We start from the raw sequence: 72,089 nt of genomic DNA, 5'->3' as shown, positions 1-72,089 counted from the left end.
ACACACACACACACACACACACACACACACACACACACACACACACACACACACACACACACACACACACACACACACACACACACACACACACACACACACACACACACACACACACACACACACACACACACACACACACACACACACACACACACACACACACACACACACACACACACACACACACACACACACACACACACACACACACACACACACACACAGTCGCTTTGGGACGTTAAACCCCATAAACCAAACCTAAACCACACACACACACGCGCACACACACAGACACACACACACACGCACACGCACGCACGCACACACACACACACACATATATATTGCCACCTGGTGTTCTCAGGTGGCGCTGAAGTGTCTTCGAAGACGTTGAAGTGTCTCGCGCTGGCTGGCTGCCTGCTTGCTGTATTCTGCCGGTTAGCGTCCTGTCGCCCTATTTTCCGTTACATATTTTGGTGTAGGCGCTGGGTAAAGATCCCCGTATATGTCTCATACTCCTCCGGACACCCTGGGCTCCAGTCCTTCGCTAGTGGACACCCCCGTGCACCGTGCTAGCCGGAGAAACCAAGGCCTACCTCCCGAACACGGGCTTTTGGAATCTGCCAGAGCACCCACCCATCGACCTGCCATGCCAGCTGCAGCCTACTACACCTTGCAGAATCCGCGACTGCCCAAACCATTCCACGGCAGTCAGCTCGAAGACGTAGAAGACTGGCTTCTCGAGTTTGAACGCGTGGCCTCATTCAACCAGTGGGACGACGCCGCCAAGCTTCGAAACGTCTTCTTTAGTCTCGAGGATGGTGCGCGTACCTGGTACGAAAACCGAGAAGACGCCCTAACATCATGGCACGAGTTCCGCCGACGCCTGCTGGAGACCTACACCAGCACGGATCGTCGAGAACGGGCTGAAAGGGCTTTGCAGTCTCGCATTCAGATGCCTAATGAGACTGTAAGCATGTACGTGGAGGATATGACTCGGCTCTTCCGGCGAGCTGACCCGGCCATGCCCGAAGATAAAAAGGTGCGCCAACTCATGCGCGGCGTTAAGGAGCAACTTTTCGCTGGCCTCGTGCGCGGTCCACCTGGGACTGTTGCTGAGTTTCTCACGGAAGCGGTCGCGATGGAGAAGATGCTCTTGCGGCGGTCTACCACCTACGACCGGCCGGTACTCGCCGCTTCACTTACAGAGCCGCTTCCTGCCTTCGGGGCTAACTCTGGTCTTCTCCGCGACCTGATCCGCTCCGTTGTGCGCGAAGAGCTCCAGGCGCTTTTCGGTGCTCCCCTGCCGACGGCCGGCTCTCTCGCTAGCCTCGTCCGCGAAGAGGTTCAAGCCTTGAGACCTTCGTTCCCGTCCGTTGACCCGCCGCCTTTACCCACGGAGTGCCGTCGTCCAACGTACGCTGAAGCCTTGCAACGTCCTGCGCCCTCTTCGGCGCAGTTTCCTCCGTCCAATCAAGGCTCGCTGTTTTCCGCACACCCCGACACGCACTACATCGACAATCGACGATCGCCCCAGCGGAAGACGGACCTGTGGCGTGCTCCAGATCGGCGGCGTCTCTGCTTTCACTGCGGGGAACCCGGTCATCTGTGTCGCCAGTGCCCGTATCGACAGCTTGGGCTGCAGGGGTTCCCTATCGACATGCCCCGTCCACCAAGAGGTCAACGACCCCGGGAGATCGAGGACTACGTAGCCCAGCAGCGCATGGCGACAATTCCCCAGCGGCAGTCTCGGTCTCCATCACCACGCCGACCTTCGCCACAGCCCCAAAGCTCCTCCTGGATGGCGCAGAGACGGTCGCCAAGTCCCCGCCGGGAAAACTAAAGAGAGCGACCTCAGGGGGCGAGGCCGCCGGCAATCGATGCGAACAAGACCCCCCGACAACGCGAACAGCGACCGACCGCGATTTAAAGGCACCGACTGCAGTACCTGAACTCGGAGATCGATTCTCGTTGGATATACCCGTGCTTCTCGATGGCTATAAGGTTAGTGCTTTGGTGGACACTGGCGCTGATTTCTCGATTTTAAGCGGAAAGCTAGCGGCGCTTCTTAAAAAAGTAATGACGCCATGGTCCGGCACGCAGATTCGCACGGCTGGCGGACATGTCGTGACTCCGCTTGGCCTATGCACAGCAAGAGTCCAAATTCGCAGCTCCACATTTGTTGTCAGCTGCCTAGTTCTACCTGTCTGCTCCCGTGACTGTATCCTTGGCGTTGATTTTCTGCGAGAGTATGGAGCTATTATTGACCTCCGAAAGCGCACTGTCACATTTTCTACCGAGAAAGCTGATGTTTACTCCGAGGACTGTCCACGCCACGCCGCCCTTCGAATATCCGCCGAGAGCGTTTGGATTCCGCCACGCGCCAGTGTTTTTGTGAGTGTTCACTGCGACGCACTACGTGGAGGGACTGTGGTCGCAGAGGGCAACCTGTCCCTTTTGCTCACCCACGGCATCTGCTCAGCGCGAAGTCTCATCCATCTCCGCGACGGCTGCTCTGAGCTCCTGGTGACTAACTTCTCGAACGAGCCCCGGCACCTTTTTCGTGCTACTGCCATCGCATTCGCCGACCCCTTAGCGGAGGTTTCTGAATGTTTCGCGTTCGAAGCTGTTAGACCTGTGCGCCCATCCCTTGACATCAGCCCGGACCTTTCGGTGACTCAACAGCGAGAACTACGTGCCCTCCTACTCGAATACGCTGCCTGTTTCGCTTCTTCGTCGAAAGTCCGGCAAACGGCTCTTCTCAAGCACCGCATCATTACGCCCGACGATGCCCGCCCCATCCATCAGCAGCCGTACCGTATCTCACCGAAGGAGCGTGAGGCGATCCAAACGCAGGTGAAGGAGATGCTTTCAGATGGAATCATTCAACCTTCCAGCAGCCCCTGGTCTTCACCTGTCGTGCTGGTGAAGAAAAAGGATGGGACACTCCGCTTCTGCGTGGATTATCGAAAACTGAACAACATCACTAAAAAAGACGTCTACCCGCTGCCTCGTATCGACGACTCGCTCGACAGACTTCGTCGCGCCCAGTACTTCTCCTCCATTGATTTAAAGAGTGGGTACTGGCAGATAGAGGTCGACGAGCGGGACCGCGAAAAAACGGCGTTCGTGACACCCGACGGACTGTACGAATTTAAAGTGCTACCTTTTGGGCTATGTTCAGCGCCGGCAACTTTCCAGCGGATGATGGATACCGTTCTCGCTGGACTAAAATGGCAAACTTGTTTGGTTTATCTCGATGATGTCGTCGTATTTTCCGAAACCTTTGCCGAACACCTTGAACGCCTGAGGACAGTATTAGATGCCCTCCGATCGGCCGACTTAACGCTAAAGCCAGAGAAGTGCCACTTTGGGTACAAAGAGTTGAAGTTTCTCGGTCACCTCGTGAGTGCCGATGGCGTTAAGCCCGACCCCGAGAAAACTGCTGCCGTCGCCAACTTTCCTGTTCCTGCAACAAAGAAAAGTGTGCAACGTTTTTTGGGTCTGTGCGCATATTACCGCCGCTTCATCGCCGACTTTTCAAAGATTGCCGCACCCCTGTACCACCTCACGTGCAATGATACACAGTTCGTGTGGGCTGCCGAGCAGCAGGAGGCTTTTGCCGAGCTGCGCAGACGACTGCTAACAACCCCTGTTCTTGCGCACTTTGATGAAGAGGCTGAAACCGAAGTCCACACCGACGCGAGCAACGTCGGCCTCGGCGCCGTACTCGTCCAACACCAAGGTGGCGTGGAAAGGGTCATCGCGTATGCAAGCCGCACGCTTTCTCGCGCTGAAACAAACTATTCGACCACAGAAAAAGAATGCCTTGCGGTTGTGTGGGCAACCATGAAATTTCGTCCGTACCTCTACGGTCGCCCGTTCAAAGTAGTTACCGACCACCATTCGTTGTGCTGGATTGCCAATCTTCGCGACCCATCGGGGCGCCTAGCCCGATGGAGCCTCCGCCTCCAAGAATTCGACTACACCATTGTGCACAAATCTGGCCAGACGCACGAAGACGCTGACGCACTCTCTCGCGCACCCGTCGGGTTAGCGGATGATAGCATAGAGGACGAGAGTGGTTTTATTGGAGTTGTCAGCGACTTAGACCTAATGACCCGACAGCGAGCTGACCCAGACCTGCGACCTATCATTGATTATCTGGAGGGCTGAGCTTCTGTCGTACCCCGACAATTTTCTAGAAACCTGCCAGCCTTCTGTCTCCGGAACGGCATTTTGTTTAAGAAAAACTCCAGCACTGTTGACCGAGCGCACCTCCTCGTCGTTCCGGCAGATCTCCGCGCCGATATCCTTCTTGCTTGTCACGATGAGCCGACCTCCGGCCACTTGGGCTTTGCCCGCACACTTGCACGCGTGCGCCAGGCGTATTATTGGCCCAAACTTTCTCACGCCGTCCAGCGTTACGTCAGAGGCTGCCGCGATTGCCAACGTCGTAAGGCGCCTCCTCTCAAGCCAGCGGGCTTGCTCCAACCTATTGAACCGCCTCGGACGCCGTTTGATCAAGTCGGCATCGATCTTCTGGGCCCATTCCCTGTGTCATCGGCCGGTCATAAATGGATCATAGTCGCGACCGACTATTTAACAAGGTATGCGGAAACTAAGGCGGTGCAGCGCGGTACGTCATCTGAGATCGCCCAGTTTTTTATGCAACAAATCGTGCTGCGTCATGGCGCACCGTCCCACGTAATCACTGATCGAGGTACGGCGTTTACGGCACAGCTCATGCGCGACGTGTTCGAGCTCAGTCACACGAACCATCGCAAAACCACTGCCTATCACCCACAGACGAACGGGCTCACAGAGAGACTGAACAGAACGATCGCCGACATGATCGCAATGTACATAGACTCGCAGCACAAAACCTGGGACGAGATTCTCCCGTACGTCACATACGCTTACAACACGGCCACCCAGGAGACGACCCGATTTACACCATTTCGTCTGGTCTACGGACGTGACGTTCAGACGATGCTGAATGCAATGCTTCCATGCTGCACTGATGACCACCCACTCACGCCAGACGCCGAGCAGTTCGCGCAGCGCGCCGAGGAAGCACGTCAACTTGCCCGTATTCACATTCAGCGGCAGCAGAGCACGGATGCGCGCCGCTACAACCTCCGTCATCGGCACGTCGAATACCATCCGGGTGACCAAGTTTGGGTGTGGACCCCGGTACGCCGCCCAGGCTTGTCTGAAAAACTGATGTGCCGTTACTTTGGACCGTACCGAGTTTTGCGCCGCGTCACCGAAGTGACCTACGAAGTTCTTCCTGACGGGACTGTGCAGCCTCAGCGTCGTCCACCCCGCTCTGAGGTTGTGCACGTTGTCCGCATGAAACCCTACTTCACGCGGTAATGGATAGTACGCTCAGTGTTCCGCTAGTTTTCGCGTGGGACACCTTCGCCCACCTCCCTTGTACATTTTTATGTGTTTGTGCTGTTTTTTTTTCTCTTTCCACTGCCCGTACTGCAACCCCGCTTTTATGTTTTTTCTTTTTTTTTTGGGGAGGGGGAGTAATGCCACCTGGTGTTCTCAGGTGGCGCTGACGTGTCTTCGAAGACGTTGAAGTGTCTCGCGCTGGCTGGCTGCCTGCTTGCTGTATTCTGCCGGTTAGCGTCCTGTCGCCCTATTTTCTGTTACAATATATATATATATATATATATATATATATATATATATATATATATATATATATATATATATGAGAGATGCCTACAGCCACAGAAACCAAGGGACACAGGGGATTTTTAATTTATTTATTTATTGTGTGGTGTTGATCAATTTAGAATATTACTGAATATATTATCGCTTAGAGCTAATTGATTAGAAAAGCAGAAGAAAAACAACCACATGCCTCCGGTGGGATGCGAACCCGCGACCTCCGAATTATGCGTCCGAATTGCGCGTCCGGTTTCTTATGCTTTTCTAATCAATTAGCATTAAGCGGTAACATATTCAATAATATTCTAAGTTGATCAACATCAAAAATAAATAAATTAATTAAAAATCTCCTGTGTCCCTTGGTTTCTGTGGCTGTTGGCTTCCCGCATACTTATAACGAGCCCCTCATTCCCCTACCCTTGTTTGCTATAGGGTAGGGGAATGAACAAGGGTAGGGGAATGAACGAAGCGAAGCATATGCTTTGTTAAAGGAAACATATTTATGCGTCTCGACGTTTCGATCGGAAGACCGATCTTCTTCAGGTATATATATATATATATATATGTCATACGATCTCTCATTGTTCTTTCCTTGTCTTCTGTACATATACTCGTATTGTTGGGGATCACAACCTGAAGACTTTTGAAATCTTGCAACATATTTGGAAGTAAACAGAATAAACAGAATGTTCTATCATCAAATTTTAGGGCAAACTGATCTACACACTTGACTGCTATCTTAGTTCCTCATATACTGAAGCAATATGTTTCGTATGTACTCGTAGGGATGAAAGAAGTTGGGTTTCGTCTGAAGTTGTGTCACAATCGCATTGATTTCGGAGACAGCACGCATTTAAAACTCAGGAATTCAAATCTAGAAGGTAGCGTAATTTTAATATACTCAATGCCTGTTGAAATAATGTACAAAATGTTTGCTTGATTCACTGTGTGTCGAACATTCACTAATATTTATTGTCTAATATGAACAATCTACAACAGCTGTGAAAGTGAGAGCTCTGCCTTGAAAAGTTCCAGCAAATATTTTGCACTTTTTATTAATGATTCTTTGCCTCAGCGATTACTGAATGAATTAGTACGTGCTGTATCATCACTCGAAACCTATTGTGACGGAAGCTTTCAGCATATTTGAAGCGTCGTATGACAAACTTTAACACGGAGTCATAAAACAATGTCTGGTTTTATTAAAAGACCTGGCGGACGATTTAATAGAGCTCTCTTATTGAACATGTTGCGGTTATTTTTTTTGTTACTGAGAGCTATAGCGCAGCAGGGGTAATGTAATTCACGGTTTCCACAAAGTAAAGCTAGAAAAAAATTATTAAGAACCATTCTGAAGGTACACTGCTCTTTGTCATGTCACAAAAAACCTTACGAACTCGCATTTAACATCTTGCTTGTTATGCCAGCAAAAGCCCTAAAGCTAGTATTTGTAATGCTAGAATATCGCCTGCTAAACGAAGACGCAGCCACAAAAATATGTATGTTAATCAGAAAGGACAACGTACCTCTGAATATGCGCGAAAGATTTTCGCAATAGAGCACCTTTGCACTGATATGCTAGTATTTCGTAATTCTAGAGATGGAATGCAGGTTTGCATAGAAAGACGCTGAAGAGTGCTCTCAGATCAGAAGAAGGTTCGTGAGACGTTCTAATCCGACGTCGGTATCACGAAATGTTGGCATTAAGAGTTTATTAGTACGGTCACAAAGAATGCACATTCTGTTCTCCTTCTCAGAATATTCGTTAACGATTGAGCCGTTCACAGCGCGACAAAGGATAAAATTCCCGATACCGGCACGGTTCGTTTTCCTTCATCAGCAGACTTGCATCTGTGATTTTTTCACACCGAGAGAGAGTTCCCAGGTAAACGGAAATTCAAAAATGAGAAAAGAAAAAAAAACTACGAATGATTCTGGGCTCCACAGTGGGAATCTTGCAACCAAAGGGAACAAAGTTTCACCCCGCGCATGACGAACAAGCTGACGGAAGGATGGGCACATCTGAGGGGGGGGGGGGGGGCTGCAACCTGCGGATTCTCGCCGCTGCGGCTTACTTACCCAAGCAGCAGGCTCCCGCAAATCACGTTACGTGGCCTCTCTGTTGAGCCGTCGAAGCCCTGTCGTTTGTGATGTATTTGCGATTCGTTCGTCTTCGTTTACGCGGTGACGCCGAGAACGCTTGTCTCAGGTCGCGCAAGCACCCGCCAGACATGTCGGCAATGCGGCGGCCTCCTCATTGCAAATCGCTGACGAAGTGCTCCCGAAGACGTCCCCTCTGCTCCCGCTTCGATTCGTTGTTGCTTTCCGAGGTTTCTTGCTTGATCATCGACCCTGCAAACAGCGAAGGACTGCAAAAATGGCTTCGGTGGTCGTTTCATTGCAAGAGGTTGCCATGGAGCAAAGATATTCATAAGGGAGCAAGTGGCGGAGGTTATGTCGAAAAGTAATTTTGTGTAGAAGCTCTAGTCTTCTTCAAGCCCGAGAATACCAGGTAAAATGACGAAGTTTTTCAGACGAATATGTCTTTATTCCGAGCATACTCAGACTGGCAAGTTCACTGATTATTCTCATTCTAGTGTGGAGTTTGGCTAAGTATCATGGTGCATGCTTTCAGCGCTGCATTTTAAATTCGTAAGCGCCAGTTCAGCAATCCTTGAATTTGGCCATAGCATAGCGCCCTCCACCAGTTACCATTGCAAACTGAATTTTTCCCCTGAAATAAGTAAGTGTAGAATAAATAGCAGTACTGTTACAGGATTAAGAAAATGATTTCATTTAGCCCCCAACTGAGCGATTCTTAAGGCTACTACAAGTTTGTTTGTTTTTTTTTGTAAGCACAGTGCTCCACTCACGCTGATGATTCATAATAATTTTCCCTTCACTGACATCCACCCAACCCTATAGAGTTTTCCTAAAAACATCGAATCTTTTCAGGTAATGTTTGTGAAATGCTTGTTTTGTGATAAAATTTACTTAGCACCTAATGTGGGCAGTAATTTTGTAATAAAACATTATAAGTAATTCTCAGTTCTGTTTATTACGAATGATATATAAGTGGCATCTGAAATGAAATATCGTCAAACAGTGGTTTCAGCGCTCATTGAGCATATTTGACACTAACACCTTAAAGGCGACGCATGTAATCATGGCCTTAAAAACGTTACCAAAATAATAACGCTTCTAAAAAGAAAATGTACATCTTTATGCTCGTGTTCTAGAACACTAGGCTGTCTTGTACGTATTACAAAAATGAAGTAGCCGACAACAATTACGATTACTTCATCTGAAATGTAACTTACTTCAGTGGCAAATTAAAGCCCCTCACCCGACCCCTTCTAAAAAAAGGAAGTGAACAATTACAAAAAAGCAATGGATTACTATTCCGTTATTTTTGTTTCCATTTTATCAGAATAAAACGCGTGCAAGAATGAACTGGGACACAGATTTCTTGATCACCTGTCCAACACTCATCGGCTGCTAATTTAGTTGTTTTTCGAAGCTTTTGGTCGGCATTTTTTACACCTTTGTGAAAACATAAGCAGCAACACTGCAGGCACTCTCGATGAACGCGCTGCAAGTAAGGGCGGTGTTGCAAGGTACGAAGGCCTTGAGCACCAGCTCGTAGTTACGCAAAGCGCCACGCTTCATTGTTCGCGCTCTAAGGAGACAAAGCTTAGGCTCAATAAGCATGGCCCTCTTCCGTGCGGTGGTGAAGAAATCCGAACCACGCGAAAGAGGGCTAACCGGATGCACGCCGCTTAGGCTTGCATGCCCTGACAACCCTGAGCACGCAGATTTTCCGCAGTCCGACTATTGTCCCTCTATCTCGAAGGAATATTTCGCAGTCGCACAAGTTTTTGCCACGAAGTTAAGGCTCTTATTGTTATACCGGCGCCTACAACTTGTTTTCCAATGGAAAGTATTTGATTACCGTTTACGAATACGAAGCCAGATAAATAAATAGGTTGGGTAGACTAAATCTGAATGTTAGATTAATGGGTCTCTTTCCAACGCTGAAGGCGACTAAAGTAAGCAAGAATGAAAGTTTATTTCACCACTTTAGAGGGCGTTCCTGACAGCACTTAGTCGCGTATGCGCTCCTCCACAGACGCGTATTAGTCGTTTAATGCCATCAATGCTGCATTGTGTATTATTAGCAGCGCAGTTTTGGATAAAACTTAGGAAATCGCAGTGCTCACGTTAGTACTCTTCAAAGGTTGCTCATGAAATTTTTGTTTTCGCTTCATACATGCGTAATAACGGTGCGATTGAAAATAGTGCTAAAAAACTAAACCAGATTTATCAAAATCTAAATCTTATTCATTTGTTTGTATTGAAAAAACACCATTTCTCCAACGTACGTGTGCTCCGTAAATCACCGATGGCGATCAAATTACAGGAACGTGTCTGAGTTCTTTGTTTTCTGCGAAAGCTGCCACAGTGCGTTTTTCTTCAGTTATAGTCTCTTTATGATGTGCTTATCCCGGCTTAATAATGAGCACATTCGTAACTTTTTGCTTGTCAACATGGTTGCTTGTCGTAATGGTTTTTAAGATGTTTTTAACGACAGCCAGGTGTGCAGCGTGCTTTGCGGTAGCACGAAAGCCGCGAAAGAAAGTCACGATAATCGCACGCCTAGAAAATCACAACACTCCCACCTTCAGTTGCATTCAACTTCACGCTCTTCTCTTTCAGAAATTAACTACTACATTTGCTGTTTTTTGCTTCTTCCGAGTTACAGCAGCCACGTAATTTCTCAACCTCCAACTGCCACCAGTGATACATAAATGCAAGCTTTCCCCTGCCTGGTAATTGGCTTTTTAAGGGTGAAATGCTTGGGAATTGGGTCTCTCACCCCACCTTGAGTAGAAGACAAAATACCTTGTGCCATGGCTCTCTTTGGTCACAGATGCCCATGCGCCATAAAAATTCATCATCATCATCAGAAATTAAAACCACGTAAAGTTCACGCCATTCAGTCACTATTTATAATGATAATGATCGTAGTTAGTATTTATGCTCTAAAAAGTTAGAGTAACCACAAAATCATTAAGTTCCAGAAGTTCTGGCACAATTTTTGTGCGCTGGAAAGATTGGCCTGGACAGCTGCAGCAACTATCTGACATAAACAGCGAAATGCACTAAAGCGCCTATGCAGGCCGGATCAACTTCATTATCAGAAGAACTGGTGATCCAGCCTTCTTTCGTCATTGTCAATCCGGTGGTCGCAAAAAGAAAAAGTACCCGGGTAGCAAGCGATGTCAGCGCACGTTAAAGAACTGCACTTGGTCGAAATGAATTCGGATTCCTGCAGTTCGGAGCTTCGAGGTGTTAAACATAACATAACATAACATAACATAACATAACATAACATAACATAACATAACATAACATAACATAACATAACCACAAACTTAAGATAACATGAAATGGCAGAACGTAATTTAAAATCTCCTTTAAAGCTGCCTTCACCTTTAAAAGCGTCTTAATGCGGCAAAGCCAGTTGCAGCTGCCAGCTCGAGTGCACGTGCGTGCGAGGGCTCGGTACAGCCGTGCCGAAGACGCCTGCCCCGACGAACGGCGGCCGCTCCCCCTCCCACCGGTCGATGGGCGCGCCTCGCCTAGCGGGCGCCTCGGGAAGCGGAGCGGTCCGACCCGCGGCACTGGCCGGGTTTTTCATTGCAGCCGGCGGCGTCCGTGGCACACTGCTGCTGCGCTCCTCGCAGCACCGGGATCGCGCGCGCGCGCGGAATATGCGGCTCGCCGGGAGAGCCGGCTGCTCGCCGGGCGATTCGGGCCGCGCTTCTCGTTGACGCCGGCGCGCGATCGCCGTCGAAAGCGGCGGCGGCGCCGACGACGAAGACAGCGCTCGCGAGCCCCGTGTCTCGGCGCGGGCCGCTTCTCTGGTCGCTTCTTAACCACGCGACTGGCGCCATGCGACTGGGATACTCTGCCATCGCGCACTCTCCACCCGTCGTCGTGGCGGCTCTCATCTTGTCTTACATCCTTGGTGAGTCTCCTCCACTGAAAACACACTTCACTTGCGAAGTAACAGCAGGCGTAGGCGTCGTCACACCTCTTACGAACCTGTGCCACTTTTTGGCTTTATTCCGGCTTTTGACCGTATATAAAACGTAAGTGGAATTGTTGCCACAATTTTAGTAAAATTAACTTTTTTCTAATTGTATTTTTTTTTTGGCCTGTGTGAGGTAACTCTAACGAAGCTTATGCGCCGCAAGCAGCAAAACTGTCTTTTTTTTTTCTCGCTTTTTCATGGACAAGAAAGTTCGTTCTTACGCTCGGCTTCATTAACACTGCACTGCTAGTCCAGGTTATTTATAGATGGGCACGTCGCTGAAAAGAAATTTGAACACTTCTTTTCAAAGGTAGGATTTGTTTGTATAGTTCAGCGTTCTTCAACTATTACTTCTAAATTGACGCGGTCCAACTGTTGTTGCATTGTGGAGTGAAGTTTCTCTTTATTCAGCGTAACCATCACAACAACTTTCCTCTTAAGAAATGTGCTCATATTTACCTTGTTATTTTCACATAAAAAGCAGCCTTTTTATTACTATTTACATCTAAGGATAGAAAGGGGGAAAAAATAGGCTGACATTTTCAGCTGTTTAAGTTGAACACGAACAACCGCGAATTGGCTGGAAGAAGAGTGGGATTTAGCAGCACTTTCAACTTGAGGTAGAAAAAAAGTACACCCTCAGCTTGCAGGGAATTTTTAAATAAATGTGGAAAGAAAACAGCGCATGCTGAAGAATTGAAGTACAATTTTTTGTGCAGTTTTTCGTTTAGACATTCAGTAAGATTCATGAGAGTTGTAATTCAAAACAAAAGAAAGTGATTAAACCTGCAAGTAAGAGAAAGATTGAGTTTTAGAACAGTCATTATCTATTTGCCTATTGCATAAGAGACCTTTCCTAGAATGGTAAAGTTACTTTAGTTTGTGAAGAAAACTAAACTAGACGGCCAGATTTCTATCTTTATGCTGTCCCGTTTTTTGCGTTATATAAACATTTGTCTACTGCCCCTTAAGACTAACGGGATTAGTTGAAACATCCGTCTAGTTGTTAGGTAACTCTTCCCATCTTCATTCTTTTATTCATTGCACAACAAGCGGGGCCAGCAGTGTTTCAGCTTCCGCTATATCTGCGAAGTTTCGTATTGTGCGAAGTTGGAACAGTAAATTTGCTCGGACGGCAGTAGCGTATAAATAAGTCGTAGCGTGCTCTTCGCATCTTCTTCTAGCATTTATATTTTTTTTACCCCACTAGATCGTACTCTCGCCAACCAAGGTGATCCGCAGCTTGGGCAGAAAAACGAAAAAAAAAGATAAATGCTCTTCCAGGACCTGACGTTAGAGAAACATAAATTACAGCACTTTATCAAAAACGCTCTGCGCTGGGTGGAGCCCCCCGAAGGAGCTATCAAAAGTATAGAGCTGCTCGAGGAAAGGCCGCGCTCTTTCTTGCTTCTTTTTCTCGACTTTGTGTATGTATATCTACTTTAGAACGCCCACGAGGACTGATGCCCCCAGTCAACCCCTCTTTTAGCTCGAGATTTATTTCTGGCGCTCAGTAAGTAGCCACGGTAAAGCTAGCGGAAATAATTGAACTCTAGACTGCTTAAGACGCATTAGCTGCATTTCTTGCTGATGTCTTGCTTTGGCCTTATTAAAGATCTTGCGCAACTTTTCACTTATGGGCGATGGCTGAATACAGGATGAGGGTTCTGACCACGTCCATTTGGTGTATTTTTATTTGTATGGAAGCCACTGTTGGTGTTGAAATATCACAAACGGCTTTTCGAAACACCTGCCCTGTTTTCATTCGCCGAAAGCGGAACAGTAAATTCTGTGCCTTATTCAGCTTAAGCAAGTGCTATAAATGACACTGCATTAATATATTAATTTCTTCCTAATGACCAGGGAAGATATACTTGAGTTCTTGTTTTCTGTCCATATTCCTTTTTTTTTAATCGCGTATATAAACGAACGCCATGCATAATAAGTGAGTGATGTTTACCATTTCTGTTGCTTTGCGTCGAAGAAAGAAGAGATAACTTTTTATCTGCACCATCCGTTCAAGATGACCAGAATAACTTGTGCTTTTTTCCGGGTCCCAAAGCGTAAGAATTAATCTTTTTCACAGCTTCTTCAGAAATGAATGTATGCCGAAGATGCTGTGCCTCTAATGAATGAACGACATATTTGTGCAACAGTCTCTATTCTGGTTAGATGATAGGCTCGCATTAGTTTTTAAAGACCTTTCACTTCTATATATGTCGAGAAACTGTCGAACAAATGCATGCGGGTTAGGCAGACGTATCAGAGTTATCAAGTCTCGATAACTATACTTTTCATGAGTTCAACAATTAGCAAGGCGACTTTTTAAGCTGTGTTAGAGTGTACAAAATTAATACGATATGGGTGAAAAGTCATGCGCTTCCTCGCCGCCTGATGGTTTGAAGTTTTCCCCTCTCCTACTTTATTCGCGGCAGAAAAATTAGACAATTCCGGGTTTCGCTCACAACATTTAACGAGTTAATCTTGTATCGCGAGAAATTGGAGGCAGTTCTTGGAAAGACACATTATATAACTGTTTAAAAGTCAACAGAAATAACGTGAAGTACTCTGACCTGACCTCAGTAGTAAAAAAGAAAGATGCGTACGAATCACGACCACTTCTTTCTCCTTTGAGAAGGCCGCCTTCTGCGCAGATTCAAAAGCCCCGAACGGCGAAAGGGGCTCGTTAGGGATCTTCACATTCTGGAATGGCATTAGTTGGAGCAGCGATCCGAAATTGAATTCCAAGGAGACCGTTTGTTTCGCTGCCGCCGTGACCTTTTTCGTTGAGATGGGACCATGTACGTCGATGCGTGCCCTGTCTTTGCAATGCTACGAAAGTTTCGATGGAAAAGCGCATTAGCTGAACGCCGATATTCACCAGGAGCCACGCTCATTTCGGTGTCTCACGTCTAGGGTACGCGTCTAAAAAAGCAGTTTAGAAAGTAATCCTGATTTCCACGTCGCAGGAATTGCGTTCAATTTTTTAAGTTCCCTTACTTTCGTCCACGAAAGAAACAAAACACAACACAGAGAGACTTCGTCACGTTAAACAAAAAAAAAAGTCTGTAGAGTAGGTTTTGAATGAAAGACAAAGTAATTCACAGAGTCTTGTTTGTATAGAAGAGGAAAATATTCTCTTATTCGACAGACAAGTTTATTGTATACGGAGGCTGATTTCATTTATCTCAGGAAATGGGAACATTTTTGGCTGTATTGTTGTATCAATGAATCATTCGCATAGGTATGTTTTTGAGGCGAATACCAACTGAATCTCTGACGTCACGTTGGCTTGGTTGAAGGTACCGCACTGCCAGTCACGGTTTCCTCAAAGAGTATTGTACTCAAAAACAAAGACATGATTAAAAAGCGCAGCGGGGAGTCTCAAATTTTTAATGCGACATCAGAAGTCTCATGAGGTCGAAATGGGTTGTCGGTCTTAAATTTCTCCCATCGTTTGGAAGGATCTATAAACGATGGGTTGGAAGTAGCGTCAGCAGACCAGATTATTTTTGTTGACTGAAGTGAAGTAACGTCAGCAGGTTGGAAGTGACGCATGTCCGGCAAAGAAATCAACAGTTTTATGGCAATCTCATTGTTAAAAAATAATGTAATTAAGTTTCCCTGTGAATTAATTCCGTTTTCTTGAAATAAGATCCACAAATATTTAGGCTCAAGGAAGTTAACAATAATGAACAATTTCTTCGTGCACCCTTTAAAAAACTGCTCGTGCACTGATCTTTAGTTTAACTTCATCTTAAACATCCATGTTAGTATGAAAGGATGTAATTTTAATAATCTCCTGAAGCTTCTGTCATTATTTTGGTTTTCAAACAGCAGTGCGACCCATATACCGCGGTCACGTCAACTCTTCGACTCTGCCACATGCCAGCTCATCTGCCCACTGACTCAGTTTTACAGTCAAGCGTTTCTACTTCTGCAGTAAATGTTGCCGGCATTGTGCAAGTGCATTCCTTGGACTGAAACCACAAAGAATTGGGATGTTTTAATGAGCCTTCTCACCTTTAACTGCAGGAAAACAAGCTCTGCTCTCTCCAGTCGCTTCTGCCATGCTGAGAGCATTCATTCCAGTGCAGTGTTGCTATATCTTCATGAGCAATAATCAGTCTTGCGTATATAATTGAATTAGTTATTTCTGCTACCAACGGGAACTGATTGTTATCGGCCGCTCCAGTTGGCTGTATAGAATTTCTGCTTCTTTGCTCTCACAGCAGCGAGACAATGTGAGTGTACCGTGAGTCGTCGCATGTAACGGTACTATACCATTGATCTGGACAGAGCGTCAGAAAAATAGTATCACACTTCGTAAGCCGTCAAAGGCAACGGGAAAAATATGAAGCAGCGCAGTGGGGAGTTTCAAGTGAAATGAAGTCTGATCAAGAGTTTATTTACATCATCTTGATATCCGGCCCGCAGAAAAAAAAAAGGTCGCAAAAAAAAAACCTTGCTTGCTTTTTCAGAAGATAAAGTATTTGGCGATTTTTGAGCTTGGAACGAAGGCAACGCATTGCGGTCGCGGTAAGTAAAGTTAAGACAATTAATATGACAGCAATCAATAACAGTCAAAAGAATACGTTATGAAGCTCCAAAAAAGGTGGAATGCTCGTCGCTTCGCCCTTTCACAATTCCAATGCCTGTGTGTCTACCTGAGCGCGAGACATTTGCCAGCTGTCATTTTTCAAACGAGCCGCTCGTTAGAAAGATACGTACGCCTTCCTCGAATTTAGCTCCGGGAGCTTACGGCTATTAATGATGCCTCTGTGACATATCTGACCGGAAATATTTCGAAGTGATCAAGCCATGTCAGCTATCGAGCAGCATTAGCGTGCCCATATGCGCAACCGTTACTTGCCCCTTGCCTCTTCGAAACTCGGTGCGATCGAAGGTCAGACGGCGGCGCCTATGTGGAGAGACGTGGCCACGCGGTCTGTTTGTGGCGGCGTTCATTTGTACACTCGTGACGTGGGTTCCGCGGGCCGTTACGCTCCGCTGATAATGCGCTGATAAATATAAATGTACCGCTGTTAGGAGGGAGATTAATGGCAGGAAGGGGCCTAACGACCTCGAAAGAACCAAAACAGGGGTATTTTTTTCCCGGGCATTGTTATGGGACATTTGTTCTCCTTGCATGTTATTTCGCTTACACGTCGTGGGTGCGACGTGAATAAGTCGCCGGCATTCACAAGTACCAAACAGAGGCGTACAACGCAAAAAGGACGTGTTACAGCAAAGCATGACTTTCTTTCTCTTGCTTTCTTTTTCTCTCACCTGACGACCACTTACTCATTCTCTCATGCGAAGCCTGAACGCGCGAAATAATGGGTTGTACGAGCCAGATGGCCATGTACTTGTTAAGGCAGCCGGTAGTCGCAACGTAGTGTCATAGTGGTCCCTTTCGTCGTCATGTACGTATTAGAACTCGTTAAAAGCAGCGTTTATATTAAGGCGAAGTTTTGACATTGTGCTACAAAATTCGTCCTTGTCCTTGTTTCAGGACTCCGCATATGGTGGCTGCAAACTGGTAGTATAGTGATATAATTCAGCAAAATTGAATGACCTCGTCATTGCAGACACTTTTTCTAATTACAGAGGATTATCTTGCCTATAGCGTGCATGACCTACAAGTTAATTTTTTTATTATTATTGTTATTATTAGAAGAATGAGAAGTTGTCAGATAACCTCAATTTCACGCTGCACCTCGGCGCTCATCGAGAAAGCATATTTATCTTTGCGAGGCGCACCACTTGGAGATAACACAAAACACGACACTGGGGGAAGGCAACCAGCCTTACTATCGAGCGGGCTTTGAACTACCATTCATAATTGTTGTCTTTTGTGTAGAAAATTGCGAAATCTATTTCGTTTTTTTTTTCTGTGCATGTGTATGTATGAGCGAGAAAAGTACTTGCGCATGTGCTCGGGTAGCTGCGTATACTACGCAGCTTTCCACTCTGCAACAATGTGCACTGTCGCCACAGCGTTTCCCTTGAAGCTATACTTCGAATCCGATGAAAATACTGGAAAGAAATATTCTAACGAGTGGTGTAAAAACAAAGGGATGAAAACGATGATTATGGGCATTGCGTTGACAGCATGATTATTTTGGGTAGAATTTTGCCTTCACCTCTGCCGAAAGAACAAGATGCCATATTAAGCGCAAACGCTACATTTCTTTTTTTTATGTATGCATATATTCGCCCTTCCCTGAATTCTGTCCAAACGGAAAGTCTTTCACTTATTGGCCGTTTCTTCTTATGCAGAGCAACACCAAGCGGGATTCCAAACCTTTCAGTTATATCATTTTTTTTCTCATCGCGTGATCATGGTTCTTAAAACAAATATCCGGAGGCATGTTCTCCGAAGGATATCTAATAGATGTTTCACCCGATAACGCGCATCCTTCACTACGTCAAAGGGTTTAACTTGGCACGCTCCGATGTTTTTTTCTTTGGGTCGAACTTGCAAAAATCAAATGTCTCTCTTAGAAGCTGTGTGAGAAAGCACACTCCCGCTTAAATTCTGCTCGCTGCGCACAGACGAAGCAAGAAACGCACAGCAAAAAAAAAAAAAAATCGGTAACGTGAAAAGGGAACAAATAATTATCATGCTCCGAACTCTCGCTTTTTTTTTAAATCAAAATGCTTTTTTACTCGTTTCCTTCCCTTTCCTAATTACTTTAGCAGCCGGCATGGGCGGTCGCTCGTTCCAAAACAAAAGACTCCAAAACGGGCCAATTTAAGAGGCTACATTGTTAACGGGCTAGACCGGCGCGAGATGAACAAAGGCGAGCTCATCGGTTCCCAGCAGCGCCGTGGCGGCAGCAGCAGCAATCACCACGGTCGCGACGCTGCGAACACTGCTGTTTCTAACGGCGCCTTCGAGCTATTAGGACCCCACTGGTCTTTTGTGCGGAGCAGTGCGCAGGTCCCACACCCTGCAGCTCTGTGGCGCCGTCCGTTTCGCCACGCCGTCTTCGCTCCATCGCTTTCTGGGCCGAGAGAGAGATAGAAAGAGAGGAGAAGGAAAAGTGCGAAAGCGGGTTTCCAGGGAATTGGGCGCATTGGAACGAACTAGATGTATAGTGCGCCGTCCACGCAGTTTACCAGCTCCCGAGCAACTGCCTTGCCGGATTGATTCACAAGGTAAAGCAGGCAATTTGGAAGCCCATTCTCATTATGAGAACTCAACGGGCGCCGGCTAATTTGGCCTCCTTTCAAGTGCGTTCCTTAATGAGGAGAGGTACGAGTGCCATTTCCTCCTCAGCTCTTTCGCCTCCACTTCTGCCTCTCATCCCTTTCACCTCCGCCTATGCCTCGTCATTCCTGTATCTATCCTTTCCCTCCTACGTCAGCGTGTACTTCCTACTCTGGCTTCGTCCCGTACGTTTCAACCTCCTTCCGGCGTCCTCCCTGTTTATCACCCTCCCCCAAATCTCCCCCTTTCACCCATTATCCGCCTCCCGCTCTGTTCGCGTTTTCCCCTTTAGGGCTCCCGTGCGACGTGGCCGAAATTCCGCGGGTTCTCAGGGGAGAGCCCCACCCCAGCCATCTTCGGGTCCCGCTTCGACTGGTGTGCGTTCATCGTCGATTTCCAATAGTGAAGGGGAGCTTCCTGGCCGCGCCACGTTTCGGCTTCCGTCTCCACCACCGCTCTCTCGATCTGCCACCTCCACCGCCACCCCCTTTTCTCTCTCGCTCTTACTTTACTTCTTTTCAAAAATCCAGTCACGGTTCGCGTGCGATCGAAGCCTCAAAGTAGAGCCCACCGCCACTCCAGGCTAGCGTGGGGCTTGACTTGACGTCCGTGTCTGACCTTGTCGATATCCACCAGGCAGACAGGACAGCGAAGACAACACAAAGAGAAAGCCAGTATTAAAAGTACCCGCTCTCTGTTACTCCGTATGTGTACAGATGCACTCATCTACTCTCTTCCAACATGTGACAGCTGTAACCATATTCCTGATAGTAAAAGCGATGAAAACAACACACAGATGTCTGCGCCTCTACACTGTGCGTACGCCGACGAAGATAACAAAAAAAGTTTTCATTTGAGCAGTCGCATTGATTTGGTAAGAGCCAATTATTCCTTTGCGTTTGTGCTGAGGGGTTAACAGATCATTATTTACCAAAAATAAATGTTGAAAGTTCGGGTTTCAAGAACAAAACGTGTAAGTTCTACTCCGCACAGTGTATGAGAAAAGCAGGGGTTCTTTCAAAGAGCGAATGCAGAGCAAACGATCAAAGGAGGCAAACGGCAGTGAAAAGAACTCGGGGTGAGCATGCGTAACATTGGAACATGCGAAAAATATTTTCAATTTTTCCTTTCTGGTTGCTTATAATTATAGTTATATTGGCTGAAGGGCAGCTTGACCAAGCAGTGTCATGACGCAAGGTATCTTTGTCTGCACATGCTATGGTGAAAGACGCATTTTAAAATCACTTCAACCCAGCGAAGCCAAGCATCAGACCAGGAAAAACCTTACACCTATTGGAAATTTTGTGCACCCGCGTTACTGGGAATCGAACTCCGAACCTTCCGCATTCAAGGCAGATACTCAAACCACTAGGCCACCATTGCGGTGCGTTTTAATGAAGCGACCAGTTGTGCGGCAACAGCATTTTAACAAATGTGGCAATAACAGTAATGGGGTCCCTCACATTTCTTTTATTCTATCTATTTATTTAGTATAATCCGCTAGCCTCACGTACGAGGCTGTTGCAGAAACGGGCGAAGGAACGCGTAAAGAAACACATTTATGAAAGCGAAATACTTATATACAACCTTATAAAATTTTAAGTGGCAATGTCGAACATAAGCCAATATCAGTACCTACAGCTCGTAAATTTTACAATATCAAACAACTTCAAAGAATAAGGATAGCAGCAGCCATGACAGACATGTTTCACAAAAAAAAAAAAAAACATGACAGCATTCTTTGGTATAATCCAGATTAGCGGAACCTTCGAAAAAAAAGACATTTTTAGACTGTATAGAATGGTTGCATTTATTATACAAAGGACGCGAAATGTCATTTCATATTCCTTCTCGCGAGAACGGCGGGAAAACTGTCTTTCATGTTGCCTTCCCCACTGCACAGATTTTATTTTATAGCTTAATATAAGCATGAAGAACGATAAATGAAACAAAGAATTCAGCGCAAATAGATTTTTATCTTTCGTTGTACTTATGAGCATTTCAAGGCATGCCTAAACTTCACGTATGGTTATTTCCCTTTTGCGTTGTCTAGGCATAGTCTTTCCGAAGTTTGTGATGACTACCCCTACGCATAATTCAGTTTACGCTTGCTAAGGCGTACAAGGCAACTTCCCTTTCATACAACCTTATCAGACAAAGCTTGCCAGTGTTCAGTATAACTTTTTTGCTTAATACTCAAGTGGAACCGCCAAGACAACAGAGTTGTTTTAGTCGATCATTTTCTCAAAAGCAGAATTCCCCCAAGCAGAACACATTGTTTCTTGCAGTTCTTTAATTTTAAACCTTTCGTGACAACTAATCGTGACAAATCCTGTCCGAGAACGAGCGTACTGGGTTGACGCGTTATCAGTTGCAGCTTTTGCATTGTTTGGTTTTTATTGAACTTTATAAGCTCTACTCTTTCTAATGCCAGTTGCCCTGCTACTGTAATAAATAAACAAGTACACAGTTCTTAACCTGCCCTATCGACATTCTATGTAAGAACTGTAAGTATTGAGAGATGGTTTTCAAAACTCATCAGACACAGGTCAAGTACTATGCAAGCAACTAAAAATATATACTAGGGCTATCTTTTAATACAACAAGAAAAATTTACAAAGCATAGTTTTCCTGAAAGAACTCAAATACTAACACTAACATAAGCATTATTTTCCTTCTTTTGCTGCCCTTAAAAGCTTTATCGATGTATTTTGTACGTCGTACATAGTACAAGCGATTAGAATATAATTCTATTCATACAGTAAGCACGCAACGTTTCTATTGTATATAAATGAAGTTAGCAGTGTTCAGTACTAATGCCATACTTTATGCATTAAAAACCCATAGTTGTGAATCTAAAGTGTTCGAATTTCGTTCATTCTGCTTCCTTAGAAAATGTTTACGAAGTTGTAAAATAGGCGAAAAATTTAAGAATACTAGCTTCAGGATTATGCACTAAATAGGTGTACCTCAACAAAATTAATTAATCCTTACTCATTAGGGTCACCAACTTGCACTTTTCCCGTCATGAATTGATGCATACTACTTGAACAGCCAAAAGACGCGGGTCCGAACCTGGCCGCGGCAGCTGAATTTCGATATAGGCGAAATTCTAGAGGCCCGTGTACTGTGCGATGTCAGTGCACGTTAAAGAAACCCAAGTGGTCTAAATTTCTGGAGCCCTTCACTATGGCGTCTCTCATAGCCTGAGTCGATTTGGGACGTTAAACCCCCGTAAACCAAACCTTAAACCAAACTTGAACAGCACATGTGCATTTCAAATTTGACTATTTCTTCTTAGACAGGAAAGTGGATTGTCAAAAAGCCATTCAGAACTCAGCACAAATTAAAAGCGACCGCTTCTCTCCTATACATTTAGATTCTCAACTGCAACCGCTAGGTCGCGTAACGGTATCCTTCAGCAAAGCCGACCCGCATCGGCTATCAAACTGTTCAAACAAATCTCTTCAACGCTTGGGCGGCTGCACCGACGGTTCTTGTCCCCGGAGTTCACACACGACGATCCAGCCGCACTAGAAAGAAAACGACACGGTTCTGCACTCGGGGATGTTGGCACACGGGAAACGGGTTGAGAACCTGTATCCAGGACCCCGTCAAAAGTGCAGAGTTATATTTACCTCCCCCGCGAGGTCGTCTTTTCCTCTTCATGGCGTTTCCGGCATTCGTTCATGCCTTATGGCACACTCTGTATCGCTGCATTTTCTCACATCTTTTGGCAGCTTGTTCTCAAGCGGTAATGCATGCTGGTCGAAGCAAAATAATTAAATGCAACAGCTTTTTTTTCGGGGCTTTCACATTTCTTTCTGCAAGTACGCTGAAATTTTCCTCTCATCAATGATTAGCGCGTGGCATCGGTTAGGTTCTTGCCCTTTTTTTCTACAGTCGTCCACAGACCTGTCGAGATCACTCGAAGTCGGTGCCGTCTGAGCTCCGCAGCGCGCAGAGCGACGTCTAGCGGCAGCGCCTGGTTCGAGATTACGCATCTGTGAGTGTCGTCTGAGCATCAGACATGCGCTATCTCGAACCATGCACTACCACTAGACGTCGCTGTGCGCGTTGCGGAGATAGCGAAATTCCAATTAAGTTGATTAATGAACTTGGCCCAAAAAGCAAGGAAACGTCGATGAAAGCATTCGAGACAGTCATAACAAATAAGCAAATTCCGCACAGCTGGATACAGAGTAAAATGAATTTGATTTATAAAGGGAAAGGAGATAAGATCAACATAATATCCTTCCAAGCAATTACGATAACATATGTTATATACAGGCTGGCAATGCAAGCGGTGAAATTATAAATGCAGTCATGGGTAGAAGGTAATAGGATACTCGGAGAACTTCAGAATAGATTCAGAAGGAGTAGGCGCTTAGATGATAGCCTGTTCGGGCTTACCCAATGCATAGAAATAGCAAAGCCGGAAAACAGAACCCTATATTTAGCCTTTCTGGAGAAAAACGGTGGATACGACAACGTGAACAGGGAACTCCTGTGGAACATATTAAAAGATATAGGCATCGGTCATGAGGTAACTGAATTTCTGCAGGAAATCTACCGAGATAATAAAGTTGAAATTACATGGGAAGAGATGAAAAGTACCGCAACTTTGGGGGTACACAAAGGATTAAGGCAAGGTTATCCTCTATCACCGCTGCTGTTTATGCTTCATGTGATAAATATGGAAAGACGGCTACAAGAAAGTTTTCTAGGATATAATCTGGCGTACAGATTAGGCGGAAATGTAGCTGAGCAGCGGCTGCCGGGTTAAATGTATGCGGACGACATTGCACTGTTAGCAGACAGCCAGGAAGATTTTCAAACTTTGGTTAATTGTTGTGGAGACGAAGGAGACGCTCTAGGTTTCAGTTTTAGCGCAACTAAGTCAGGTGTCATGATTTTCAACGATACAACTGATCAGGTACTTGCAACACAAAGCCACGAAATACCCAGAGTGGCAGAATACAAATACCTCGGGATATGGCTAAATGAAGGGCAGATATACGCTGAAAAGCATGAACAATAACTTAGGGTAAACGGGCGAAGAGACGCCTGGATAATGAAGCATGGGGCATTATGGGGGTACAACAAATAAGAAGTACTGAGAGGTATTTGGAAAGTAATAATGGGGCCGGGGCTTACTTTCGGGAATGCGGCTCTGTGCTTAAGTTCAGTCGAGATTAGACATAAATCAGAGAGCTGTTGGAAGATTAGCACTAGGTGCCCACGGCAAAACCACAAACAAGGCAATGCAAGGGGATATGGGCTGGGCATCGTTCGAAGCGCGGGAAGCTAAGAGTAAAATGCTATATGAAAAACGCCTGAGGAAATTGGACGATAACAGGTGGGCAGCTAAGGTATTTAAATACTTATGCAGAAAGAGCGTTGACTCACAGTGCCGGAAAAGAACTAGGAAACTAACCAGTAAGTATGCCGGACATGAGGACGGAGAAAGAAAGAGCATTAAACGACAGGTTAAAAACACGGTAGTTTAAAATTGAATTAATTCAATGGAAAAGAAGCATAGTGTAGAACTATATCGATACTGGAAAAAGCAGATCAGGAAAAAATTTTTCTATAACTCAAGAGGCAATGCTCTACTCTTCGAAGCTAGTTCAGGGTGTCTTACAACGCGCAGCTATTTAAAAAAATTTAACGAAAATGATGACACATGTGCTGTGTGTGGTAGATCTGTAGAAATAGTTGAACACCTCATACTCAAATGTGATGGTATCCATCCGGATGTCGATGCAGGTACAGTCACTTTTCTTGAGGCCCTAGGGTTTAAAGATAATAATGGTCATGTAAATAAATCTGCAGTGGAAGTTAGCAAAAAGCGATTGGAGGATTAGTGGCTCAAAAGCAGAGAGGTGGCATCAGGTTAGAAGTGTAGGAAACCGTAGTGAAAGAAGATTGCGAATTTTAATGAGAATTAACGGCACAGTTGAACAAAAATAAAGAAAAAAAAGGCTGAGCATGGTGGCAATTGCCACCACCTCGTTTCAAAGGGGGCTCTCCTATCTATCCATTCATCCATTTAGCGCAGACGGCACGGAGTTCGAGCGCTCTCGACAGGTCTGTGGACGACTGTACTAAAGCCTTAATATAAGCTTTCAGCCGATATGGATGAAAAACAGAAAGAATGCAGGCAAAGCTGCAGCTGTGTCTCGCGTTGTCGTTAAAGCGTGCAAGAACTTTCACCGCTTGGGCAGCTGCGACCTATTCGTCCAACTTTCTCTACTTCGTCACGGGTAGCGATGAAACGGTGACCGCCTTCTCCGCCACGCCAAATGCGCTGCCGACTACGAGTCACTTTTGTGCGCCGCGACCACTGAACTCCTACGATACCAAAACTGAAGTACAAGTTATTTTCGAAGATGGAAATAGATCACTTCATGGCTGCCACCTAAACTACAACCCAGCGCAAAAGTACAGACGCCAGCTGTCTTCATCGTCGCAGAACAGCACATTTTCACCCCCTTAAAGGTCGCCCGCATTATCGCACCGTAACACGAGTTCTTCGAGGCACCCTTTGTTTTCTCTTTCTCCTTTATCGAAGGCAAAGAACGGAGACTGGAGGAGCCGTTTACTTGCATCTCGGGAGATTTGGTGGACCTCTTTTTCTCTCTGTCCCGTCCCAGGAGTCCGTGTTTCACGCTCGTTGGCGGCTTTCTTGTTCCTGCTGCCGAAGGGCGCTTTGCCTTCCTCCTCCCAGTCAACTTCCCTGAGCTTTCTCCGCCATCCTTCCTCCCGGACTTCTTTTATTATATTTTTTTAATTCTTGAAGGATTCTGAAGCTCCTGCCCAGCCACCAGGCCTTTGCACGTTCTTTTCAGTCGCCACGACCTCGACGTCTCCGAGAGCCAGAACACAAGCAGTTCCTGGGTTCCCCATCTCGGCGCTCGGTCATGTTTTTATGTTTAACATTTCATTGTGCGCTCAAGGCTTTTGCGTGGGTCTCTCTCTTCGGTTCGGAGCGCGGAGGGCGGAGTTGTGTGCCTTGTCCACTGGTCATATTTGTTTCCAGATTGAATGTCATTCCTTCGCCCGCGATGCCTCCTTCGGTTTTCATTTCGACGACACCGGACTTGTTCGAAGGCCACCCCGATTTCATCCGCTCCGTCCAAGGCGCCCTGCTGCAGTCTTCATTTTGTTTTCCAGTGGGCGTCTTCTTCTTTTCATCGCATCTCGGGGCCCATCCGGATTTTCCAATTTTCTACGGACTCACTGCATTGCTTTCACAGTCGCAGTGCTTTTCTACTTGTACGTGATTTGTATAAATCTGAAAAGAAAAAAGATTGATACGACCAATAACACAACATTGATTTCATTTTTTTTTCTTTTTTTTTCTTTAATGACTTCTACAAAGCAATACAGCTGTAAAAAGAGGTAGTGCATGCTCACGCGCTCGGCCATAAGACTTGTTGGTTGTTTTTATCTTCATATGTTACTAAAAAAATTACTCTTTCATGACGCGTGATGTTACTCTGAAACGGTCCCTGAAAGCTCATTAATCGTGGAATAAATAATCGAGAAGCAGAAAACTCAGATTATATAAAGCAATATATTTTAGCTGCACTTAACAAATATATTATGCATGCTTAATTTAGCCCGGAAACATTTTGTTAGTATAAAGGAGGCTGATGGACGGAATAAGAAAGCGCAATTTTTCCTTCGCTACGCCAAGCAAAGCTATTTATAATGGAATCATTACGTAGAAAGCGGCATCAATAAGGAAACAGCAGCTACAGTGGGAATCTGCATACATAACCGTGCCATAAATGAGACCACCGTTAGCGTTGGCGCCGGCCAACGCTAACGACGTTCTGCTTGTCGTGAGCGCGGATCCGCGCTCTTACGTCTCAGTCCCGTGGGCCATACGTTGCACAGAGCTCCGATCGCCCATGCAGGAGTGCGAAGTCGGATTCGGCAGCGATAACAAAGCTCAAATTCTGAAAGGTGGGCGGTGTTGTACACTCTAATGTTCGACACACTGTTGTTCAGGAATATGTTGCCAAAGAAAAACTGTCTTTGTTTGGACCGATAATGCGTACTGCTGCCAAGAACCAGCTTGCAGGTTTAATTATTCGATCTTGGAGTGAGAGAGAAAGGAAGTAGCGGTTTAATGAAAGGCAGAGTTCAACCGGCCGTGAAACAGCGCCGATGTGCTACTCTTCGTTGGGGAGAGGTTTTGAGAGAGGAAGACAGAAACGAAATGAATGCACCAGATATACTAGGTACAAATATACTAATATACTAATTTCATTCGGATGAATGTACATAAAATGGGAATGCAGGAAGCTAGTAACGTTAGTGAAGAAATTCAGTGTACTGCAAATGGGCAGAAAAAAAAAAATCAGTGCATGGCGAATACAACCCAGGGGGAATGCAAGGACGGTTTTAAAGTGTTTAAATTACTCGGGTGTCCTCCGAATGGGCAAATACAATGTTATGTGGATGGCGATGCTGCGCAGGGCATGTCTAGAGACCTAGAGCCTAGTTTATTGTTAGCAGTACTTGTGTGAGAGACTCCGTTCCATGCTAATAATACGCTCGCTCGTCCGTTTAAGTTGAACATTCTAACGTAATGTTCTGCACAGTCTCATATGAGCCGCCGTTGTCACAGTTTGTACCGCTCACTCGGCCTAAGTGCTGTCGGAAGCTGTTTGCAAACGTGGTACTTTCGGTTACAGTATCTTCACTCTGACCGAAGCTAAAAAAATTTAGCTTTCATATATAATTCACGTAAGAAAAGCGCGCCTGTCGCACAAACGGTAAAATCTATACGTACATATATTCTGACGGAGGCCAGACCTTGACCGAAACGTTAGAGAAAAGAAAGTCGCTTTTCGACCTTTACCTCATTAAACCGCTCGGCAGTGGTGCATCCTCAGAAAGAAAAAAATATATGGCAGGGGTTTCAAGTAGTTAAACTGAGTAGACGTGCGAAAGCAGGTGTTCGTAGTTTAATTGTATGGGTCACTTAAGCTCCGTCTTACGGGTATGAAGTGATATCTCTAGTGAGTTAGTGCTCATGTATGCAGAAATGGGGATTATCTACTTAACATTCATAGACGGCAGTGAGTCCTCCTATTACTACCAGCGCAGTGGCGTAGTGGTTAAGAGATGCGACACTACACTAGCCACTGACTGCACTGGCAGGTGGCTGTTTCCATCGCAGCCATCGGTAGGCGGATTGTGCGACCAATGTTGCTCTTCCCGAGCAACCTCTCGCGCACCTGGCGCCACGCTCCTCCGAACTTAGCCGAGTTTCCCCGAGTTACTACCCGAGCTTACCCGAGTAACTTGGGTAAGCTCGGGTAATAACTAGGGTTACTAGGCAACGGCACAAGATTGTATGAACTTACGCACGTACGGTGACAATCTTGGTAGGTATTCGTGAGCGTATGAGTGATTTCGCACTTAAAAGCACCATAATTGGTCGTCGCTCCGGTAGCGGAGTGTTATTTAGTTAAGGACAGAATTAAAGTAAATGCCAACAGAGGAAAAAGACAATTAGCGCATTTACGTATCTTTAGCTTCCATGTAGCCTGCTACCTCGACAGGTTAATACATGGATATAAGCAGTATTTGCGCGCAAACATATTAGTGAACTCCGATTAACAGATACTAAGTCTGCACAAAAAGAGCCTGATCATACGCACACTGGCCACTTGGTCAGTGGGAGGTATAATATGCGGCAATAATAACAATAGGCGCAAAAATCCAGGTCCCCGAGAACGGGAGGAAGCCATTGCCGTAAGGAAGGACTTCTAACACGTGATATTCTCTAATCGCCAGCTCGCGGCGGTCGGTGCCGTGGTGAATGTCAGCGCATACGATCTGTGAATTGCATACTCACCTCGTACTCCGACCACCAAAACAAATGATTAGCTTGTTTGCTTGAGGCAGAACTCCAGAGAAAAATCATTATTTCATTTCTCTGCCTTACGGCTCAACACAACGGCGGGGTATTCATCTTTTTGAATAGCACCTCTACTGTTTCTTACCTCGCCTTCGACACACATACGCCGGTGTTCACACATTCCTCTTTTGTTGCCCAGAAAGGAACAAAAGGTACGCACCTTCAGCGTCTATTGTTAAAGAAACATGGCGGCCTGTCCGTTGCTCCAGCAAATCTAGAATAATAGTGGGTGAGGAAAAAAAAAGCGAAGGATGCATAAGGGTAATACAAGAGCAGGTTACGTAAGCACGCACACATTGGAAAAGTAATAACTGCGCACAATAGCATGTTCATGCACACACGCTCGTACACACAAGCGAGATGAGCAAGCAAAGAAAGAAGCAGCGGAAGGGGGCCGTTCGGCGACTCCGACGCGGAAATTCGATCGCGGCCGCTTCGCCCTCCCACACCGTACACGAAGACTGCATTAAGAGGTCACCGATGCTCCACCCACCACTTCCTTTCTGGCTTCTTGTCTTTCTTTACGGAGGCCTCAGTCAAAATAAAAAGAGTAACTAAATACATAGGCACAAGCGAAGGAAGTAAAAACCCAAACTGACGCGAGCAGATGCTGGCGGGTTATATACAACGTTTTCTTTCTGTTTCCCACTCCGCAATGTGACCCCGGGCTTGTTCGGCTCGTTTTTCAAGCCTGCAGTTTAAACTCTTCAGGGCCTGCGGCGAGGAAGGCCGCGCCTTATGGCCTTTTCGCAGTGGCGCGAACAGGAGTGCGTAGTAGTTACACTTGCAGAGGCGAGCTCGCCGGAGAGCTGTTTTCAAGCCAGAGGAGCAGCACGAAGCAGAAGAACACCGTGTTCCCGGATCAAGGGCCTGCGCAAACAGCGAAGCATCAGCTAGAGGAACAGGGAAACAAGTACTCCCTCTATGAATCAGTAAAGGAAGGTTATATCGAATGATTTATATTTTATTCCTGGTTCGCAAAATAGCACACCGCCCACGCAGATGGCGCAACGCTCACTTGCTTCGGGCATCTTTTACTTCGAGTTACCTGGAGTGGGTAGTCAAGGCAAGAGGAAAGAGAACTGGGCCTATATTGACTACCCTCTGTTTTGACTTATGTCTCTCTAGAAAAAAAGAGGTGTATCGACCACTATGCGCATCATGAGGCTTGTGCACTGCAATTCCCCATGTAAAGCGAAATAAAGATCTTGTGTTTGTGGCGCAGACATTCAGTTGCAATGAGGCGTACTTGAACCAGCAGCGACGCGTCGAGTGCCTTTTTTGTTAGCGGTGCACGATGGAGGGTTGGTTTAATGGAAGGAATGCGTTATATTGTGACTCTTTCTGCTTTCCTGGTGGACGTTGGTTAATGGAAATCTCGTCCACATCACGTGTGACGATGTTAAGTTTTTGGGATTTTTCTCTGCATTTATGTCGTCCAGCTCCACATGATCAACGCCTGTTTTAGCGAGGAAGCACGATTTCAGTGCAGAAAAAGAGGGCGCTCGCCTTTAACATTTGAGAGCAACACCACCTCCCGACCCCTGTAGATCTCCATCATCCTGAAACCCCCTTTAAGTCATGTGGCACTTACCCTGAAAAAGCACACATATATTCGTCCTGTCGACAGACCAAATCTTCCTGTTCCTGACTGAAAGAACGTTACTGCGCTATAAGACGGTGACACAACACGAAAAGAACAGGACATGCGTATCGTTTTGTGTCAACGTCTTGTAGCGCAGTAACGTTATTTCACTGATGAGCCGTCACCAAATCGCCAGACATACCTAACAATCCTGGATATAAAGTGCTCTTGAACCGGCAAGAGTTTATGAACGCAATTTTTTGTCATATATTGTAATATTCCACTATAGCAATCAAGATATTCGCAGATCTCCTGTCGACAGGCTTGCATTTTTTTTCTATTAACGCTTTTTCTATCGTCCAAAGCGTTCCATATTGTTTTTTTTTTTTATGGCAATCTTAACTATTCCATGCGAGCAATGGAAAAAGATTAAAAGAAAGATTTCGCTGCACATTGAAAGAATGGAACATTACTTTCAATATTTCCAAAACAATACCTTACAATCTTCCAATGTTCAAATTTATTGTAAAGAATGTTGGGCATGCTCTGCTTGACTGAGGCACCTCCTGTTCCACTGGGCATAAGACAATATCCGCTTCAGATGGCGCACGTGTTGCGCAACCACCACACCGCGCCGACCAGCCACTTCAAACCACTAACTTGAAACAGCAATCCGAGCTCAAAACAAGTTCGCTATCGCTCTGTCTTCAAAGCAATGTCGTAGCTAGAGCGTTCTCATAGCCCGGCATTCGTATTGGGCAGGCCTAAGATATGAATCGGATTCGTTTGTCGGAACTTGCCGGTCGGAAGTCGTCAAACAACGCCCTGAATTCGCACATTCATTATCGCACAGCTAACGGCGTATAAAAGTGAATAATCAAAAACTAGTTTTTCTCGTCTGCGTTTATAATGAACGGCTTAATTTGTAGTGGTTACAAAGTCAGTTGTGGCGCTAAGCCAAGTCCTTACGACTTAAGAAGGAAATGTTTAAGGATTTAGAAATTACGTGTATCCTTTCTTGAATGCAACGTATGTATGCACGCTGAATAAGGAAATGCTGGAAGAGCGCCATACTGCGTGGCTAGTGTAACATTGCTTCTCTGGAAAACACTTTTTGAACACAAATATTGATTAAAATAAGAGCCACCGCATACGAGAACCGTCTAGCTTATGATGAGTTTAGTACTTTATTTACGGACATATCTCTTTGTTTCGTTATAAATAACGATGGCCATGGCTAACGTTAACACATTCTTAAATCGTATAGAGGCCCGTGTACTGTGCGATGTCAGTGCACGTTAAAGAACCCCAGGTGGTCGAAATTTCCGGAGCCCTTCACTACGGCGTCCCTCATAGCCTGAGTCGCTTTGGGACATTAAACCCCAATAAACCATAAACCTATAAGTGGGATGGGTAGAACCTGTTCCAACCAAAATTTTGTCAGGAAAATCGCAAGAACATTAGACAGTCATTGTAGACACTAAAGCAGGCAACATAACAAATATCGCATTTTCTTTTTAAGAGCGTAGTTAAGAAGTTCCCCATGTTTAGTTTTTTTTTAATATCAGTGAAAAATATTAATTCTCATGTTAATTAACTATGCCCAAGAAGGACAGAACTTTATAGAAGCAAAACTCAGCTTTTTTTTTCTTCTAAATCATTGTTTAAAGATTTTAGAAATAAGATTCCTAATCGAAGACCGCAATATAATTTTTTTCGGCACGCTGCGAATTATCGTAGCTTAAGGTGTACATGTATGGTGTAGTTTCGATTTGGAGTGATCTGCGCCTGGCACTCAGTTTATCCTTATTGCAGATGCAGCGATACTTACACAGATGTGGTAGTGTTCATTGTTTGCAGAGCTAGGCGCCGCACCAAACATTGATTGCACCGGAGTTCCAGTCCACGTAGAGTCGCACTTTGTGGCAGACAAGGAACGCGAGCTGGTAGCCTGCGGAATTCCCGTGTCTCTCAAAATTGAGAGTAAAATTTCTCAAAGCGCCATATCTATAGCCGTAAAACTTGACGAACTTTTAAAAGCTCGGAAAAAAGAAGTTGCCTTATCTTTTTTAGAACGATACGAAATTTCTGCAATAGACAAGAATTCATTTCATTAAGCACTGTCATTTGGTAACTCGAAAACACATGAGGAATTACATCTTTGCTCCAAAAGGTAGAGATTACAAGCCCTTTTCAGGATAAGGTGGTGACATATTGCATGCAACACAACCGACGCAAAGCATTTCGTCGGTGTGACTTGTTATATTGCTCCGTAGGCATGTGCGTGCTTCTGCGCTTCGCCCCAAGTTGAAGTTGCACATAAACAAAATTTTGCATGCGCTCGCCCTGAAACCTGTTGCGCAGCTTCGTACACACGTTACCGAACTTCAACCACATGACGCCGACAATAACGAATTCGGAGTAGCCGACATGCGACTCACGTCAGCAGTTAGGTGCTTCAAAAACCTTGCTACCGTGTGTGCGACTCTAGATAGTTGGCAGACTCCCAAGCACCTCATTTAGACCGACTTCTACAGTATGTAGCGAGGTGATACTCCGCAAAAAAACTCTGGAAATTTTGGGGATTTTTTTCTTTCTTCGCGTCAGTGAAAAAAAGCTTTTCCTCAAATTATTCAATATTTTTTTCAAGTGCTCACATCTCTAGCCCTTTCACGCGACTATCTTGTACTCAATGTCAAAGAGCTGTAGTAATGAAATTTCAAAGCACCGAGGCAACTTTGAAAAACAGAACTCTTTCAAAAAGCAGTCCCCTTTCTTCTGTAGACTTCGCGGCGCAGCTGACCGCATTCACTTTAAACTTTGGTCTTATTGTTCCTTCAGCTGTCATCAAGACATCAAGATTTAAAAAAAAAATTCTCTCGATTTGTAAAAAACGCCGAGGTAATAAATTTAAACCTGGAAAAACCTAGCAGTCGCCCGTTTATCCGGAAATATTCTTTCGTGGTTGACGCAAATACGTACCTAACTCTCATCTGAGCGGCTTCAAGGAACTTTTTCAAGGATAGTAGACACCAGATTGAAAACAAAGTCCCACGGGCTTCAGAGCGCAAAAATTAGGCCAACGAAGGAAGTATCGAACTGCGAGCTAATACCCGTATGTTAAGCCAGGTTTGTGGCACCCATTTTGCTAAAATAAAGCGACCAACCCGAAGCGAGACATCAAGCGCAATGCGCTACGCGCATAATTCATCTGGCGACGAAGGAGAACGGACCAATTGTTGTGGACGTTGCGCCTAACGCTCCGCCACAAAACAGCAGGGAATATGCAAAAAGAAACAAAACAAAGACGCATTTCCGAATTTATGAGCAGGCCCAAGCAATAATCCCCGGCGTCGATAATCTTTGCCCAACTGGGCAGGCAGCTAGGGACGACGGGAAAAAAAAAATGGCTGCGCAAATTATATGAGCGTCGTTCGCGGATTGATTTTCGCTTATCCTGCGGCAACATTCTCTTTCGTCTTCATATTTTTTCTTCTTTCTTTCTTTCCCAGCGCACGCACGTTTATCGGGGATTCTGGCAGCAAGCCAGAGCAGTGAGCCACTCATTTCAATGTACGCGCACATGCTGAACGTCGCTGCCAATTAGAAATCGAAACCATCGAACGAAGGAGTCTGAGAACGCTTGACGAAACTTGGCTGAATGATTGTTTTTCCCTCTGTCGCAGCGTTCCGTTCTTTCATTATTCTTTCCTTTTTTTTTTCTAGATGGAAAAGACGAGCTGATGCTAGGAGAGGTTTTGGCAAACTCGTTTCTCTCTCGAAGTGCTCGGTTCCAATTTTTGTCATATTTCGACGTTTCCTTCTTTTTCGTTCCTTTATTCCCTGCGCGCTGGTTCAGCTGTGGCTCTTTTTCTTTGCACTCCTCTTTTCGGTTCTGCATGCCAGCGCTCAAAGAAAAAAAAGAGCGCGGCGTTTGTAATCACTGGAGTGGTTTTTCGCAGAGCGCGCTTCCATCGCTCAATCGTTGCCCACTTGACGTGATTAGTTTCAGCGCAGAAATGAGCAATCTTAATTAAGCTGACGGTATGTCTGTATCGAGTGCTCCTAATTGATCCGTGCGCGAAGGGTAAAGCGAACCGCCCTTCTATTTTACTAATGGTATATGTCATCGTTTCAGCCGCTTTCCGAGCAGATAGCTCCCAAGTATTTGGGTCACGTATGTTTGCAGTCTGCTCTCCCTCTCTTCTGATTTCATTCTTTCGATGGAGACGACGTCGAAATTCTTCATTTTAATTTTTCCTATGCATCGATGTATTTCTCTGCGTCAATCTGTGCGCGTGCGTGTGTGCATGCATGTGTGTGTGCGTGTGCGTGCGTGTGCGTGTGCGTGTGCGTGTGCGCGTTCGCGTGCGCGTTCGCGTGCGCGTTCGCGTGCGCGTGCGCGTGCGCGTGCGTGCGTGTGCGTGTGCGTGTGCGTGTGCGTGTGCGCGTTCGCGTGCGCGTGCGCGTGCGTGTGCGCGTGCGTGTGCATGTGCGCGTGCGTGTGCGCGTGTGTGCGTGCGTGCGTGCATGCGTGTGCGTACGTGCATGCGTGTGCGTGCATTTGCGTGCATGTGCGTGCAAGTGCGTGCATGTGCGTGTGCGTGCACGCGTGCACGTGCGTGCGAATAAACTTCGAAGCAACGGGGTCAAAAAAACGTACTGAGCTTGATCGGTATCTGCGCGCGCGTTAAGAAAGACCTTTTTTAGCTGTTTTCTTACGAAGGTACGATGCCAGCATCCCACAAGCGATGCAATTAGATTTAGTAAAATAATATTTCTTTGGGCATAGCAAGTAAAAAAAAAAAGCAGTGGGTACTGAAAAGCAAAGCAGTCGAGTCCTTGGAACAATCAGCTGCATTTGTCATTAATTATGAGCAACGACGATTGACAAAAAATGGAAGCAACCCGTGCAATAAAACAGACTGCTGAGGTCCATTAGTCATTCCCCATCAGAGTTGGTACAACACAGCAAGAGCTACATTTTCTTTCTTTCGATACGAACGTTCCTCACTCAGCAGTGGCACGTCCCATTTAATGGACGCTGTGTTCTGCTTTCGAACACCTTCGAGAATAATCATGCGAAAATGACGAAATATAATGGTTAGCGCTCGCTCAATCTGCGGACCATGAACGCGATAATAATAGATCGTTTCTTATGTAGTACGAATTCAAGTTTGCTTCATTTGCTGAAGCAGGAACGGAAGCAAACGTCGAGCTCTGTTCTGCTTGAAGTTCGTCTGTTTTTTTGTTTTTTTCAAGACAAAAGTGTCATCATTTGAAATTCATATTAGGCCTATTCGAAAGCTTCAAAGATATTTGAAGGCTCGCTGCAGCAGTACTTTTGAGTGCATGTACCACGTTGACGTCACCAGGAAAGCATTTACCTCCTCCGTCGTTAGGCCTCGCTTTTTATTCCCGTCCTTATTTAGTCCAAATGTCCCGTGTTGCCTGATGTCAGGCGGGCGTGACCACTAGGGAGGTGTGGGTGAGGATGACGGGCAGGGGTGTGACATGTGGTGACCACGTGACAAACAGCTTCACTGCCTTGGTAGATGAGGGCCGGAAAGCATCAGGGAACGTTTAGAGGAACACGGATCCGTGGCTGGCTATACACGTGAGTGTTTGAATGATCTGAAGAGGGATTTAAATCAAACAATGTATAGAAGTGCTGCTACTGCGTGCGTCAAATTCAGTGGGAGCGCGAACAGTGACGGGACAAGACGCAGCGTTCGCAGCAGAGATTGCGTCACTCAGCGGCTTACAGGGAATGCACGTGTCATAGCCTTGGGTGTAGACAGCAACGTGTACACGGCAAGCGGCATTGAGACTGCTATAAGAAAAGGAAGAAGGTACGCGAAAGAAGAGATGAGGTAATGGGCTGGGAAGATTCTTAAAAGCTGAAGTTTGAATCGTAGTCTGGACATTAGAAAAAACAGAAAATATAAAACTAAGCGTTCAGTGACACTGGCGAGTTGAGCTTGCGAGACGAAACGACTAGGTGAAGCATAGGCTTCCCTAAGCATGTGTGAAAAGAAAGCATAGACAAGACAAATAAAATGAGTGGCTTGAAGTGCAGCATTGGCAGTTACCGCCAGAAAGATCTTTCGTTTAGAGGGTAAAGGAGGCCAACACTTTTTTTGTATATATTATGCACCTTAGGAATATACTTCTGTGTCCGCTGTTACATAGGTCCTGGACGCATGCTCGTCATCCCTTCATCATGCTCCTATGCTCTCAGACGAGAAGCAGTCATTCCGTCCATGAAACGAGATTTCCTGCATTCAGTTTAAGACGTGCTCTTTCTTAAGCATGGAAACCGAAGGCGTTGCTAATATGGTCGCACATCACTGTTGTACAGATTACGTGCAGCATTAGCGCAGAAACTCTGCGGTGCCTGAGTGTGGCCAATGTGATGTGCCTTCGCAGCATCCCGGTCGGCGAGCGGCGTGCAGATTGTGCGTCTTTCGGTTCCCACGTGGGTCGAGAACGGCACCGAGGACTCAGTGTTGCTGGACTGCGAGTACGCGTACACGGAGCGCGACGACTCGCAGCTGGTGGTGAAGTGGTTCCTCAACGACGACCCCAAGCCCATCTACCAGTGGATACCCGAGCTGGACACGCGCCACGTGTCGCAGAGGCTCAAGGGACGCCTCAACACGGACTTCACGGTCACCGGGAACCACTTCACGAAGTTCCGCGCACTTAACCTTTTGCGACCCACCACCGAGCTGAGCGGGCGCTACTCGTGTCACGTGACCTCGCACAGCAGCCAGGACCAAAGGTCGCAACTCATGACTGTTTATGGTGAGCTCGCCTTTTCTTTTCTTTTTTACGCGAATTGCCCCTCTTGTCCCTCTGCTATGCTGCACTATGCTACGCTACGCTGTACAGCGTTTAACTGTACTAATACTCACTATTTCAGAATAGAGTCCACGGTTTATACATGTTTAAAACTTAAAATTTTTGTTTTGCGGTTTTTACATCACTTTTGTGTTCAGATTTGGCCATTATGACAACTTGTGACACAATATGCTTCTCAATAATACGTTGTTTTTTTTTTTCGCGTTGATACCGTCACTTACTGGCATGCAGCTTTCAAGGAATATCGCCCGCATGGCTTGTCCTCTAAATGAGAATAAGTCACGTGGCTGATGACCGGCGTCTGAGGTTCTTACCGCATGTATCGTCATTGACTACTGCGCCCCAAAGGCAGGCAGGTAATGAAGAGGAAGTACAAGTACAGCTCTCATGCCTCAGAAAGACAGCTTTCATTAGACCTAACCTTCTTTCGAACAAAAGCTACAAATAATTTCAAACATGTTGCCCCTGCCGGCAACATGCCTGACGCGGATAAACTAGTAAGAAATTCTCTTTTTCAGTCGCGGTTGAGCCTGCAGCCTAAACACCGAATGCGGACAATGGTCCGAAAATTACGGTACTTTACTGTACCCAGCTCTGAATTAAACGCTGTTGTGGTGGCCGCTTAAAGTTGTATCACATTTTCATTTCATTTCATTTATTTCATCCTTAAAGGCCCAAGGGCATTACATAAGGAGGGGGCTACAATTCATATAAAAGAAGCATAAAAAACACACGCACAATGAACACACACAACAAACTTCAAAAGCTAAAGAGAAAAAAATAAAGAAAAAAGGTAAAGGGTTTACATGTGCAGTGAAAGCATACAAAGAAAAAGAAATTCGCTCGCGGAAGCGAGCACAGATTAAAGTCAGTGATCAATACGTGGTAAAAAATGACAAGGAATTCACTTATTCTGAAGATGACGGGCCAGATCTGTACGAAAAGATTTTGAATCGTTGCATAAAACTATATCGTTAGGTAGGGCATTCCAGAGTGATATTGCATTGGGGAAAAATGAACTATTCATTGCTAATGTACTGGTCTTGATACCGGCTATGGGGTGGCTATGGCTGAGGCGACTTGAAGTTCTTATCGGGGATTTTAGAAGTGGGTGTCTTGAAGCTGGATGATGGAAGAAGTTATGAAGCAGGCAAAGACGTGAGATTATGCGGCGTGATTCAAGTGATGGGAGGGAAAGAGAGCGTTTGAGTGCAGTGATACTATCTTCTTTGGAATATTCAGAGGTGATAAACCTGACGGCGAGATTTTGGATGGCCTCGATTTCGGCGGAAAGGTATGCTTGGGATGGATGCCAGATAGATGTTGCGAATTGAAGTTTGGGGCGGACGAATGTTTGATAAGCCAGTTTTTTAACATCTGGAGATACTGATTTCAGGTTTCGCCGCAGATAACCTAGGACACGAGAGGCATCGGAACATATCGTTTGGACGTGATATGTTCTCCATTTTGCATGCTGCTTGACAAAAAATCGAATTAAAGGTTGACAGTCAACGTTTCTAGAGAGCCCGTTCACATTCAAGCTTTCATCACATAGGCATCAGTTCTTGGCCCTCACAGTCCACGATCAGCAGCTAAAACTATTAAAATACGCATTTCTGTCGCTCTCTGTCCCATTGCCCACAAGTTCAGACTCCTCCCTGGTCTCGTGATGGTAACTATTAGGAAGTATTTCCGGCGTGCAGCTGCAGGTTAATCCCGGCTCTACAAATTGCGTAGAACAGTTACATATATATTTAAATCGGCAGTTTTTTCGCCTATTTTTGACAAAACAGGCGGTACAAGAAGATGCAAACAGGCTTAAGCCCCAAAGTTTTCTTAACGGGCTTTTGTGAGTGCAGTGACAGAGCCACAAAGACAATGAAAATAAACCCTTTCTTGCGACTCCCACACCTCACTCACTCTGCTCTTGGAAACTGTAATTATCTAATCTTAGTTACTGTATCAGTGCGTGTTCGCATCCCTTCTCGCAACAAATTATGAGTGAAGCCACCTTGTAATTTTGTATGAGTGAGAGCAGAACATTCCAACATTCGCAACTCTTTCAGAAATTTTCCTACCACGAGCCTCAAGTACCGTTGGGTTTGCAGCTGGTGAAGAACCGGACACTCTCAAAGCGTTTAATTTCCTTTTGAACCGTCTTCGATGTGAACCGTGTGTCCACGAAGGGCCGCTATTGACACATTATCTTTGTTAGATGAAAGGGCGTCTAAGCACAAAGAAATTCGCGTGACAAGCAGTTGCGCCAGACACATCGTCTTTCAATATGGAAGAACATAAAACGTGCAATACTTTATGTGTGCAGTAAGACCTATCATGTGACACTTTTGGTATAATGCATACGTAGACAGCTAAAATTCGGGATAAATACGCAAGTCCTTCGATTATCGCACCAGGAGTTACCTATTGCATAAATTCGCCACTCCTGCCTCTGCCTTTTCTTGCAATTTTTTCACAGTTTGAACGAGAATTCGCGCCCGGAAAATTTCCTTGCTTCTACTCTGCGCTTCTCTCTTAGCCGTTAGGATAGAGCACGACTGATGCCTAATTGAGCACAACACCACGAACAGCCATAAAAGTCATCGCTAATAATATCTATCATAACGCCGCAGCCACATTTTCCGGAAGTGAATTAATATTAAAGAAAACAAGCCACTGACAGACAGTTCTTAAGCGCAGAATCTTTGGCAAACCTGCCCCGATTCCTTGCAGTGAACTGTATCAGTGAACTGTATCAGTGAAATGTATCTTCCGCTAAAGTGCCTGCGATACACCGCAGCCGAGAAGCATTTGCTGTGCACGCCATGTTCGGCGACTTCTCTCTCCCGGTCCCAACCCCCGCAGCACGTCCAAAGCACTTCGTGTTCAACTTCTCGCGGGCCGCCGAGGAGTCGTCGACGACGTTCGTGTGCGAGGCGACGGGCGCCTTCCCGCTGCCCACACTGTCGCTCTACCGGCTGGACGAGGCCTCCTCGTCGTCCCCGCCGCGGCGCCACGCCCTCGCGCCCACGCAGCGGGTGACGCCCCGCCAGGACGGCTCCTACGTCACGCGTGTCACCAGCCAGGTGCCCGACGAGCAGTTCTCGCGCACGGGGCGACACCTATTCGTCTGCCTGCTCTCCATACCGGGCACCGACTTCAAGAAGCAGCGCCTCATCGAGTTCTACCCCGGTGAGCACATGGTGCACTTTTTCGCTCCCGACAACTACACTCTGTACATTAGTACACATGTATGGGAGTAAAAAGAGAGTACGCTGTCCTCCAGTGCACTCCCTTTTATATAAGGATGTGCTCTTGAGGACAGCTTACTCTTTTTAGTCCTTTCTGTTCAGAGTCAACATGCCGTAGTACACTCGAACGTAGTACATCGTCTACATACAGCGGGAACACTTCGTACCACTGTGGCGGCAGTCACAGAATAACGCTTTAAATTTTTGGTGGTGGTTAAAAGCATATAGCAAAAGCATCCTCCTAAGTACTAAGCTACCGAGTCGCAATTTGCGAGACTGAAAAAAAGTTTGAGATCAAATTAAGGTCAGAGGGGCGAGGTATATAAAGGTGAATTAGGAGGGTAATAACATAAAAGACATGGGATGGAGTTTTAGCAAAAGAAGCTTGAGTTAACGATATCGTAACAAAGACCAACAAAAAGAAAGGCAGAGACTCAGTTTTGGAGACTCAAGCGCGCAGATAAGGCTAAGAACTTTTCGACAGGATTATCTGCAGGCGTCAGGGTGGAGAGACGTCCTGACAGAAACAAGCCCCGAATAAAATATTGCTACAGGACGTATCAAGTTGACAGAAATTTAAGTATGAATAATGACCAGATGTTATGTCAGTATGCCTCCATTCACCAATGAATGATTTAGCACAGCAGGGGTGTCAAAATTTTGGAAGTTTATTTTTCTGCCTTGTCTTGCTTATTTTACACATTTATCTATTCTGCACTCAGCAGCGCATCCTTTTTGTAAAATGGGCGGCGATCTCGCGTCACATAAATAGGGCAGAGGTTAAGAACTACTTCAGAGAGCTCTAGCTTAAATACAGAAGCTTGGATTTAAAATTCTTCCACACTCGCAAAGGGGAAGTTTCGCCATCACTCGAGCACCAGAGCAGCATATTTTCCTCTTTACCCTGAACTGCACAAGCTAGTGCAGTAAAAGCACTGAAGACTCTCTTCGCTTGTTTACCAAGCACTCTTGCTCGTGCACTCCAAGCACATAAGCACGCCACAGATGTGCCGAGCGAACATCAACACGCAACTCTAGCGAAACCCTGCAGTTCAGCCACCCCTACAGCCTCAACGAGAAAGAACAGCCGCTCCACCATTCGGACCCCCCGCGAAAAGAAGAAAATAATCGTCGCACGCTCCCGCACTGCGATTCGTCGTTAGCACCGCCTTAAGCGCCAGGCACGCCACGCAGCGACCGCTCATGACGCCAGTGCGAATGAACAGCTGGTTCTCAATGAAGGAGAATGTGGAAGGGAGCTTCTCCCCGTGCCGATCCTAGAGAGAATCTCACTCGTCGTCGGAGATGACGGCTGCGAGGGAGGTGGGGGATAGTGTGTGAAGAGAGAGGAAGAAGCTGTGTAGGACGTCGGGGGTGGGCGTCCTCGATATAACTGCTTTCAACCGCCTCAATTAATTACTCCCGGACGTGTTACGCGTTACGGCACCACTCCGCACGTCAGGGGTGGTCGAGACTGAAACCGTCGCGGCGTCTCGCGAACGGAGGGCGGGTTAGGCCTTCGCGACGTGGGGCGGCAGCGGCTTCGAGCGTGCTTGTGCGTGCGCGTACGTGTGTGCGTGAGCGTACGCAAACACGGAGACGGAAACTTATGCGCAGCCTCGTCCGTGTACACAATGGTGCCAGGCAGGCTCTTACCTCACCCCCTCAACAGCTGCTTCTGGAGACACGTGGGAGGAGCGGAAAATGCGATTAACACGAAGATTCATGCGCGCGCCCGCGCGCTTCACAGTGCGCCCACATTCTTCGCTCCGCAGACGCGAGCCTCACCGAACTGAGGAGGGGAGAGCGGGCAGAACTGTTTGCGGGAAGATGGCGCTGGAGAGAAATAAAAAAATAGGGAAGAAAATAAGCGAGAACAGGGGTTGGGGAGGAGAGACGTGGGAGGAAAGGGTTCCTTCGTTCTTCCACTTAATTTCAGGGGCGGGTGGCCTCCTCTCGCGGGAGCCTGAGCACCGAAAAGACCATTACCGCATGCACCAGGATAGCGGTGGGGAAGAGGGGAACGAACTGGCAAGCTTGAGTTGGGGGTGCGTCGAGCTCTGAGGAGGAGGGGGAGGAAAAAGACGGAGAGGAGGAGAAGGCCCAAGCCGGACAATGTGAATCGCGATTTACGTCCTCATCGCGGAGACGTGCTAGTCTCAGCGCTACTAATTGCCGAGAGATTCAGCAATTGGGCCCACAGGGACGACGGTGGCCTGCTTTCCAAATGGTGCGCCAGGCCCGCTGAGCTGACGGCACATTCCTTTCTTGGCACGCGCGAAAGGATAGAGAAGCGCAGTAACACGAAAATTAAGCAGGCCGGCCAGATAGAAGGGACGGGCGCGTGCGACAAATGGGAAAGAATGCGCACCGCGTCGTAGTAGTGGTCTTTAAGCGGCGCTGCTCTGCCACTGTCTTGGCGTACCTCGCTGGTGAAGTGTAGGGAATCGTTTTACTGCGAAGAGAGCTGATCAGAATATAAAACGCGAAGGTTTTACATTGTAATCACCAGCACAATGCAATATAAGACCAAATCCCGTATAGTTCTGTCTGTTCACTGCATTTTGGGGCTTAATACACTTGTGTTGTTTTGTGCATGTGGTTCTACGCTTGGATCTGCTGACTGGGCTGCAACAAAACAAAACGATCTTTTACGTTCACGCAGCTACAAAGGACGGAGCTATAAATGCGGTGTGAGATTTGACTTTGCACTGACTTTTACATACACTGCCTAGTTCGGCGCTTGACTTTTATGCTTAGATAGTGTGCCGTAACAAGGGCACTGAAGTAAACCACACAGCACGGCCATAAGCACTGTACGAGAAGTAAGCATACAAGTGAAGGGAAAAGAGGTGCTGGTTGACACTCATGACGGAAGTCCACAGCCACCGAAACCAAGCAGCATAGGGTGGTGTTAATTAATTTGAGATTAATACCGTAAATATTTAATCACTTGTAAATAACTAAAAAAAAAAGCGGAAGAAAAAGCAACCACATGCCCCCGGGGTGTTCCGAACCCTCTTAATAGTTTAAGCACGGCGTGCAACCTGCCACCCCTGATTTCTTAGGTAGCATACGAGGGTTCTCGCACAGCTTCCGCTCTCACCGTTCGCCTACGTTCCCACGTGGTACTCGCGGTAGTACAGGACGTACTTGGACCGCCGCTGTGGACGAGGGTGGCGCTGGTGAACACTCTCAAGGTTCGGTTTCACTACACATAAATACTCCCCGAAAGCAGAAGCTTGGACAGCTGTCGCCACAGCTCAGTTTGTATGATCCAATTAATCCAAATCAGTTGGTAGAACATCGGACACAAAATTCGGAGGTCGTGGGTTCGGATCCCATCGGCGGCATCTGGTTGTTTTTCATTCTGCTTTCTTCACAATTATTTTTGAGTGATTGTATACTTACGCTATTATATTATTGTATATTTACACCAGTATATTAACACCACAAACTGCAAAAAAAAAAGATCTCCTATGCTGCTTGGTTTCGGTGGCTGTTGGCTTCCATCATGTGTGAGAAGTAAGGATATTAAGCGCAATAAAGTGTTTAACGTAAAAAAGAGGCGGTGTTTCGTCGTTGTAATGAAACGTCGTTACTTCCTAGACGCAGCAATTTACGATTTTTACGCCACATTAACGCCAAGCCTTAATAAGGAAAGTTGAGGCTGTCGCAACTTTCTTAACGTGGTTCTCATTTTGAGAGCTTGTCGTGTGCGCACACCTGCGTCGCCGTAAATTTGAGATATTGCGAAAAACATGCTGCGAAGGCAAAGGTCAAGACCGAGACCCCTTAATTAAGCTGATACTAGTTCCGCTTTCGAAAATTCACGTGTAGTGGAAAATATTGATCACCTGTCAAGGAAGGAAGCGAGTGAACAGGTGCAAGAACACTGTGTCACTGAAAATTTAGAAATGAGAAACGCGTTGCTTCATGGAGGAAACCTTAGCGCTACTCCAGGAGAAATAAAAACATAATTTTCACAGCGTAGTAAAAAAAAATAATGCGTTTCAGCACTAATTTTTGCTAGCAGGGACGCCAACTAGATGCGCGTTCTCAGTAGAGCCTCAGCAAATTTTGCTAAAAGTTTCTTGTTCTTCAAGAAGGTGATAAATGAGCCTGAAAATTTCCCTTGCGTTGAGTGTAAGAACTCAAACTACAAGAGTTATACTATAAGGCAGTTGTAAGATACTTAAACAACATCACGGGTATTCGCACGCGTGGATCACGAAACTACCTGTCGGGAGAAAACTTGTCTTGGTTCATCTCATAATTTACGGGGGATGATAAGCCTCAAAACCATGGCACCCCAAAATCTTGGCTAAAAAGGCAGCATGTGATTAGACCGACGCGCCACTGCGAACAAGTGTAACTCTCCGTTCGGGCTTCCCTATTATGACGAACATTTTAAAAAGGCGCCATTTTAATAAGGCTTTCTGCGCCTGCGCGCGCTGGTATAGAACCTTTATAAACGTGATTATTTACAAATAAAAATTCAGCTTATAGCCAACGCTTCGTATGTATGTTTCTTTTCTCGCCCCCGTCTTTTCGCGCAGTTCACTATGATCAACCTCACCTCATGAAGATAATCGTCCTGGGTAGCAGCGGCTAAAAATTGACTGCATTACTCGACACTTGAGTATAGTAGCACTTTGTGGAAAAAGAAGAAGCGCGTGACTCTATTTGGCATGTCCCGCGCCAGTACACTCTCAAACTTGTGCTTCACGGTAGTACCAAAACCACAAGCGGTCACACAGCATCGCACGAGTACCCTTAATGGTTGCTGACGAAGACGGGCTCAAACAGCGCGTTCCTGCTTTAAAGTCTTCGGCATATTCAGTGGCTTGTCGGGCCGCTCTTGCCGAGTGCTGCTTTTTTGTTTCCCGCCTTCCGGCTCTCGCGATGGCGTTTTTCAGAGCCTGTACGAACGCGGCAATCACTCTGCGGCAATCACTCTGCGGCAATCACTCTGCGGCAATCACTCTGCGGCAATCACTCTGCGGCAATCACTCTGCGGCAATCACTCTGCGGCAATCACTCTGCGGCAATCACTCTGCGGCAATCACTCTGTAGTTGTCATACACCTCACACGTACTTCCTTTGCCAAAAGTAACCGATCAACGGGGTGTCCTTCTCAGTCGTACTGTGGAACCCTTATGTTACTTCTACGGGCTAAGAAGTTAGAAAGGTGAGGACAAGTGTTGTTACCTTACTTAGAGCTTAAGGGCTGCCATAAGTGCCCTGCTTCACGGCTGTGAAGCAAAACCCGCTGATCGGTTACTTTTAGCAGACGCGGATACAGTCATGAACAATATGAAAGGGAACAGACCTTGGGCGTTCAGTTAACGATTATTCCATAATTATGAGGGACAAGCACAGTTCTTTTTCTTAAAAAAAATCCGACAACGTTTGAAGCCATGTGGAGCCAAAATACGTCATCCGTCATAAAATTCGCCTCTTTGCTGGAGGGAATTTACGTAATTAGACCGGAGCATTCCCATTGGCTGGGGGGAAGCTAAGTTACCGGACCGGAAGTAACGTCACTTCTTTTAAAGGCGTCAAAAACATCTAATGCTATCGCACTGAGCGCATAAGAGGATTACGTGTCTCTGGGGATTTTTGAAAACTTTTTCTAACTAGTTTTCGGCTTGGCGCGTAACGCATAATATTCAAAAGTCATTTTCAATTTTAGTGAAGAAATAATCTAAAAATTTGATATCTCCAGCAAGAAGTTTGTTCTCTCTCATAATGTTCACAATTTGACGTACCTGACGGCGTCTCCGGACGCCATGATCATAAATTCTTGAGTCACACTAAAAGCTACCGCTGCAAAACCTCCCCTTCGTCCATGCTGGAAAAAAGGAAAAAATAAAACTTCTAACGTTCCTGTTCCCCGACAGTGAGCGCTAGCACGGGCGTCAGACTTTAATTCTGCTTTTGAGGCGTACCCAACAATAGAAGTTCATCGATCAAGCAGAACAGCCAACGTCCAGCATGCTCGCACTGACCGCGACCCGGCACCGATCCGTAACACGTGTTTTCGATACCGGCGCCCATGTTTCTACGCACACGGGTCACCTAAAAGCCCGATATACCGACGCCGAGCGAGCGGCCGTGGTTGCGTATGCAGCCGGAGATGATGCATTCGAAGCATAAAGCCGACTTTGGCCCCAAAGCTGTATCAATCTCGCACCGCGGCCTTCTGAAATATGCAGCGCGCTCTCGCGCGGGCATTTATAGTCGGAGCCGCCGTTGCTTGCGCGTGCGAGAGAGAGAGAGAGACCAATGCGGCTTGCATTAAATACGGACGCTATGCTCGCACGCTGCTTCGCCTCCGTGCCGCTCGAGGAGGAGCGGAGTTTCGACGGAATGGCTTTTCAGTGCATTACGGATAATGACGGAGGGAGTGCGTTGGCGAGACGGAAGCGCCGCACTAGGCCTGACGGTAAACGATCGTTCGCCCTAGCTGTCCTTGTTTCCGAGTGCGACGGTGCTGGGGACCGGTGTTTTTTTACGGGAAAAAGAAGAGGGAGAGAAGGTGCCCAAACAACAGAGTGCGCGTCGAGGGGGCCATAATTTTTGCTCTTGAATTATGGATGAAGTGATGCCAGCGCCGAAACGGCGGGTGCCCAAATGGTCGGTGGCACCAGAAACTGAGGGTTTCTCTTTTCGGACCTTTGCTGCTTTACCCTCTGTCCCTCCTCTCCCTTTCTTTTTATTTCTTTTTTTATGTTTCCGTTTGCTGGCAGATAAGCCCTAATTCATTACTGCTCCAGAGTGATTGGTGATGTTATAATGGGCGCGACAGCGCGATTCTTGTTTCGATGCAGTGGTCTGGCTGCGTTTTGAGTCGCTCCAGGCTGATGATTGGTCACTGAAGTTCTTTGAGAATGACCTCGCTAAACTTTTAATGCCTCCGTTGCGTGGCGAAGAATGGCGCAGTTCCACGAACTATTGTGTCCGTTATGTGTCAAAGCTCTTTCAGACACGTTTTATTGCGTTATTGAGCGCATTGACCTTACTTGAATCGATTGTGTTTTTTTGTTACGGTCCCAAAAATTTATCACGAAGTCACACACACACACACACACACACACACACACACACACACACACACACACACACACACACACACACACACACACACACACACACACACACACACACACACACACACACATACACACACACACACACACATGCATCCACGCATTGGTGCATGCTCATACAGGAGACCTGCACACGTTACAAAACAAGACAAAGGCTTTAATGCCCGTTTCTACGCAGTCATAGGTGTTTTCTACGCAAGTATACAAGGAAAATCTTGAAAAGGCAGTACACAATACGAACTAACTCCTTCGCTGGTTGGATCAGCCGTTACTGTTCAAAGCTGTGTAATTGATCATGCCTAACATCGAAATACAATCTCCTCTTCAAGAGATGCTTAAACCCGAGATCACAGCACATTTCTTTCTCACTTGCACTATCGCGAAACAGTGCTCACGAATCACTGCACATAATTAACAAAAAAGCATTTTCTCGCCACCTGTCCATAGAGTATGCGATTCGTGAAGTTCAATGCGCATTTATGGCAGAGACTCGAGTCATGCATCTACAGCCAGAATCATGCCTAGACGTCTAGACCGCAAAAACAGGTGCTCTTATACCCTTTTTCCCGACTGAAATATACCACACATTATTTGCCTGTGTTTGTACTTTCTGTATCTATAGCTGCTCAATAATTAACTTTGAAAACGAAATGATTTTTACGCAAGCAACAATTTTCAATTAGCCGAAGATGATCACTTGCTCATTGCACTTATTTGTTTCTTATTTCAGAATATTACATGGACTGCTCAGCGTGCCATAAATTAAGTTGGGCTCTTTCACTCGGCATGGTTTTACTGACCTGGGCGCTGCGATAGAGTCAGCGGAGGACCCACCGAAGAGGTAAGTGACTGAAGGGTTAATCGACAGGAAAATAAAAATTTCTTGGTTAGTTCAAAGCAAACAAAATAATTTCAGTTTGTGCGACACATTTTTGGTCAAACATAGGTGAGGGTAGAAGCAAACGGAGCATATTTGACCCTCGAATCATTTTTACGCTCTGAATAATAAAACTGTGAGGTTTAGCGTCTGCAAGCCAGTAGTAATCATTGGTGCGGTGTTTTGCTGATACAGTGCTTTTTGATTTCTGGCAAGACAGACTTGATTTCACCCAGAGCAGACAGCTTACTACGTTTCTTCACGTAAGCAGCTTAACACGTCAATCGAAAGATTACGTCAGTTTGAACCGCCTCTTACAATCCCAGGACAGGTTTCTGCGAATTGTAGCGCACCATTCTTGGATTTTGAGAAGAATGAGGCAGCGTAACATGCCCATTATTTTCTACAACCTACGTCAGCAGCAAGCAGAGTTCAGATTTCATTAAAATTAGAAAATATAAAATTTACGCTTCCTTCTGCTCTGGCTTATTGCACTTGTCTTTGTGGGGTTGTAGTTTCGAAGAATGACCTCCAAATCTTCATGGCCAGAGCTATAGCCAAGTTACCCTACTACTAACGTGGGCCGCTAGACCAACATTTCAACACGTCCCTCCTCAAGACGAATATCTCCAGTACTATACTATACTATACTATACTATACTATACTATACTATACTATACTATACTATACTATACTATACTATACTATACTATACTATACTATACTATACTATACTATACTATACTATACTATACTATACTATACTATACTATACTATACTATACTATACTATACTATACTATACTATACTATACTATGCTATTCAGTATTAACCTATGGGCTGTAATTCTCGGAATTACTAAAAGCTTACAATTTAAGTTAAGGCCGACGCAGCGAGCAACAGAAAGGAAGATTGTAGGGGTAAGGGGAAGAGACAGGAAGAGTGCAGGGTGGATTAGGGAGCCAGCAGCATTTAATGGTGTACTAGCGGAATTCAAAAATAGGAAACCGGCATGGCCAGGGTAGTTAAGATAAGCGATGGTCGCTAAGGGTAACGGAGCTTATTCCATAAAAAGGCAAGCGTATCAGGGGTGCAGCAGAAAGTCAGGTGGGCGAATGAGATTAAGAAGTTTGCTGGAATAGGTCGATCGCAGCTAGTGATGGACCGGGATAATTGAAGATCAAAGAAGAAACATTTATTTAGCCGTGTACGCAGCCAAGTTGATCATTATCATCCGAAGGGTTACTAATGAGAGTCAGTAAAATGACTGAGGAATAGAATTGAGGTAGCCAAAAGCGAGACTGTCTAAAAACAACGAATGATGAAGTATTCAAGACGGCATGGTTTTCTAACAGTAGGGGCCATTACAGCAGCGCCCAGCAGACCACGTCCATGTGTATAAATCTGCTTTATTGTTCTTTTAACAAATAATGTTTCTTTGACAGACAGACATTGTATTTGATGTTTTCTATTTTAACTAAAGAATTCAGAGATACTGCGGACTTTTGATCAGTTAAATTAGACTTAGCCTGTTTTATTAATTAATCAAAGTGTCGATTCGCGATTAAGTGCCGTATTTTCTGCGTTTACGAAAACGCAGTTGACATTTTCGCATAAATGCAATTCTTGTATCGCAGCTTCCGGGAAACAGCCGCCAAGACCAAGTCAAGCCCATTGTCGAAGGCTTCGGTGCAAGGAATGGGACAAGCGAGACAATGTAAATAAGTTATGCACGGACACAGACACCTAGGGCGAAGTTTTTTGGGGAGGGATTTACACATTAGATATCCTGCCTCCTGACGTCACCTGTCGTGTCAGCTTGCAGCCATTACCTTTGCAAGAGGCAGCATTCTCTGAAGAAACACTGCAGTCCCTCTTACCTATGTTTCTCTCCTCGGCCTTTGCTTCTACAAAATGTTGCGTGGAGTATCCGCTCATAAAGCAATGACGCGGCCCTGTAAATATATTAGCGCGTTGTTAAAAGAGAGAAAAAAAGGAGTTATGCACAGGTGAAAATAAAGAAAGATGGTATTTATGAACGAGTGGCTGGCTTTTTAAACATTGCTTTTAATTTTTGTTTCAAGAAGGGCCTGTCCTGTTTGTGTGCGCTGCTGACCTTGACACACGAAGCGTGAACTTGCTGTGATGTGTTTTACTACTGTTGCAAGAAATACGCGAGTATGGTAACACACATGACCGACAAAGTAGGATGATGCCAATATTTGGCTTTAGATGATGACTGCTGGTTCCAACTTCAAATGAAATTACATTGTGGATTTGATATAAACCACTCGATTTCTATGTTATGCCTCCTTGGGCTCAATTATGTCAACATTTGTTTTAGTTATCGTTCAATATTTTTTTTAATTGCTGCGTCTCCTTCTTTTTCCACTGATTCGTACATAAGATTTCAGCTTTGTACTTCGTAGCGCCGAGAAAAGCGTACTAATTTTCCGCACCTCTTGTGTGTAATGCATAACACTAAATTAAGAATGTTGCTATTACTATTCTTGCTGTCTCTGCCATGTCTCTGCCCCGCTAAAACACTGCCCCCCCCCCCCCTCCCAACCCCCCTACTAAAGTTTTCCCAAAATATTTCACCCAAATTGCTTTATGGTTGTAGTATCTAATATCACACTGACGACTAATTTCCCAATTCCGGCTTGAACCACGTCACTTATCGGCCACATTTACGTATGCTGCACTGTTCATTGCTTTTTGGGCACCGAAGGTTCCGATCCACCAACATTGAACTACCCTGGGGATTACAGCTGTATCGGCTTGCAGTTCGAGATCAGCAGAGTGGAATCGGGACTTTACTTCGTTGTTAATTTTTCTGAATTCTTTCAGCTTTATCGCCACTTTTGAAAACTCCAGCTACGAGTATGACGGAATCACGCGTGCATTGTTAATGGGCCGCATCATCCGGTTCTCGCTGAGGCCACACCGACGAGAACCAACGAGAACCAACGAGATATTTACACCACAAAACTGCGAGGTGGAAGCTTTCAGAGGTGCAGAATAAAATATACCGGAAAAGTTTATAACGTGCTCAGCACAGCCACGTCGTTCTCGCTACCCAAGCACATTCTGTTACTCGATACAGCTTTCACCCGCGAACCACCGCCGGGATTGGCACACGTGTTTGCACATCCCGCGAACGACGTCTAGTCGATGTCGATAGCACGAGACTTCATCGATTCCGCCCTCCCCCCGGTGCAACATCACACCGCAAGGATCGTCGCACCAGACGACCAAGTCTCCGGTGAATAATGAATTTCCTGCAGAGAGCGGCAGCGGGTCATTTCCGCGCACTGCAGCACTCCGACGCTCTGCCCTGGAAGATCGGGGCATTAGCTCGCCTCGGCATATAATAAACCTAATAGCCGAACGTTAGCCCTAAACAAAACGCCGCGCAAGAGATAAATTTTCACAGCGTGGCGCGATTTCTTTGATCCGCGGGCCGTTAGGACGCTCCGGGACGGCATAACCACGTTAATATCGCGCGAGATGAGCTTCGGCGAGATAGCTCGGGCTGCTGCTGCCGCTGCGTCTTCTCGCTTTCCTCGAGCCTCCTTCCCTTCAACGCCCCCCCCCCCCCCCCCTTCCTCTCCTCCCACCCATCGTTGCGAATATGGCGTAACGACTCGGAGTAAGTCATTCCTGGCGGCCGCCTTTGTTTCTTGCCGTTAGCCGGGGTCGATACGGGGCATCCCTGAGGCGTATAGGCTTCGGCGCGCGTTCGCGCGAGCTCGGGCGCCCCTCGCGCCCCAAATGGCCCCTGCGTCGCCGCCTTGAGGGGAAATGGGCCTCCCTGCGAGCGCCGTCGCCCTCCACGGAGAGCGAGCAGCCGCAAGCCTGAGCTCCCCGGCTCTCCCATTTATGACAGCGCGCTGCTGCTACCCTCGAAAAGACCCTTCCAGACGCCCTCGTTCCCTTCTAAACTTCCCTGCCGCTTTCCCCTTTCTGGGGCCCTCCCATGTTCACTCTTACGGAGATTGGTTCCGAGAAAGAGGCCCATTCCACGCTTTGGACATGTCGCTGTTTCTCGAGGCTGGGCATGTATCAAGATCGTTACTCTCTAACCTATCTGTTAGGCGATTTAAAATAAAAATTGTGATAACCTCGCCAGTTTTCTCCACAATATGCGCTCTTGAGAGCTTCGTACAGAATGAAGGTTGGGACAGTTCTCTGCTATGGTTGTCGAGAGTACATTAGCCTCACGCTGCAACGAGTAGGTGGTGGACATATGAAATGGGATTTTTGCATGTCGTAGAGTACCGCGTTAAGTAGTTCATTTCACGATATGGTTGTGCAAATATGCAGTCGCTATGTTTACACTCGAAGACTGACACGTTCTAAATTACGTTGCACGACAGATCAATAGAAAGCGATCCGCGTTTTCAAGTGACAATTTTTGGACACTGTTTGCGAGAACGATTAATTCATTTTGGCTTAATGGCATGGGCATTATTAGTGACGCGGCTATCAGTCCTCTATTGTTTTTTATGATGTTGCGGGCAATGCTGGTTTGACAGGAACTTTCGCCTCAGACGTATTGTAAAAAAGAACCGACATCTTCCAGCTTATGCATTCATTAAGAACACTATTAGGTCGGCTGCGTTGCGATAAAGCAGCCAAAAGTGCAAAGTTTTTTTTGTTAGTTTCTTTTTCGTGGCATGATAATGTTAACTTGCAATAGCTGGCTTCCAAAAGGCAGACCTGCATGAACCTCGATATTACAAAGACTATTATAATATCACTAAAGCATGCAGGTCCTAACATCTGTACTCCGACCTAATTAGGAATGTGCCAAAAAAATGACTCAGCTTCTTTCTCGTTGACAACTACTTAAATATAAAATAAACCTAGGAAGACAGCAATTGTGCAATATGAGTGAAAACATTCTGTCACAAACTACGTCGAATGGCATTTGTTTAATGTCAGAGGAGAATTCATTTCAAGAGGGGAAAAAAAAGGCAATTATCTCGGTTTCCTTTTTTCGTTTGTCGAAGAAATGTGCACGCTGACACACTTTCTTCAAAATTTCTTCTCTACTATTCTTCTATTTCTTCTTCTTCTATTTCTTCTTTTTCTAAGGAAGGGTGCATGAAGCGTAAACAGAAAAACGAAGAGAAATATTCCCCTTGGCTCTGTGAGGCGGATCAAAGCAAGAAATGAAAGTAAATTTGAGCTTTTAGCTAAACAAAAATCCCTATGAGAGGAAACAAAAAGGAAGGGGGTAGGGGGAGGGGGGGAGGGGTGGAATGGCGTGCAGATCTTTTCAACCAGTGCTTCCTCAGTGACAATGAAGAACCAGTTTACAGCGCTCTGCTCACTTTCTCAATTCGGCACGCGCCTAAAGCGAAGAAACGAGGTCGTTATATCTCCCGCATAAAACGTCCTTCAAGGGATTAGAACATCCGTCTCCGAGGAACTTCTCTCGGCGCCCCAATGTTTCGCAACAGCGCTGGAAATAAGTCGGCTGCGAGAATACGCCTTCCTCGTCGTCGTCACACGTAAAAGAGAGAACGAATTGCGCTAGTAGGAAAATAGGACCATTCTTTCAAATCTTTCGCTAAACAAAAATTAAAAAAACAAAGCTGCGGTACCGCCAAATGTATGAGGCGGCGAAAACGTTTACATGTATTCATACAAATTAAACAAACTAGGGCTGAATGAATAAGCGCAATAAAGGCAGCGCACATTTTCGAGATGAACAAGAAAGAGAAAGGGGGGAGGATTCTGCGAGGGACAAAAAATAGGGTGAAGGAAGCTGTGATGAAGAAAGTGCGATATGGTTTTGTGAGAGCAGGGTCCTAGATTTGAATCGTTTCGTCGGCCGCGAGGAAAGCCGATGAAATCAGCTTTGGAGAGACAGATTTGGAGACATTTCGTTTCTACGACGTCCGCGTTTCTAGCTCAGCGACTCCGGCCGGGGTAATTTCGTGAAGAGCTGAGCGAGGTGCCGCTGCGCGTCCCACTTCATTCGAACAAAGGTCTGAGGAATAGAGGGAATGTGCGAGTGGTTGATGAAAAAAAAAGGTATCACCTAACTTTACCATTTCGAGAGTACGTTTCCAAAAGCAGGCGTTCAAAAATCGCAAAACACTATTCGAAGTCACTTCCAGGAAGTAGTAAGAACTAAATTTTTCTCAAACTCCTGGGCGCCTTCAATTTTTTTGAAAACAAGCAACGCGAAGCATCAGCGTGGGCGTATTGCATCTGCTCTACGCTCTGAACAGAAAAGAGTAAAGAGGAAGTAAGCTCTGCTCTATCACACTCCCTCTTACTGTAGGCAGTGTGATTAGAGGACAATTTACTCCCTTTTTAATCCCACATGGCGCATTCGTGTTCAGAGTGCGGGAACCATTGATGACGAGTGCATATTGCTATGGAGATTCAATCGACCTGCAACGCGAGGGCATTATGCAAGTGCAGCTCAGATCAAGTGAAGAATACTGTTCCAAAACAGGAAACAGCCCCATTTTGTTGCATAATATTGAAGTACTTTGATGATTTTGTCCCGGAAGAGACATACACGGTGGGAGGGCAGAAGTCAGTGGGATAAAGTGGACGGAACTTTACTCACATGTTAAAGTATTCGCTCTGTTCCTTGCCCTTTGTCGCAAAGCTTTTCGCATGATAACACGCACCGAGATGTTGGCAAAGAAAGGGGTTCAAAATTCACACGATTAGCGATATTTCCAGGTCAGACTTACGAACGAATTAGAGTTTTTCGAATAACTAAGAATTTGGAAAAAAAGATCAACCAGCAAGCGATTTTGTTGTTGTTTTTTTTTACTTTAACAGGAAACCCGGCACCTTACATATGAGCTGCAGCTCGTACAAAATAATCACGCCTCCTCGGATAATAATGAAGTGAAAATTGCAGGTCAAGTGGGCTAATTACTGCTTGAGCCGTTTGACGGGCTATTTAAAACAACTTATCATTGTCATTATTTGTTCCTCAGTGACGTAGTAAACCAGAATGATCCGAAGCCCAGCAGTAAAATTGCTTTTTAGCGCGTGACTCTGGTATGGGTGGCTTCTGGTTTCCTGTTCACTCCACTCTTTGTCGTACCATTTCTAGGAAACGTGTGGGCATCTATGTGACAGAAAAATATCGTAACTGAATTTATTAAGCGTCTGATCTTCCTACACATTGACAAAAGTCTTCGACGTGTTTATTCACTGACCAGAACCTCCACGCTCGAATGAAGTTACCAACGACAAGAGGGTATTCGTACGCCACAGAAAAAAGCCCGAATTCAAATTTATTTATTTATTTATTTATTTACAGAATACCTGCGTCGCCTCGAAGGCATTATCGCAGGGGAGACAGTTTCAAAACAACGTATTCATTTTCACACAAAAAGCAACACGAAATTGAAGTGTGCAGCACTTTTGTAATTCTGCAGTGCCAGAAGAAATGTTGCTGTCGTTCCCTAAGTGCGCTTTTGTTTGTTTTTTTTTCTTATTTTACAGGAATTCCGGAATGCCGATCCCTAAGAGTTAACACACGAAACAGTCGACCAGTTTTTGCAAGCCTTTCAACGTAACCTAACTCCATTCCCGAAAACTCTCGGTGATGCTGTTTTTTAACTTCGCGTCGAACACTACTCAAACCAATTTTTATCTTCTACCCTGACCTAAACCTGAAATCTTCTGAGCATTAAATTGTCCCAAATTGCCGAAGACGTCTCTACCAGTGAGAGAAATGGTCCGACGGCAATTCTCTTTCAGCGACTGCACTTCAAGCCGTTAAGATTCGCGGTTCATTTGTTAACAGGGCGATCAATCACAACGGTCGTTTCGCTTCCCACGTGACAGACATTTACGTCAAATAACAGGAGTCTACAGCGCACAAACAGGAATAGAAAAAACGAACAAAATTTCGGGTTATTAATCAAAAAGGGTGGGCAATGGAGGAAGCAAGCAATACACTGAGCTCATTCTTTTTATACTATCGAGCGTCGAAATGTGTCACACTGCGTTGTCACTTGAGCTGATTTCCTTTGACGTGTTGTGTGCGTATCCGCTAATGTCTTGCTTGGTGACCATGAATGTAACGAATTTATATCCTCTGCCAACCCTGTGTTCACACAGCAGGCTGATTCAGGTAAGTTTTCACCTATGCATCTGGTATTGCTACAGCATGACGTGCACGACTGTAACCTAACACATTCACAGAGAGGGGAAGAGAAGGGGAGACAAATATGTATGTATTACATTAATACATACGTGCTCATGGCTCAAAAATTTACGCGCTTATACAAATTGTTTATGAAGTTTCGATAGACTTCTTATAGACTCTATTGCCTTCCTATAGATATTTACTTTTTGTCTATGTCTACAGACTGTCTAGAGACAAAACTCTTCGAGAAGCATAAGGCCACAAATTCTATGTAGACAGTCATAGACAAAAGCCTACTAAAAGTGTATGGCCATAAATCTGTAGATTGTCTATGACTTTGTACAGATTTCTTTGTTCCGATCTATGGACACTTTATCGACAGTATATATTCTATATGGACAGTCTGTAGTCGCGAAAAATACGGATTCTGTCCCAGCCATTGCACATAACCTAAACTGAAAAAGACCCCGCCGCGGTGGCTCAGTGGTTAAGGCACTCGGCTGCTGACCCGAAAGACGCGGGTTTGATCCCGGCCGCGGTGGCTGAATTTCGATGAAGGCGAAATTCTAGAGCCCCGTGTGCTGTGCGGTGTCAGTGCACGTTAAAGAACCCCAGGTGGTCGAAATCTCCGGAGCCATTCACTACGGCGTCTCTCATAGCCTCAGTCGCTTTGGGACGTTAAACCCCAATAAACCAACTAAACTGAAAAAGTTTTGTCGGTGGTTTAGCGCCTGAACGCGACGAACCACCTCTCATTTTCCGGCTATGCACCAAGGCCAGACGGAAATAGCTTTTTCCGGTGAATCGCGTGGCCCAGGAACTTTTGACGCAGGATGCACTTTCAAATAGGTAAATAATATGTAGCAAAAGAATGCATTCTGAAAGTGCACCGACGCATGCTTTGAAGTAACCCTAACAGCCGGAAGAAGGAAGGCGGCAGCTTCCCAAAGCACTGCCATTTCACGACTCTATGTAGTGCCACGTCGTACATTATTTGCGACCGAAAGCCGCTATATCTCCGTGGAAAATGTACTCGTCAGTAACACGAAGGTGAAGAAACAAAAAAAAAAGAAAACCAAATCAAAACTTTGCTCACAGCGAGTCCGACAAAAGGCAGGAACTCGAAAAGCATCCGCAAACCGTTACACCGCGGCAAGGAAGAGACCGCAAGGCGATATATTTCAGCCGTAAATCAGGAGGCCCCCTATCGCAAAGATGGCCGCGTCGGTCAAGAAGGAAAAGGCGGTGACAAAAAGAAGAGGAGCGACAGCGGCGAGGCGCACCGTGCTACGCTATACGTACGGCGCGAATGACAATCCGCTCCACGCTTGCCGCGGCCGTTAAACATGGGGGACACGTCGGCCACTGTTCCATAAAAACATTATTCTTCTTCGGGCGACCAGCGTCGGTGCCGCCTCAGCGCAGCTCTTCAACGTCAGAGGTACGACGGGAGAAAGCGCGCGGCCGCACCTCGCAGAGCCACCGCGCACCGGTCGCGAGGAGGAGAGGGTAGCCCGGGAAAGGAAAAGGGGAAAGGAGGAAAGAGAGTAAAGAAGGAGAAGCGAGACACGTAGTGATAAATAAAAATAAAGGGAAAAAAAGCAAGTCAAGGTTCGAAATAGCCACCGCGACTGGCCCCCGGAATTGTACTACGTCCGCCTTTCTGTCCAAGAGGATTCCCCCGAGACGCGGTTTGGAATGACATCAAGACTGCCGCGGACCACCACGACCGCCAGGCACGAACCAGCAGCAGGCGCCGACGAATAGCGAGCGCGGCCTACCGCTTTCTGCACATTTGTTTTCCTTCCAACATCCCCCCCCCCTTCCCCCCTTCAACCCAACCAACCTTTACCCTCAGCTCCCGGCTTCTTTCTTGTCCAACGTCCCCCGTTGGCTTCCTCTTTCTCTATTCCTCCTCATCCTCGGCTTCGCTCAGTCACTCTCCACCGCGCTTCGCACCTTTTTGTCATTCCCGCTTGCTTCATTCCTCTATCTGACGTTGTTTCTTGCATCTTCCTCCTTCACTGGCTCGTCTTCCAGTCCCACGTTTTTTTCCCCTATTATTTTTTTAAGGCTGTCGGCTCTCTCTAGCCGCTCCTACTTTGTTTCCACGCATAAGCCTTTTCCAAGAGCTTGGATTCTGCACATGCCGAGTCGTCTAGATAGGCGAGAAGGCGTGAAAACAAGCAAAAAGTAATCAAAAAAGGGGGCAGAGAAGATGCAAAGACTCGGGGAGTGAAAGTAAGGCGTGCAGAAAAGGGAGAGAAAAGGAGAGTAAGAGGGGAGGGGAAACGGCGGGCGACAAAGGGATTATGCCTTTTCGGGTGCCGTTGCTGTTTGCATCTCTTATTTACGATGCCGGCAGGCAGAAAGCAGCCTGAGAAATCGGGACATGCTTTCTGGTGTGTCTCGAGAAAGCATCGCGTTCGTCTGCTGCCTGCAACCGTTATCGCACCGCCGTGCAGATCCCACGCGTCTTACATGGACGCGACACCGTCACACCCGACGCCCACGGGCCGGCACGCTTTCGCTTGCTGTTGGCTCCTTTTTGGTTTTTCCTTCCCGCGACGTTTCGTCTTTCGCGCATGCCTTGCATACATGCACGCAGAAGAAACTTTTCGTCTGTCTTACACAACCATTTACAGCGGGGTTGTTTTCAGTGTCGTGTTGCAAATGGAAGACGGACGCTATGAAAGAAACGCTCTCAAGAAATATATTCTCGCTGCATCTGCATAAACGTTCGCATTCATTCAGTTGAGTGTTTTTCTTAGTGTCTCAAAGGAGGAGAATGACGCAGCCAGGTACTTATTATAATTCGTGCTGAAGAGAGAGCGACACGATCAGAGAGCAGCCATGCGTGAGAGAAATTCGGAGTCCAGGCTGAATGCGTTACAAAACGATGATTGCAAAACATAGCAGGCATCCTTAATAAAGCTCCAAGTGCCTGAAAAACACCGCTTATTTTCAGATGTAAGCGCTTTAGGGGTAATATGCAAGCGTGTCGTGGCTGCGAGCGTCTGGTAATTGTCTTCAGTTTTTTTTTTCTGTTTCTTTGCCTTTCTTTCTTCGCAGTTTTGAAACTTCATACTCCCAGGCAACTTGAGTCTGTTTTTGGCTCCTTCGATTTGCGCTCTGTCTTTCGTCCTGCCTCTTTCTGTAAGAGTTTAGCGTCAGATTACAAGCTGCGCTGCTTTTGAGTGACTCGTTAAAAAGACAGCAAAGGTGATGGTTTCGAAACTATGCATGCGCATGTCCCGAGTGTTTTTTTTTTTTCTTGCATACCAAGCAACAGAAAATTCCTTCATGGTCTCACCGTACCCACATATACCCAGCTGCTTTCTCAGTGTTTTTGTAAGTTAGCATGTTTCTTTTGGCATTTAAGGGGAGACAAAACGAGGCGATAAGTGCCTGAGAAACCTCCTCTAGCTGTCGTCATTTTCATGAACAAAATTCGGCGAGAATTTCTGCTGAGGCAGATTGGATTGCTTGGAAGACTATTTTCTTGCCATAAGAGCACTTCTATTACTCCTTCAAGAAAACTTACTACTGTGTCTTTCGTCTATTTGTTTTCGCCTTTTCACTCTATGCTCCATGCTGGATGCATTAGTAGTGCAAAAACTTTTGCGCGTCTGTTAAGCAGTTCACCCATCTGAAGAAACTCTTGACTGCGGAGCGCCATCGCAGCTTTTTGTTTTATCCGAAACTGTAGAGTCTCGTGCTAGAAGCCGCTTCTAAGAGCGGCATCGTTTACCGGAGAACCACGGGCACTGAAAACGTTGCACTACGGCTGCTGGGAGATGCAGATCCTCCTTAATCTTTTTCGCTGAGCAACGATGTAGGACAGAGCTTTACCGGGGCAGTTGACGACAGAGACGTATATGAGAGTGGCGTGTGAAGAGTGTACGGGTGAGATGGTACACGTTACAAACAAAGCGCAGCAAGACAGCTCACGTAACGCATGTGGAACGTATGTGCCGACTGCAAGGCGAGCTATGAACCCTACACGAGATGCTACTGCCATTCCCTGCGACACCTCAAGACGAAGCCTGAAGTGTGGAATGAAACCCCAACCGCTCCAAAGTACGTATTGTGAAGCGCATTCACGGCTATCTTAAGAGAAATTAAGCTTCCCATCACAGTTTTGGGCACAAATGCTGTCGTATTGCAATGAAACATCAAAGCAACCATTTGGGCAGAAAATTTCGGATCGTCGACAGGCGGCCACCAGGGCGAGGTGCCCAACGTTGGTGTAGAGAAGTCATCGGTATAAGACATTAGAGGCGATATATCATCGTCATGACTAACCGTTACTTAAGCATTCGCCCATTTCTTCGACGTTAAGGTCTTAATAGCTATGATCTCGTTAATCCGATTAAATCAGCTTCACATTTAACAAATAATTGTAGCGGAAATTAAGCTCGACTGTCTGCCTTGTGCTGCAGTCTTTATCAGACGATTGTTCCTGCTCGGGGTTAATTAAATACCTCTAGAGAGAGGGAGGAAAATAAAACAGGAAAGAAATGCGCAGAGGATAGGAAAAAAAGAATTCAGACGGGACCGATGAATTTTCTATTCGATAGCCATACTTACACCAAATTTGATAAGGTTTTAAAAATTTCGTGGTCCATGTTAAATAAATCCCTCCATGTTTTCAGTTCAACACTTCGTCTGAGTTTTACACATGATATCATGCTCAAAGTTTTACGAAGTTTTTTTAACGCTTATACGAAGATTATTCAATGCAGGAAGTAGAGTTGAAATACGTGCGCTGATAAAGTTGCCCCGCAGTAGGGAGGTGTAAGCGGTGGTACATATCACCCTATACAACGGCTTATTAAAGCGGCCAGCAGGGACAAAAACGAGAGATAGCTCGCTCATGCCCAAAATTTTTCAAGCATTGTAGTTCTGAAACGTCGAAGCAGACTCTGTGCAACTCGTCTGGAAAGCTTCCACAGGTGCTCAAACGAAAGCGCCAACTATAAGGTTCTAAGCATGCTTGAAGTTCTGAGAAGCCGTGAGCTCCTCCTTCGAAGGGCCCAAGTAGCTGGAAAGCATCCTAACCTCTGGATTTCAGACCAATTAAAGCCATCAGTTTTCAAGCATGGAGTCTACAATAGGTTTCGCAACACCTGGTGCTCTCGCAATGAGGTACTCGCTTGCAGACGGCCAAGTAAGATGAATGCCAAGTTAGAGCTTTCGGAGATCATAAACTTTGTCGAATCCTTTCTCAGCAAACTCCTAATGAACTTTATTCTAAGCTTAGCGCTCTCCCGAAAGGAGCTGGGATTTATATGCTGGGCAGTCGATGCAAAAGGGTCTTACAGAAAAACTTGGACAACGCTGCAGTCAGCTGCATTAGAGAAATACAAAAGTATTTGCTGTCGACCGTCCGTAACTTTTTTTTTGGAAATCATTGTTGTCACGTGACACTTATCGCGTGACTCTTCGATGACGTCAGCAACCTTCTTTTTACAAGTCACCGCTGTCCATCATTAGCACATATCCCCAACACACTTTACTATCATACACAGCACAACACATTCACTTGGTGCCCCTCTAGCCACGAGAGAAGTACCACTTCCTTCGGGCGCACTTTGTGGGCAGATTTCGAGGATAACTTCTCCGGACAACTTCTGGTGACGGGATGTCCTTTGCATGAGGCATATAATGCTTATGCATTAGGAAAGAAACACACAAGAAAGCCCCATGATTTCTAACATTACCCAAAACAATGATGGAGTATCCATGCAATATTACAGTGCTTTATATCGATTGCATAACTGTTAAACATGGAACTTACTGAACATTCCTCGCATAAAGCAGGTCGAGTAAAGGAGGCCACAACTCACTACACGCGAGGGAGCAAGCCGGCATTGATCGACCAAACAAACGTACGCGACAATCATGATGATTACGCTAGGCAAGACAAGAATATTCTGGGACTTTTCTCTTTTACCCCTCGATCGCAGGCTTTGCATTCAATCTTTCTCGATATCACGCCCTGGTCAGGTAGGAGTGCACAAAAATGAACGGGCGGGGATGGGTCTTTCTCTTACCGGCTTGTTCATTGCGAGGTCACAGGAGAAAAAAAAAAGTTTTTCGTGCCGAACTCGTACATACGCAGAAAGACAGTCGGTTGATAATTAGGGGGGCGGCAGTGGTCGTTATAATCCACACTCCGCACATTAGCCGACTGACCCGTGCGTCTGCGGAAATGGAGTCCCTCCGGGGCGGCTCACTGCTGAATGATGGATGGCGTTCTCGCGTGTCGAAACTCTAGTCGCCATCGTTGGCTGCAGCTGCCCGGTCCGTGGGCACGCTTGCTCGCCATTTTTATTGCCTTATCAAATTCCAGTTCTCTTCTTGCCCAGCTGGTCATGCGCTTCATAGACTTTATAAACTGTTCGCAAAGCTTACTTATCGCTCTTAGCACTGCACTGTGGCGGGCCTTTTTCGAGAAATACCGCGTAGTGTATAATAAACTATCAGCCCCGCTCTATTCTATTACGTCGAGGACAGAAAATTAATGCTTCTAGTGCAGTTCTTTAGTCTTGCGTCACACGTAGCAAAAACATTACACCAAACAGCTCCCAGTCACGCGCATTGCGCATGCTTGCGTGCGGCGTATTACACAGACCATGAACGTGTGCGTGCAGCATCTAGAACTGTCTTGGGGCTAGAGTTTCGTCTTTAGTATTGAAGACTTGGAGCTACTCAAGTCAAAAACTTGAAAATTTGGTGTCTAGCTCTATTTTCGTCTTTATGCAATAGATGCCGTACCTAAAGCAAAAGTATCTTATTAACGCAAAAGTATATTAAACTGTCTTATTAAGTTACCTGAAGCAAAGGTATACAAGCACCTTTTGCGGCAGAGAACAAAATTCCCGGATGACAGCCAAGAGACTTCACTAACAGAATTCAAACTGGCATGCGTTTCTGTCCGTTCATTATAGTGCACAATTAAACATTATGCGTGGGTGCAAATGACATTCAGAGACATTGAGCTGCTATTTTACAGGAGTTTGCATGTGTGCGGCAGCTATTTTTCTTTCTATAGGCGGCGCTTCCACCACGTCGCAGGCACTTCATTTATGATGACGTCATATGTTAAGCAGCGGCTACCGCTGTTGGTGTTCTTGCGTCCTCGGTCGTGCATATATTACTCACAATATTGTTCGTTTTTCTAGACATCGTTCTCTTAAGGCACGGTATCTTTTGCATGTCTCAAAGTCTTTTGTGACTTTCGGTATACCACTGAGAACCAACGCAAAAAGAAAATTCGGCCATTCAGCGCCTACAAGGACACCGGAGTGGATCGCATTGAATACCACACATCGCCGACAGAGTGGGCTTGCTCTCTGTTAGGAACCTCGTGAGGAACTCCGTGTGAGAAAGGTAAGTAAAATGGGTTGGTTTTGGCTTGTGTAATCAAGTGGATGTATGAAATCCGGAACCTCGACTCAGCGTGGTCTGTTGCGCATGTAGTAGCAGCATACAGCGGAAAAGCTTCAAATGTCTCTCATGTCTATTGCCTCTAGCATGAATGAGCTACTGCTGCAAAAAAGAAAAAGTTGGTGCGCGTCATTTCCGACCCACAATATAATGCTCTCACAGAACCCCTTTTTGATAACCTGAATATCCGCCGATTTCGGTTTCTATATAACTATACATTACTTACACGATATTTCAAAAATCAAGAGAAATTACTTTACTGCATTATTATCAAACCTGACAAGAAACAATATTATTTATCAAACACGTCTCCATAAAATATGGTACACCTCGCCTGTGCAGACAAACTACGGCTCCGCTGATCGAATACAAGTATCTAGGGGTATGGGTAAACAAAGCGCAGATATACGTGGAAAAACATGAACAGACTGTTATGGCGAAAGGGCGAAGAGACGGCGCGGTAATGAAGCATAGGGCATTATGAAGGTACAACAGGTATGATATACTTAAAGGTATTTGCAAAGGAATATTGGTGCCAGGGCTTGTCTTTTGGAATGCGGTTTTGTGCCTAAGGGCAGGAGTTCAGTCCGGACTAGAAATAAATCAGAGCACTGTTGGAAGATTAGCGTTAGGTGCCGAGGGCAAATCCAGAAATGAGGCGTTAGAGCACGGAAAGCTGAGAGTAACATTTCATATGAAGAGCTCCTAAGGAAGTTAGAAGATACCATGTGGGCAGCTATTGTATATAAATACTTATAGAGAGAGAACGCTGACTCACAGTGGCGATAAAAGGCAAGGAAACTAACCAGTAAGTATGCAGGCACCAAAAACGGAGAAATAAAGAGCATTAAACGGCACGCAAAAATCGCAAAAGGTAATAACCAGATTAATTCAATGAAAAAGAAGCAGACTGTAAAACAATAAAAAAGTGCGAAAAGGCAAGTCAGGAAGGAAACGTTCTGTGATAACTGAGAGGCAGCTCTGTACTCTTTGAATCTAGGGAGTCGTCTTAAAATGCGAAGCTACAAAAAGAAATTTAACGAAGAAGATGACGCAAGTGCAATGTGTGGTAATGCTGTAAAACCAACTGAACGTCTTATAATAGAACGTAGCAGTATCTATGCGGATGTCGATGTTTGATTCCGTCACTCTGTCACAGGCCTTAGCATTTAGAGATAACAAATGTGATGTGAATAAATATGAAGTAGAAGTTAGCAAGAATAATTAAAAATATAGGGTCACTGACCAAGTCAAAGCTTAATTAAACGTACTGACGTTTCGGTCAAGAAGTTAGCAAGAAGCGACTGAATGAATGACGGCTCAAAAGCAGGGTAGTGACGTCAGGTAACAAGTTCAGGATAAAAACTGTACTTAAAGCAAAATGCGGCTTTATATATTGTTACGGGGAAATACTATTTACATTTACGCCACTCGGAGGGGTTGCGCGTTCGAGGAGCGGCGTAAACATACCGGACAGGGTATAGAGGAGGGACTTCGGGCACTTGGGAGGTATGAAGAGCGGCGACAGAGGTCAAACCCAAGTTAGCAATTTCCTGGCGCACGACGGCTTGAATAAGTGGAAGGGGCAGGGGCCGGTTGGCTGCAGGTGTTGCTAAGGAGGCCGGAGCAATGGCTTCAAGCTCACGGCGTACGATACGGGTCACGTTCTCTGGTGAGGTCGGCTGGTTCCGTGGGCAAAGATCTTGGCAGGACGAAGACGCAGCCGTGTTGGGCAGGCGTGCGATATGCTGGGTGATCCGTCGGCTTTTGGCGTCCTCGAAGCGGCGGCATTCTTTTACGATGTCTGCAATCTTGTCGCAGTTCTTATAAACGAGCAGATTGAAGGCATCGTCTGCAATGCCCTTCAGCACATGTCCGACTTTGTCAGCCTCGCTCATCTCCTTATCGACCGTGTAGCACAAGGTCAACACATCCTGAATATAGGACACGTAGGACTCCGTGGATGACTGGGCGCGACTGGCAAGATCTCTTTTAGCGGCAAGCTGCCGGCCGAGTGGTTTGCCGAAAAGGTCAATAAGTTTCTGCTTACAGTCATCCCAACTGGTTAATGTCTCTTCGTTACTATCATACCACTTCAGCGCCGTGCCCTTAAGGTAAAAAACCACGTTCGCAAGCATGAAAGTTTGGTCCCACCGGTTGTTAGCGCTGCACCGTTCATACTTGCGAAGCCAGGTCTCAACGTCAGCGTCGTCGTCCCCAGAGAAGGGTCCAGGATCCCGAGGGTGAGTGAGGACCACCGAGGACACTGATGCTGCCGAATCTGGAGCAGCGGCTTCCGTCATTGTAAGCCGTGGAAGGTAGCGGCGGCGTGAAAGGTACGTTGGGGGTGGAAGGTAGCGTCCGCTGCGTAGTTCCGTCTTGCCGCACCTCCACCAAGATGTTACGGGGAAATACTATTTACATTTATTTACAAGCAATCGGTGAATAGTTCCTAGCGGCGAGCATCAGGAAGCACCAACGCCAGCAGGAAGCACCAGCAACCTCTTCTTCTTCGTGCGACCCCTTCACGCGAGAGACCACTTCGACTTCCACTTCCTCGTCGTCGTAGCAATATTTTACCTTTAAGTTCGACTTGCTGCGCAAAGAAATACTAAAAAAAAACAGGCATGGTGGCAACTGCACCCTCTCCGATTCAAAAGGGACGCTCCTAACTTAAACCCATCTATCGGGCGCCGGAGAGGAGAAAGCATCCGCACTTTTGGTGTATTTTTTTTTTTGGCTAACAGCTCTCATGAATGAGTTTAAAGAAAAGCACGTCTCCCCCGAGACGCTTGTTTTGAAATTAATTAGAATTCTTTTTTGGGTGAGTTGGTTCATCTCTACTAAAGGTATGTACTTGCGCGAAGAAACAGGACAGAAATGAAGAAACACTTACGACATGTACGACATGTATGTTTTGAAAGCACGCACCCCGCCGGTAGATGGCGCATAATGCAATTTAGCGCGCACTAGCCCTGTGCGAACCTGTTTGAAGTCAGCGTCTCGTTGCTTTTCATCCTTTAGCAATCTCTGTTCACTGGTGAATTTCTCTAAGTTGGAGCAGCCTCTTTATTCTGGTATAAGTTCGAAATATAACCGTGTAAAGGGGAGGAGGTTAGCACAACTTTATCAAAGCAACTTTTTAGCGCAGCGAAAAAAGGTTGGACCAAGAGAATAGATGGCCTGTCATGACCACTCGTTCTGATTTGTCAACTGAAGCTTCAGAAGTAATAATAACCCACACGTACGAAATCGCCGCAAGTAGCAACAACGCCAGGCGAAAGATACGCGGAAAGAATTCTTCATTTTACCACTACAAAAAAAAAAAAAAGCCGGAAAGATTGAGCAGTTCCCCAAGACATTAGCTGTAACGTTACGTTGGGATCGTCTATTGTCTCTAGAGACTGCAAAGAAAAACATGAGCATGATCTACTCACACAATGAACTGAATTCCACTTTCTTTCTCTTGTGTTTCGCTGCATTCATGACCCTTTTCATGTGCATGGCAGCCAACCGCGTGTTGCATGCTTAGCCTTCCTACTTTCCCGTTTGTCTCTCTAAATCTCTCTCCCCTTTACATCAAACGATTAGCTGAGGAAGAATGAAAGAACCAGCAAACCGCGGAAACTAATGCCAGGGCTAAAACAATGGCAGCAAAGACCGAAACAACTTCTCCTATTGTTCTTTTTTTTTTTTTTTGCACCGAAGACAAGCCGTAGAATCTCGCAAATGAAGCAATTTTATTTCTGCAAAGAGCACAGATGGCGATTTCGCGGATATGTGAGAAAGAGCACACAAGTCAGAAGAGCTGCATGTTTTCACGCCCCCTCACACATGCAGCAGCAGCCTCTGAGAGAAACGGAAAATTTTCCGCAACTAAGCGATATATTTTAGATATTCTCCGAGCGCATAGTGCAAATTTATTTGCGTCACTAATCATGCACAGGGCTCCTTTATTCATGCTGCACTGCATCTACGGATTTTCCTGCGCGTACAGAAAAAATTGCAAGTTCCAACGGCAGCGCTTGTGTGTGTGTTTCCTCTCTTTTTTGTCCGTGTCTTTGTTTGCGCTATAATATTTCTAATTCAATATGAACTACCAACTCGCCCAACAGGAAGTTTTAACGGCAACGTGCATGGCGTGGTTTCCAAAATGCAACGTGCACCGGCAGATTTACTCGACACAAGTTCCAGCCTACATAACGCGCAATGCCGGAAGCGCAGCACTAACGCTGTTTGGCACTTACTAACCTCCTTCTGCAGACACTAGGCTGCCGTACAAGTACATGCTACTTCTTGCTTGTCTTCACTTTTTCAGCAATGCCTCAAGAGCATCATTAATGCGGCCATTGGAGAGAAAGCTTTGGTAAGTTGGTCTACTTGCCTCTCAAAAGTTATTTTCATTGTGCGCGATCACGAATCATATATGGCAAGAAAATAAAAGTCTGAAAACGATCTTCAAAGTTTGCTTAGAATCTGTCCAAGAATAAGGCGCAAGTTTCAGTATTAAAAAAAAATCGCTGTGACAAATTTGAGCGTCATGACTCGTTTATTTATTTATTTATGAATACTGTCAACCCTCATTTGAGGGTCATTACAGGGAGGGAAAGTGAAGAGACAAAAAAAATGCATATATAACCATGAATGAACAAGCTTCTTTGAGCATACAATACAAGAGAGAGCATTGAAACGCAACACAGTTCACACCACTGTAGAACCACCTGCTATACAAAAAGCAATATTGGACAATCAGTTACGCGCCCATCTACAAGAATCCCATGCCTAGACGGAATCCCCAAGTGCATTCAAGAATGCCGCTACACCTGTAGACTCAGCAACGTGAGCGGGCAGTTTATTCCAGTGCTCAATAGCATCCGGAAAGAATGAGCAGCGAAAGACGTTAGTTCGTGTCAAGTATGGCCGAATCGCTTTGTGGTGGTTAAGGCGGGAGCTTAGTTAAAACAACTGTATTGATAAGCGAGAAAGAATAATCAAACTCTACAAACAGTACTTCGCACTAGACTGAAAGCACCCGCTAAGAAAGTTTTGTAAAGTTTTCCATCACAGCAAAACAAGGTGTAACTCACGCGCTCTGGCTACCCCTGCAGTCAGGTATGTGACGCCTACCCTGACAACACTGGACCTACTCAGGTGCCACACAGTCACCACACTATCTCCACCGCAGATCCCTACACAACCAAGTACCGTATTCTTGGGAAATCAGGGCCGGTCCTCATGCCAATTGTATGGCCACAGCTTTTTGCCCACTCTCTGACATTAAACGGCGACCTGGACCAGGGTCGGGAAATAAATGTTTTCTCTCTCTCTTAAATAGAACACTAAGCGTTTCAAGAAATTGGGCGTTTTAAGTTTCCCTCGAGCTTTGAAAGACCGCGGTCCTGACTGATCCATCATTTTCCTCGAATATATAAACTGCTCATTATGCGGGGCAGAAAATAACCGCTTTTCAACCTCTTTAAAGTCGCTCGGTGACAGCAGGAAACTTGGCTGAAGCTAGCCTTCCGCTTGCCCTTAACTAACGGCTCAAATGAAGAAGCAGGAATTCACTGAAAAGCGCTTTCAAGTTTCTCTATGGCTATATACGAGGTCTGTTAGAAAAGTATCCGACCTTTGGCCGAAGAAAAAAAACTGGCATAACTCGAGCGTTGAAAACCTAATCACCTTCAATGTAGTCTCCTTGGGACTCCACACACTTCTCCCAGTGGTGCTGCCGTTGTTGGAAGTATTCCGAAAAGGCCTCTTTCGGAATGGAGTTCAGCTCAGCTGTCGTTGCAGCCATAATGTCCTCTCTTGTCTGAAATCGCGCTCCTTTCAATGTCCTCTTGACCTTGGGAAACAGCCAGAAGTCGCAGGTGGCCATATCAGGAGAGTAAGGAGTCTGTTGAACTACAGGAGTCTGGTTTTTCGCCAAAAAAGTTTGAATCAAGTGCGAGGAATGTGCAGGAGCATTGTCGTGATGGATGCGGCAATTTCCTGTTGACCTCACCTCCGGTCTTTTGCACCTCACAGCACCACGTAGGCGACGGAAGACGTCCCTATAGTACTCTTTGATCATTGTTTGACCCTGTAGGGTGCGTGCTCGTGGTGTGCCACACAGAGGGAGTCAAAGAAAGCTGTAAGCATCACTTTGACATTGCTGCGCACTTGGCGGGCCTTTTTTGGTCTCGGTGGCATCAAATGCTTCCACTGTGACGACTGGAATTTGGTTTCCGGGTCGTACCTGTACACCCAAGACTCGTCACCAGTGATTATGGTGTTTATGAAGTCGGCGTCACTGTTTGTGGAATCTAGCATGTCCTGCGAGACTTCAACACAAAGCTGCTTTTGCTCCACCAAGCAGTTTCGGCACGAATTTCGCCGCAACTCTCTCCATAACCAAATCTTCGGGGATAATGGAATGTGCAGAAAAATTGCTGATGTCCACCTCTTCCGCAATTTCTCGAATAGTCACACGACAGTCCCGCATCACCACAACGTTCACTTCGGCAATGACCTGGTCATTTCGGCATGATGATGGCCGACCGGAGCGTGGCTCGGTCTCCGCCGATGTGCGGCCATCTTTAAACCAATTTTACCACTGTTTAATTTGTGTGCTGCTCATAACATCTTCACCGAAAGCCGCACTAAATATTCCGAACAGTTTCCACTTGGTTGTCATCCCGTTCCTGGCAAAATTTGATGCAGTAGCGCTGCTTCTGTCGCTCCGCCATTTTCCTTGTAATAAAAAACCGACGAGAGCACTGCGCACTGCCTCACTCAAACGCTGCGTCCCAGTGACTGACGCTATCGGCAGGCCGGAAAATATTCGTACATGCGCACGAAGGTTCAAGGTCGGCTGGTGCAAGCGCGCTTGTTTCGTATCCGTCAGGTGTTCGCAAAAAAAATAAAGTCGGATACTTTTCTAACAGACCTCATATTTACCTATAGGGACAATTTAACGTCTACCATGGCTTTGAAAAAAAAATTAAAGTTAGTGAACGGCATAAAATTTTGCATTCTAACCGAATTCTCCAACTTTTTCAAGCAGAGCTAAGACAGAAGTGCGATCAGCTATCATTTTATCTCTCGGGAAAATTTACCTGCATCTGACTTCAATGCTAGCGGGCTATAGCAACTATCGGTTTTTATCTTTCGGCCAGCCAGGAGACCGATAAGTTCCAACAGGCGCAATTTCTGACCCGTGTTCGAGTCTTATGTAGTAAGAGAAAAAAGTAAAATCAAAACGTGTGAATGCAGGGGATCCATTTAACGACTAGATGTTCACTTCTCATTGTCCGCAGATTTTTATGTGTGTCCGTCCATCCATCTGTCTGTTCTGCGTCCGTCCGCACGTCGAGAAAACTCGAGAAAATACGACACACATAGAAAGAAATGTGAAAAATAATTTAAAGAAAGACGCGTCATAGACCCAACTTGAGACAGGAAACAATTGCGCCTAAAAATACAAACGCAAGGGAGGAGAGACAGGACAAGTGCTTCTCCTCCGTTGTTCTTTCATTGTGTTTGTCTTTGCAAGCTCAGTTCTTTCCTGTCTCAAGTACTATGCACCATCTAGCCCAAATTGTAATTATTCTAAACCCTAGCAACCGGGTCCGGCCAAGCGATTGCTGCAGCAGCAGATACCCTCTCTATCGCCCCGTCATCTGGCATGCATGTCATAGAAAGTTATGCAAAGGGCGCCTGCTCATGTAAGAGAGATGCTGGGCAGATGGTTCTTGATACTCACAAAGTGAACCCAGGGGGGGGGGGGGGGGGGGGGGGGGGAGGTCTTCAGGGTGCTTGCCAGCGTTTCGACAAGAAGACTTGTCTTCGCCCAGACGAAGACAAGTTCTCTTCTAGAAACGCTGGCA

The 72,089-nt window shown here is 46.0% G+C and overlaps 1 protein-coding gene across 1 annotated transcript; it reads left to right on the top strand.

Moving 5' to 3' along the window:
* Positions 1-11,403: 11,403 nt before the first annotated feature.
* Positions 11,404-51,077, top strand: LOC149340590 (uncharacterized). The gene is made up of 5 exons (XM_089551297.1): positions 11,404-11,719; positions 36,956-37,333; positions 40,253-40,579; positions 48,481-48,591; positions 50,267-51,077. The coding sequence occupies exons 1-4, from the start codon at positions 11,644-11,646 to the stop codon at positions 48,564-48,566; spliced, it is 867 nt and encodes a 288-aa protein (XP_089407423.1). The 5' UTR covers positions 11,404-11,643; the 3' UTR covers positions 48,567-48,591; positions 50,267-51,077.
* The last annotated feature ends 21,012 nt before the right edge of the window (positions 51,078-72,089 follow it).

This window comes from Amblyomma mixtum, chromosome 6 (genome assembly GCF_055824585.1).
Source record: "Amblyomma mixtum isolate Tamu chromosome 6, ASM5582458v1, whole genome shotgun sequence".
NCBI lineage: Eukaryota > Metazoa > Arthropoda > Arachnida > Ixodida > Ixodidae > Amblyomma > Amblyomma mixtum.
This window is presented reverse-complemented; position numbering and strand designations above follow the sequence as displayed.

What these genes read in the sequence shown, in the direction of transcription:
- LOC149340590 (XM_089551297.1), top strand. Translation starts at nt 11,644, where the DNA reads ATGCGACTGGGATACTCTGCCATCGCGCACTCTCCACCCGTCGTCGTG. An exon ending in CATCTTGTCTTACATCCTTG is followed by an intron (nt 11,720 to 36,955) that starts GTGAGTCTCCTC and finishes GTGCCTTCGCAG; the next exon opens with CATCCCGGTCGGCGAGCGGC. An exon ending in GCAACTCATGACTGTTTATG is followed by an intron (nt 37,334 to 40,252) that starts GTGAGCTCGCCT and finishes CAACCCCCGCAG; the next exon opens with CACGTCCAAAGCACTTCGTG.